This window comes from Rhinolophus hipposideros, assembly GCF_964194185.1.
Source record: "Rhinolophus hipposideros genome assembly, chromosome: 20".
Classification (NCBI taxonomy): Eukaryota; Metazoa; Chordata; class Mammalia; order Chiroptera; family Rhinolophidae; genus Rhinolophus; species Rhinolophus hipposideros.
Genome location: NC_138066.1, coordinates 32,954,697 through 33,022,364, shown reverse-complemented (window position 1 = coordinate 33,022,364; position 67,668 = coordinate 32,954,697). Strand labels below are relative to the sequence as shown.

General features: G+C 53.2%; 6 protein-coding genes across 7 annotated transcripts; all 6 read right to left on the bottom strand.

Annotated features, from left to right (window-relative positions):
- Window positions 1-10,612: 10,612 nt before the first annotated feature.
- Window positions 10,613-13,308, bottom strand: HOXB4 (homeobox B4). Its single transcript, XM_081028301.1, has 2 exons — window positions 12,776-13,308; window positions 10,613-11,935 (listed from the first exon to the last, which is right to left on the bottom strand). Exons 1-2 carry the CDS (start codon window positions 13,230-13,232, stop codon window positions 11,637-11,639), a joined length of 756 nt encoding a protein of 251 aa, XP_080884427.1. The 5' UTR covers window positions 13,233-13,308; the 3' UTR covers window positions 10,613-11,636.
- A 12,846-nt stretch (window positions 13,309-26,154) lies between these two features.
- HOXB5 (homeobox B5) lies at window positions 26,155-30,766 on the bottom strand. The gene is made up of 2 exons (XM_081028288.1): window positions 28,039-30,766; window positions 26,155-27,385 (listed from the first exon to the last, which is right to left on the bottom strand). Exons 1-2 carry the CDS (start codon window positions 28,598-28,600, stop codon window positions 27,138-27,140), a joined length of 810 nt encoding a protein of 269 aa, XP_080884414.1. The 5' UTR covers window positions 28,601-30,766; the 3' UTR covers window positions 26,155-27,137.
- HOXB6 (homeobox B6) lies at window positions 30,598-35,860 on the bottom strand. The gene is made up of 2 exons (XM_081028289.1): window positions 32,532-35,860; window positions 30,598-31,503 (listed from the first exon to the last, which is right to left on the bottom strand). Exons 1-2 carry the CDS (start codon window positions 32,944-32,946, stop codon window positions 31,244-31,246), a joined length of 675 nt encoding a protein of 224 aa, XP_080884415.1. The 5' UTR covers window positions 32,947-35,860; the 3' UTR covers window positions 30,598-31,243.
- A 6,120-nt stretch (window positions 35,861-41,980) lies between these two features.
- HOXB7 (homeobox B7) lies at window positions 41,981-45,433 on the bottom strand. The gene is made up of 2 exons (XM_081028235.1): window positions 44,901-45,433; window positions 41,981-42,800 (listed from the first exon to the last, which is right to left on the bottom strand). The coding sequence occupies exons 1-2, from the start codon at window positions 45,298-45,300 to the stop codon at window positions 42,547-42,549; spliced, it is 654 nt and encodes a 217-aa protein (XP_080884361.1). The 5' UTR covers window positions 45,301-45,433; the 3' UTR covers window positions 41,981-42,546.
- Window positions 45,434-46,682: 1,249 nt separating this feature from the next.
- HOXB8 (homeobox B8) lies at window positions 46,683-49,696 on the bottom strand. 2 transcript variants are annotated; one of them, XM_081028185.1, is made up of 2 exons: window positions 48,700-49,696; window positions 46,683-47,869 (listed from the first exon to the last, which is right to left on the bottom strand). In XM_081028185.1, exons 1-2 carry the CDS (start codon window positions 49,121-49,123, stop codon window positions 47,565-47,567), a joined length of 729 nt encoding a protein of 242 aa, XP_080884311.1. In that variant the 5' UTR covers window positions 49,124-49,696; the 3' UTR covers window positions 46,683-47,564. The 2 variants fall into 2 exon arrangements, with proteins under 2 accessions (XP_080884311.1, XP_080884310.1); XM_081028184.1 differs by having other exon boundaries at window positions 46,685-47,872; window positions 48,700-49,351.
- A 6,004-nt stretch (window positions 49,697-55,700) lies between these two features.
- Window positions 55,701-60,715, bottom strand: HOXB9 (homeobox B9; the record flags this gene model as incomplete). The annotated part of the gene is made up of 2 exons (XM_081029362.1): window positions 55,701-57,623; window positions 60,199-60,715. 2 exons carry the CDS (start codon window positions 60,713-60,715, stop codon window positions 57,388-57,390), a joined length of 753 nt encoding a protein of 250 aa, XP_080885488.1. The 3' UTR covers window positions 55,701-57,387.
- Between the last annotated feature and the right edge of the window lie 6,953 nt (window positions 60,716-67,668).

The following is a 67,668-nucleotide window of genomic DNA, read 5'->3' as shown; positions in this document are numbered from 1 at the left end:
GATGCTGGTGGTAGAAGAGGAAATTGGAGTGCCCAAGACATCTTGGTCATTCCCTGACACTTCAGTCCTGCCTCAGTTGCCTCACACTTGATTTAGCACCCAGGAGGGCCTACTCTAGAGGCAGTTGCTTCTTGGATGGCTTCAGCTTTGGGCAGTTGCCTATAAAGAAAGCACAAAGTCTGGAGGAGCTTCCAGACCCTGAAGTCATCTCCCCTCTGTGCCTGCCCCCCTAGGGGGTTGGGGTCTCCCTCTCTCTCTCTCTCTCTCTCTCTCTCTCTCTCTCTCTCTCTCTCTCTCTTCCCCCCCCCCAGTCTCTGTCATCTCTGTCCCTTTCTCACAGCCCCTTTGTCTTCTCAAATTCTGCCTCTGTGTCGGGTGATTTTGAATTGACTTTTTCGAAGGACTTAGGAATGTCTCCAGAAATCATTGCTGGGCTCGCTTATTAGTCTGCCCCTCTCCTTGGAGCAATGTGGAGCCCTTGGCCTCAGGGCCCTACCCTCTGCGGGGAAAATCCTCTCTTCTGTCATGGAGACATTCTCATCTACAGAGAAGGGGGCACAGTGAGTGGTTTCCTTTCCACTTCCCTTCTTCTCACTTAACTCTGAGGGCAAGTGTGTATCCACCCAGTTGTGGGACTCATTCTTCTAGGACAGTCTCCCTGCCTCTCTGACTGGTCTTTGTCTCCACTTTGTCTTCCTCTCCTTGGGCCCTGCCTTGACTTCCCACCTCAGAAGGCGATCCTGCTGCTTGTTCTCTCTCTAGGGTCCTTTCTTTTTCCTTCATCCTCTCTCTCCTCATCTTTCTATCCAACTCCTCTGATCATTAAAGCAGTGGCAGCCCAGCTTCTCGAAGACACAGGGAAAACATTGTAATTATATAGAGAAAGTGGACACCAGCAGAGTCTGGGGAGAAGACAGAGTCACCAGCTTTCCTAAAGCCCCTTCCATCAAATGCATCCTACCCCATCCTCTGAACAGCACAAAAGCAAATGTATGTGTGTGTCTGTGTGTGTGTAACTGGTAAGAGGCAGAGTGCTTCATGGTTAAATGAACCAAATGTGTCTATTTTTTAAAAAATAGTCTTTTCAAACTTTCTGATTTGGGGGGTGGGCCTATAGGCCTGGATGGAGGGCATCAGGCCTCACATAGGAAGATTTAGTGAGGGACTAGCAACTGAAAGATAATGGTGGGAAGGGATGGTCTCCCAGCTTTTGTCTCCTGGGGAAGAGTCTGTGTGTGAGTGGGGGAAAGGGGAGGGGAAGGGGTATCCCCAGGGCCAGAAGAGACAAAGACCTGAAGGAGGCTGAGAGAATGGAGAGGAAAAGGGGGGATCAGACCTCCAGGTCAAAGGCACACGAGAAGGCAGCAGGGGGAGGAGAGATGGGAGGAGGAGTTGGGAATACAGGGGCAGGGGCCTATGGGACTGGCTCCTAGCTCTCCTCACTAGCTGTGGCCTGTCCCAAACAGCAGATCTTTCACCCTCCACCTTTTGTTCCCCATTCTCCAAAACAGGCTGAATTCAGAAGCTAATAAATATGATTTGATTCTACCCTCTTCCTTCTCCCTTATATCCCTCTTCCTCTCTAAGGAAGGAGTCATCTTTTCCCACTCTCTCAGGGATTCCAAGACTTTGACCTAAATTCTGGAGTACTGGTTTGGGGGTGAACTGAACCCTTCCACATTTACACACACCCCTTTCCAGGTGATGGAAAAGGAAATGCTCACCTACCACCTTCTGTGTGTGTGTCGGGGAGATTCTCCAACACTGAAGGACAGAGTGGAATCCCAGCCTGAACTTGAAGCCCCCATCCCTTGGTTCTCTTTGCTCCCTTCCCAGCTCTTCACCCCTTCCTATGATCTCCAGCCCTGTCAAAGCTGCCTGTGAATCCAGCCTCCACCCAATTTCTTTTATCCAGGCCAGGTAATGCCCCCACCCATCCCAGCCTAGGGTCTTGTCCCTCTACTTCTCTTTCTCCCTAAACCCTTTTCAATCCAGACTCCCACATTGGGAGGCTTTACCCACCACCCAACCACAAATCTGCCTGTTAATTAGGACGGGGCTCAGCACCTACTTGAAGCAAAGCATGGGAGCGAGCTCCTGGGTGCTCCATCACTACAGCCTAAGCCGCCACTCGCCGGCAGCTGATGCTATAAATAATTAACACCTGGGAGCAGCGTCACTCTAATTTTCCCACTCAAAGGTTTACACTAGCAGGCAGAGTTAAATATCACAGATAATAGTGGCTATAAAGTGAGCTGGCTCAGCTCCAGCCAGGAAAAAAAAAAAGCCAGCAGCCCAGACCGGACTTGGCAAAGGCTCTGGCCCTCTGCCTCTAATCCATCACAACTTTGGGGTGCAGCATAGCATATCCTCAGAAGCCACCTCTTGCCTTGCTCTTGACCAGCAGACTCTTCCCTGATGGGGAGGGACTGAGACTTCCACAAGAAACCCTAGAGAAAAGTTGCCAGACCACCCTCTCCCAATCTTCACCCCATTTTGTTTCCTCTTTGGAGAGGGCTTAGGGAGAGGAGCACACTCCATGTCCTGGAACACTCTCCAACTTTCTGGGACCACCTGATTCCTGGAACATTTCTTTTCTAGAAAAACTTGAGAACTTCTCTGGCTTTAGCCCCCCACACATATAGTTCCTCACTGCTGAGGAAACTTTCTTTGTTTCAGGAGGTCGAAGGAAGGCTATGGGGGTGTGAATTCATTTCCTTGTTTTGTTAACCAGAAGGGTGGGGAGCCAAGGCTTTTAGCTTCTCTCCCTGCCCTTCACCTTCTGCCTCCATTGTCTCCCCGAATTTGGGCAGCTCCTTCTCCACCCTAAATACCCTGCCATTCACATCAGTCCTATGGATTAAGCTTTAATACTATAGCTGAATCTCTCCAGCTCCCTTCCAATTGAACAGGACTTCGATCTGATCCCCATCGATTACAAAAATCTTTGCCTTCAACTCTAGTAATTTCTTCCTCCCCCTCCCGTCCACCTCTTTTGCCCGCAGGCTCCCTTCTGCCTTCAGAGTTGGGTTCTTTCCCTCCAGACTGGAGTCGGAGCAGCCAAACTCCTAGAGAGGAACTGCTGAGAAATGAAGCTCTGTCTGCTGCTGCAGGAATGTTGGCTCTATCAGGCTCACAAATACAATTTTTATATTAGGTCGTGGTCTTTGACTGGGTTTATATGCCAATGAGGCATTTCTGGTTTACCAAATTTATACAAATCTCGTCTTAATTGATAATCACGGATGCTGTAATTTAAGACCTCCAGCTACAGAGCTTTCATATTAACTGCTGATATATTACTGTAAATCGTCTGAAATAACCAACTCCTGGGAGCAGAGCAGAAAGGGAGGAAGTGCCTCCGAGAGTCACTCTCTCCCGGCTGCAGAAATAGCCCAGCTAACACATCATTTTCCGTGAGAAATGATTTATCGAAGACATGGCCATAAACAACACAACTCGCTCACAAACACACGCAAACGCACGCGCGCGCGCGCGCGCGCACACACACACATACACACATACAATGGCTGGCATGCGGGCCGAGAAGCTGACACCCATATTGCTATAAATCAAGAAAAAGGTTGGAGAGGGAGAGGGAGAGGGAGAGGGGGAGAGAGAGAGAGAGAGAGAGAGAGAGAGAGAGAGAGAGAGAGAGAGAGAGAGAGAGAGAGGAGGAATATTCCTAAAATCTTTATGCAATGCCTCAATGGGTATAAACACACAGAGCACCGTGTGAAGAGAAATGGCAGGAAATGAAGATGGCTATTTGTCACAGTTTACGACAATAACATTAATAACAAACAATAAATTTACATGGACATATAAGACGCGGTAGGTAGTGAGAAATCCCTTCTACTTACAATACCCCAGCCCGCGGTGTGGCTCCGGCTGCGGGGCTGTTTTATTGCTGCCTCCCTCTCTTTTTCTCTCTCTCTCCCTCTCTCTCCCCCTCTCTCTTTTTTTCTCGGGGTATAGGCTTGTTTTTCAAAGGACAGTTGAATTGCACGTCAGAAACAGGGAGACCGAGCCTGCGATTTTCCTGACGAATACATATCTATTCTGCAACCTCGGCATTAATTATTTAATGAATCACGTGACCAGGAGGGGGAAGGGGGTCTTTCGATTTCAGACTCAAAGGACCACTATGACCTTCCCCTTCAGGAGGAGAAATTTTCCTGCAAAATAGGTGGGTTCCCCCCAACCCACCAATGGAATAGTAGTGAGTTCTCCTTCTTTCTCCCAGACTCACATCTATACCTACTCTATCTACAGCCCCCTAACCACCCCCCAGACACACACTTACCCACACAGCCCACCTCTCCTCTCTCCCTTCTCCTCTTGCTTCTGCTTAGTTCGTGGAGGTGCAGAAATAGTCTGCAGGGGCGTCTGGGGGTGGGGGTGGGGTGGGCGCAAACCCTTCTCCAAGCCCCTGGATTTCTCAGCTTCCAGTTCTTCTCTCTGCATCCTTTAAGAATAAGATTCCCCCAACTCCATTCTCTTCCACACTCCTAGGGTACTGATTTTAGTGGAACCCACTCTCCCTCTTCCTAAATAATCAACAAAATTTCTAAAGGGTCCAGCTTCAAAAGAAACACTTCATAAGTCCACGGTGTGTGTGTGTGTGTGTGTGTGTGTGTGTGTGTATACATACATATATATATATTGCATATATGTATATATTGGGGTTTCTGGCTTTCATTCCATTTTTTTATTTTTTGTGGTACATTTTGAAGGTGCGAAAAAAGGGACAGGGTGGAGAGGTGACTCTGGGACTTCCAGAGTTGAGAATAACCAACCACAAGGGGGACATTTTCATTTGTGGTGTTACTATTACAGGAAACCAAATTCTACTGACCGCTTGAGAATACGCTGTAGAGACAAAGACCGGGCTTAAGGTTTCCACACAAAAGAAGTGGACACTCAGTTTCTCTCTACCTATGTCAAACCCTGTCTCAGTGCCCCTCACGCCCAACTACAGTGAAGACAGCTGGAGATCTGAACTGGAGGGGAGGGGAAGGAAAAGGAAGAAAGAGGCTTTGAAGTCAGCCTGGCAGCCTCGGGTCCCTACTTCCCAGGTGTTAGTACCCTGACACTTAGTTTCAAATCGACAGACAATGGAGACTGATCAATAGGAAAAGGATGGGGGGGTTGCATATTAAAAGTTTGAACACCAGGGACGATAGGAGAAATCTGTTTCGCAGGCCCAGAGAGAAAAATGTACATAGACACCTTCATCTCAGATATAAACAAAACAAAGCAAATCCCCAAACCTACAGCTCGGCCCCAGAATAAGCAGCCCAGTTACAACCAGAATCGGAGTTCTTGGCCACAGTGTGGGGTAGAGGTGCAAGGGGGAGCAAAAAAGACATTCCTGAAGAAACCCCTCGCCACACATTTCCAGCCTTATCTTCACCAGCTCTGGGGGCAGCCCAGCCACAGCCATGGGGAAAAGCAAGACAAGGGAAGGACAAATGGGGTTTAGGGTGGGGGAACTTGGGGCTTCAGGGATGTTATTGGTTTGTTTGGAGGGGTCTGAACCAAAAGCAACTCAATAGGGAAAAGGCCGAGGCCCCAGATGTTTTAACAACCCCCAAAGAAACAGCCATCCCTGTGTCAGCCTCCGTAGGGTCCAGCTGTGGTGGCCTCACAGCCCGTGCAGAAGGCACTGGGCCGGCTTGGCCTCAGAATCTGGCTCCTGATGCCGAGGTGGGGCGCTGCAGGGGCCTGGACTCTGTAGGGGAGTGGTGGGCTTTGATTATCCAGATACAAAACACAGCCTAGTGTTGAACTCAGCCTGCTCCCAATGTGTGTCCCAAGCCGGGGCTCCAGCAACTAACTCCCTGCAAGGTTCTGACCACAAATCCATTAAAATGGTCTCCCAAAGAAAACTCTCCACTAAAGTCTAAAAGAAAAATATGAGCGAATGAGAGAGACAATATAATATGCGGGAGCATGGAAAGGCAGCAATCTCTGAAACTGAGAAATTATTTTTAAGGACAAGAAAAATAACAGCAAAATGACACGAAGGCATGCCGGGCAGGTTGTGTTAAAATGCCCACACTTTTTTCGGATCCTGGGAATGTCCATGTTCAAATAAACAAGCGCTAAGCGCGAGCTGAGCGCTTTCTTGCTGCCGATAAAGCGAACGTTTATACTGTGAGAAAGGCGAGATTGATTTACGAATCTGAACGCGCCGGTTTTATGGCCGATCACAAATCCGTCAGCGCTCAACTCACACTGGGAAACTTCCCCACTCCGTTTTCCAACCAGATCCCCTCCCTGGCCTCTTCCCAGGGAGACCCACCGCGGGCGCTGAGGCTGCCCCAAGCTGGTGGAAGTAGGAGGAAGATGGGGAGGGCCAGGGACCTGGAGGGAAGAAAGGTCAAAGATTAGGAGGACTAGGGGTGGCCGCTAGAATTGTAGAAAATGAGCCCAACAGGCTGGGAGTGAGGAAAAGGAGAGATCCCAAATTCCCACCTGTGAGGCTGAAATCCTTGAATGAACCCCAACCTTCCCTTTCCATTGTTTTCCTCTTTCCCATTGGTGAACCCCTAATCCTTACATTGCAGCAGAAGCTTGTAAAACTCCAGGTGATTAGATCTTTGTTACCTGAGTCTATAGAGGGCCCACAATTAGTTTTCTGCCCTTATGAATAATAAGTGCAGATCTCCCCTGAGCCCCAAATATTTTTAGTCCAGAAGAAGCCCAGCTCACCTTTCTGCTCACTCCCTTTCCTTCCTGAGGTCTCCGCCCCCTGCATTTATTATGCCACCCAGGGACAAAGGAGAGGATACCAACCAATACCAGTTATTTCTTGCTTGAGACAGAGTCCCTAAATTACAGGGGACATTTTACAAAATGCAAACAAACACCCAAACACATCACAGCAAGGTTCTGTCTCTCCCACTCCTAACTCAAAGGGAGCATTTCCTCTTCCCAGTTGGAATCTCTCTCTGTCTCTAGCTCTCTATGTCCTCCTAAGAGGATGGCTGTTAGTGTGGATTTTTAAGATTCAGCAAGCAGAATATACATTTAAAAGGGCTCTATGTTCAGGGTTCACTTCTCGGCAAAACCTCTACCCATCTCTGAAAATTAAAAGTTGCTGTAAACTTTAGTTAATGTGGCAGAGCTGTCCCTGGAAATGGTCAGAACACCCTGCACTGATCCTTCTTCCATTTCTCTTGCTCCTGTGGTGAGGAGGTACCCCATGGGCTCTGTGAGTAGCTAGGATGGGGCTGGGGATTAGGGGAAAGGGGTGAAAGTGATTATAGGAATAGCTTCTCAAACAAAGGAACTTCAGAAAAATGGGTTGAGAGACTGTGGATTTGGTTATTAGACTTTGAGACACAGTAACCCCAAGGGGCTGTCCGTGAGGGGAGCGAGCCCTCTCTCTCCTTAGGACCCAGGGGCTTATTCTCCTAGCGCTCTGAAGTACTGTAGACCTCTCCTGTCCCCTCCCTTTGTCTTTCTTCTCCCAGCTCCCTCCAAGTGAAAGAGGAAAGAAGGAGGGATAAACTGGACATAGGGCCTAACCAAGGGAAGGAGCTCTGCACAAAAAGACCAACCAGCACCCTCTCCCCTCCCCCAGCTATACTCAAGCTAAAAATGTTATTCCTTCTCTCCCCAATGGACCATAATAGAAAAACAACCCAGAAATTCAAAAATAGAAAAGAAGGAGTTGGGGACTACAGAGAGATGAACAAGATGGGCACCCAACAGCCCAAGGACCCCTCCCAGCCGAGGGGTGACTTTTCCTCCTGGGCAGGACGAAAGAGCCAGCACAATGTCCAGTCTCAGAGAGGTCAAGGGGCTTCCGAGGTCATTTTGTGGTTCTAATACTGAGCTAATCGCCTAGAAAACGTGGCCTCTCCATGAACTCTCTCCTGCCAGCCTCCTGCTTCCAAACTCTCAGTGAGCCCCAGGGAAAAAGGGCCACAGCACATTCATGTCTGAGGCAGAGTCCACTGGCCCACGCACCCTCAGAAGCAGGGCCCCAGTGGTAGGGGAGAGAGCCCTCAAACCAAAAGAGCAAAAGGAAACCAAACTGAACACGGAGCCTCCAGGAAGACGGTAGAGGAGGCAGAGTCGAAGAGGAAGATTCCTGCGTTAAGGAACCTTGCCTGTGAACGGAACGGTTTCCTGCTCCAGAGAGTTGTATTTGTCTAGAATTCCAAACTAGAAACAAAAAGCAAAAACGAAACACATCTACCTATCTATACCCTGGCTCCAAGGTTGGGGCATCACATCCAAGAACTGCATTCCATTTTTCCAGGAGAAGGCAGTGACAACATCTCACCGGTAAACAGACATATGGGACACAAGCCCCTAATGTAGACAAGCGGAGTCACGAACACACTGACCACATGTGCATGTCGCCATACACACACGCACACATGCTGCGGCTCCCCAGGCCCACCTGCATGTTCCAAAACCAGGAAAGCACTTTGGAGCTGCCTCACAAACAGCCTTCTCTGGGGTTCTTCAGGGGCCCTGACACCTCAGTCCCCAGCAGTTCAAACACTCTCCAGGTGTCCAGGCCTCTCTCTCCCTCTGACCCTAGCATCAGTCATCATAAAAGGCAGCAAATCTCACCAAGCGTCCACCATAAAAACCCCGCGAAGACAGTTGAAAAAGAAAAAGGAGGCGAGAGAGTGTTTCTTCTTTTCCTTGTAAAAAGAACTCATAAAACGATTTAAAAAAAAAAAAACACCAAAACGCCAGCCCAGGTGGGGGCTTTGTTACCTTTGCGTCTCTCGCCTCCTCTTGCCCGAACTCCTTGCATCCCATTCATGATGAAGGGCTTCTTCCAAACTGAGAGAAAAAAGTTTTCAACTTTATGGTTCCAAATTTTTCCCCCTCGCAGATCCGGGAGAGACGGCTAACACTTTTTTCCCCCAACAGCCGGTCTGCGGAGATTTGCTGTTGAATAATAACAAAGGAGAGAGGATACGTATTTAAAGAAAAGAAGTGATTAATGGTTTTCTGTATAATTCTCACATTTTTCTTAGCTCTTGTCTACACAGAATGGCTGTGAACTTTAAGCTCCATAGAAATCTTTTTTTATTCTATTCATACCTTCCAAGGAGCAGCTTTGATTTGATTCTATAGAGGCATTCCTGGGGGGGGGGCATATGCTTTTTAAGAAGTACTTCCCCCCTCTGCTGAGAGTGCCACCGCCCCTGGCAGCTAAACATCACACCGCGATTGACCAAAACAAAGCTGGCCGCTCTCACCCTCCAGGGCCTGGCTACTTTTTATGAGTCTCCCCGCAGCATTTCAACTGCCAGTTCAACCGCCCTTTCCCGAGCTGTGGACACCGATCCGTCTGTCCCCCGGCCCTACCCTGCCTCAAACTCCCGGGCGCTGCAAACCGGAAGAATACAAAAGAAATAACAATAAAACGTGCGGATGGAATTGGCTATTTTTATTTTCGGAAGGGAGATTGGACTGAAAAACAACTTTTAACTGCATATGCTCTCCTGAGCCCCGAGTTTTTGGAGGTGGGTGGCTCTACCCTGGACCACCACAGAACGAGACCCCCAGGCTGGAGCCCCGAAACCTTAGAACTTCTCTTGGGTGCTCTACAAAAGCGTCCCAAGCCTGACAGAGCTTCTGAGGGCCACCCGCATCCCATTCCCCTTCCCCCACTCCGTTCTAGGGGTGACTGGGACCTCCGAGACAGAAAGCTATTTGGTCCCTAGTCGTACTTTCGATACTTTCTATGAGAAAGAAAATGAAAATTAATACAGGAGCAGGGCTTCACAAAAGAGGCCATTTGTCTTCTTGATTATCTATTTGCTTGTCAGAGTTTGAGCTATGGCACCGGCTAGCTCCTTTGTAATATAAAAATACTCTGAAAACCTGCAAACACCCAGAAACATCTGTGCAAAAAATTAGACTCATTAAAGCCTTAAACACCTCAGAGGAAAACGATACCTTCTTACGCGGGAGGAAAGAGGCTGGCCTCTCGGAATCCTCTCTCGGAACTTTAATAAGCAAAGAGCCGTCTGTCTAGAAGGAGACAGCTTAACCGCATTTTATTTGCTTATGACAAATAAATCACGATATGAAAGGCTTTGCCGTACTTAAGCCTCTTGTGTCCTACAATGAAACAGTTTCCCCCCATTAGGGATTGGAGTCAGCCCTCCCAGTCCTTTCAATCCATTTTTGGACTGGAGGGAAAAAATTTAAAGCCCCAGACAGAACACACCCACCCCAAAAGGAAAACAAACCAACTACCACAATTTGGAGTCCTCAGAGATAGAAGTTCCCATTGGACCCTCACCCACAGACAATGTGAGGCCGAATGGGACTGGGGTGCTTAAAATACAGGCTAGGTGGCATTTGTATTTTTGGATCAAGTCTTCAACAAAAACACGCTGTGCTGGTCACAAGAAACCAAACATTTATTTCTATTGTCACTCTGTACAGGACACAAATTTTCAGGCCAACGAAGGGTTCTAGACTCAGGCAGCCCCAAAACTAGGAAGGGGCCTGGTTTGGAATGTCAGGAAGAAAATAGGACGCACATGACATAAAATAATAATAATAATAATTAATAATAATAATAATCAATGCAACAATGATAAACTATGGGAGAGGTCTCTGTAACATTATCTCCCAGACCGGGAGGGGCGCAACATTTTATTTCCTAGTTTCACATTCAATTTCAGTCTAGGAGAGCAGGTCTCCGCTGTACAACTCTAGATGGGCGAGAGGATTGTGCCCAGCTCTCAGAACTCAACTGGCCCCTCACCCTGCCAGGAATGGCTTGACCTTCCAGAGGAAGGTCATCCCAGGTCTCCCGGTCTCTCTTTTTCTCTTGGACTCAATTTCCCTGCCCGCTCTTGCGTTGCCAAAGCGGCCAGCGCCTCCACTTGTCCCCTTCCTGCTGACCCCAGCCCCAGCCCCAGCAGTGGAAGGGGGTGAGCAGTCAGTGTCCCCGCGAAGGGGCACGGAGGGGGAGGAGGTTGTGTGTGTGTGTTTGTTACCGTGGCCAAAACACTGCGCTATCTGGCAGTCAGAGGGTGCTTTCGCTGGGTGTCAGGAATGGGGGACAAAGAAAGAAAATCCAGGCCGTCTTCCAGCAGCGGCAGCAGCAGAGGCGGCGGCGGCCGAGCCGGGCCTCATTTGTTAGCCGGGTGTCGAGGTAATGGTCGCCACCGAGGCCCATCCTCTCCTCAGCAGAGTAAACAAGACAGATGGGCCTGGGCCTGGCGTGATTAAAGGTGAAACGTGGATCCATCTTCACCAAAGCTGAAAACGAGGAGTGCAGCCTCCTCCTCTTTCTCTTTCTGTCTTTTTCTTCCTTCCTTCTTCTTCTTTTCTTTCTTTCTTTTTTTTAAGGAAGAAAGCAAGAGACTTGAGCCTTGCTTCTGGGGGGCCTCGCCGGGCTCCCTATTGTCATTTCTATAAATAAAGCTTCCCCTCCCCCTCCTCTGCGTTTATTCGTGTAAATAAAGTGTGTGTGTGTGTGTGTGTGTGTGTGTGTGTGTGTGTGTGTGTGGTGTGTGTGTGTGGGCAGGTAGGCTTTTCCGGGCGAAGCCCTAGGGTCCCTCCCGCATCTCTCCCGCCTATTCCCGGCGCTAGCCACCCACCCCCGCCCCAGGTTCGCAACTCCCGCGCGGGGGGCACTAGAGCGCGGGGGGACCTCCGTTGGGCCGGCCTGGGGGCCCTCCGGCTGCGCCTGCGGTGCCACCCGAGCGGATCTTGGTGTTGGGCAACTTGTGGTCTTTTTTCCATTTCATGCGCCGGTTCTGGAACCAGATCTTGATCTGGCGCTCGGAGAGGCAGAGCGCGTGGGCGATCTCCACCCTCCGGCGCCGCGTCAGGTAGCGGTTGTAGTGAAATTCCTTCTCCAGCTCCAAGACCTGCTGGCGAGTGTAGGCGGTCCGAGAGCGCTTGGGCTCCCCGCCGGCGTAATTGGGGTTTACTGAACACACACAGAGAGAAGGAGAAAGAGAAAGTTTTATTGCCGAAAGGGAGGAGGGAGGCCTTTTCTTTCAGCTAACACAGTATCTCCCTCCCTCCTCCCTCTCCCGCCACCTCTTCTTCCTCCGGAGGGGGGTGGGGACGAAAAGGGAAGAAAGAGGGACCCCAGGAAGAGAAAGGGGCTTCAAAGTTTTGGACAGTTGTGTTGTCTCGATGTTGTTGTTTGGGTGTCTGGAGGTGGGGTGGAAGAGTGAGGGATCTTCACAAGGTTTTAATCGCTCCTCTCTCCCCCCTTGGCCTGGGGCCCGGGATGGGAGAATGAGGGGTGAAAGGGGAGGAGGGCTTCCCCAAACCTTTCTTCTGTTAGTTCCCACCCTCTCTGCTCAGATTCCAAGCAGTGCCTGCCCCCAGTAAAAACTTTTGCCCACTTCTTGAGCCAAGGAGCCAGACTAGAGGAAATAAAGGGAAAAATAAATAGTGGGAGTTGACTCAACTCTCCGCTTAAATACAGATTACCTCCTCCTTCTCTCCCACCTCCAACCCTCCTCCCCAACTTCCAACTTCACAGAGACTGCATCTCTCTGGCGAAAAAGTCGCTGGTGAGAATGGGAAAGAGGATGGGGAACCGACTTCAAAGGCGCAGGGCCCACCAGGCCATAAAAATTTATGGGGGATGTAATTATGTGGCTCTGAAAACAGGCGACCGTAAATCTCGTCAATGGCGAGTTTATAGTGGGGACAATTGGCTTCCCCTAGCTCCCCACCCCACCCCCATGCCTCCGAGGTCCCCTCGGTGTAAAGCGCCGGGGGTGGGAGGGGGAAGGGGTGCCCACGCACTCACCCGTGCTCACGTGAACTTTGCGCATCCAGGGGTAGACGATGGGCTCTTTGCACGCGGAGTGGGACGGGCTGGGGTGCAGGGGGTTCTGGGCGCAGGGAGGCGGCGGGGGGCTGCTGCTGACCGCCTCGCAGCGCTGGCCCGGCTCCGGGAGGAGGGCCCCCGAAGGCGGCGGCGCAGGAGCCCGAGGGGACAGCCCGGGCGGTGGCGGGGGTGGCGGGGGTGGCGGCGGAGGCGGCGGGGGCCCGGGGTCCCGGCAGGCCGCGTAGCGCTGCACGGTGCACGCCGCGCGCCTCCCGAAGCCCGCCTCCGGCTGGAAGCTGCTCTCTCGCCTCTGGCCGCCGGCGTAGTACCCCGGCGAGTGGTCGCTGGGTAGGTAATCGCTCTGTGAATATTCCTCGCACGGAGGGAACTTGGGGTCGACATAGTTTGAGTTGATCAAAAAAGAACTCATAGCCATTAATTTCTGGGAATTGCCCACAAAATATACTAAAATTTATTCCGACCCCTGACTCGTTTTCCTGTTTCCGAAAGCCCTCCTACTTACTGTCAAGTGAACAAAGTTAGGGCCCCACGTGATCCTGGGAGCCAATGGCCGCCCCGCCTGTGATTCCCGGATAAGGAAATCTGCTCACCGGACCCTACTCCAGCCAAAGAGGTTTATTTCCCCTTCTTCTCATCCCCCTCCCCACCCACCCACCCAACACCAGGATTTACATAGGGTTCCTGAGGGGCGACCGCCTCCTCGCCTCGCTCTCTCCAAGATCGGAGGGAGAGACAGAGAGAGAGAGAGAGAGCGCAGGTTGCCACCGGAGGCCTGTTGGGGCGCTGGGCAGAGCGCAGTCCCTTGATCCCCTATGAAGTTGGGGCTCCCGGTGTAGCCCCTCCCGTCCCGCCTCCCCTCTGCCTAGCATTCTCTGCCTCCCTTACGCCCCTATCCCCTCCTCCCGACGGGACGGAGCCCACGCACCCTGCGTCTGTGCGGGGCGTGAAATGAGGGGCGGACTGGGGGCTCTGCCTAGAGAGGGGAACCCACTTGGGGACGAGAGGCACTGAGCGTGGGGCTTTTTTCTCTGCAGCCGCATGGGGAGGGGTGGCGAGTGACAGAGGAGGCGTCGGGAGCAAGCAGGCGGGTGCACAGAGAGACTTGTCAGAGATGAATGGAACCGCGGGTGGATCGATAGGAAATTCATGCACTAATTCGGGGAGACCTCGCCTTCCAAATCGCATTTAGCTGAGCTATTAGTTTGGCTGTGTCAGTCAGTCCGTCTATTCCCCTCGCCTATCCACTCCTCCCCTTACCCTACATGGCCGAAGCCCGGAGAAACGACTTGGTTTCCCACACTGAACATGAGCGCTGGAGTAAAAAATCTGCAACTTTTGAGAGCACATTGAATAGCAATTTGCTAATTCCAGAACCATCGGAGCTATACTCCACGGGGTGGAGACGTTCTAATTGCCGCTAATGCCACCGTCTCCACAGCCAACAGAAATCTCACATCCTTGTGATGCTGGGGCTAGGAGCCCTGGAGGTGACCCCCCACGAACAAGAATACCCCTTGGTACTCGAGTATTTGCAGGGCATCTTGTTCTGAACCCAAACGGAAAGGCGACCTCAGTATCCGTTTGAAAGTGAATTTCCTTTGCCTTCGCACACTGAAGACAACAGTCATTTTTTCCGGATTTTCAGGAAAACCTCCCTGAGCCCAGAAGAGAGAATAGGTGGGCTTGCAGGAAAGAATAAAATAAAAACACCACCACCAACATTAACCTATCAAGAGAAGTGAAAGGGGAGCAAGGCTTCCAGGGGCAGAAATGGGGAGATTTCAGGTAGATGATTCCTCCATCTCTAACCAGTTGCGGGAGGAAAAGGAAGAGAAAGAAAGAAGGAAGGAGTCTTCGCGGGGTCAGTCACCGGATGGTCCTCACTTAGAAAAAAAAATTTTTTTCTTCGAGGGAAAAAAAAATGAGCGGAGTGTTTATGTCAACTACATATTCCCCTAGATACGAATTTGTGACCACAAAATTCCTTACACAAATTCGGATCTACAGGGTATATACAGAAGACAGACAGATCTTCTTGGCCCAGAAATTTTCCAGTTCTCTTACTTTCCGAGTATTCTTCGTTTGGGGTGTTGTCTGAGTGCTTTGATTTTATTTCGTTTTGTTCTGATTTTGAGCTCTGGGAGCAGGAAAAAAGCACTGCGGGTTCATCCTTGGGATAACAAGGTTTTCAATTCTCTTTCTCTTCTGTTAGAACTAGAAGCAGCGGGTCCCGCAAAGAGACGCGAACCTCGCGGCCTCCGCGAAACTCTCGGCGGTGGCGCATGAATTATGAGATGTAAACATTAGCTAAACACAAAAGGAGGAAGGGTCATCCTGAGGCTGCGGGCAAGTCAGAATCTGGCCCTTCTGGGTGCCCTCGCGCCCCTCCCCTCCCCCCAGGACTTTTTTTTTTTTTTTAAGAAAAACAAAACCCAAAGCGGCTCCTTCAGTGCCCCTTACAGCCTTTAGTTTGCGATCAAACGAATATCTAGATATTTTCCAAAGGTGCCTCTCAGCAAAGGGAGGGCTGGGTGTGAAGGGGGTATCATAAAAGTCCTTTTGGAAAAATTCAATGGTAAAAAGAGAGAGAAACAGCTGTAAAGAAAAATGCTGGGAGACCAAGCAGATGGAGCCCCCGGATATTTAATGACGGGCAATTCCGTTTACAACCTGAGAAAAAGATCAAAGGCATTTCATTTCCCAATGAAGGTCAATGAGGAACCATAAAGGATGCAGCCAGATGATATTCCAGCCCCTCCTAACCTCCCATACCTCCTGGGACCAGAAAAGGGGGATAATCCCTGAAGTGTGAGGAGGAACCCCATTTCTCCATCCCCCCTAGCTCCAGGCAGGCTCTCTCTAAACTTGCATACTCAAGCCACCTGCTAGGATTGCTGGCAGTAGGACCAAAATGGAAATCTGGGAAACCTGGGAGATCTGGGGTTTCTGAATGAATTTCCTGAGGCTTCCAGTAACCGCTAAATTTACTAAACTGGGAGACTGGGGATTGGACTGGAGCGAACTGAGTCCTATACTGTGAAACCTGGAGGGTCTTCCCAGAGTGAGGGGAAAACTGCACAGAAGCAGCCTCCACCGCTCCCTGACTCCCTACCCTTCTCCCTAGGTCTGAGAAAAACTTGCATCCCTAGTGAGCAAGTCGGAATAGTATCAATTTCATTAACAAATACAGCAACAACACAAACAACAACCCCCTAACCACCACACCCCAGAAGTCTCTGCCCATCTCCGGTCCTGGGACCCTTACAGGTAGGTAGGAGGAGAACTCCCATCTGCAACTAGGTCCAGAGACCCTCTTTTCTATCCCAAATCTATATTGCCAATGTTGGCCTTGGGGCCTGATTTCTAACACCAACACTCTCCCAGCCAGTCTGGACTCACATATATTTGAAAAACCACACACACACAATTACATTGTAGTTATCTTTGCCAACAGAAGGTCCAATAGGAAATCGCAGACTCCCATCTGGGCAACCGGGACGACTGGAGTCTAGCCCTGGACCCACAGACAACCCTGCATGCGTGAGTAGGAACCCCCCCCCCCAACCCCCCAGCGTCAGGCAAGGAAGGACCTTTCCAAGTCTTGTCAAACGCCACTTTGTCAGGAGCTCCACGACCCATTCCAACTGGTCAAGCCCCTCCCCCACCCGATACCGCCTTCTCAATTCTCCCGCTCTCTGAAACCTGTCCAACTCCTCGGCTTTTAGGAATTTTGGGAGAGCAGCTGAGCTGGTCACCAGGCCTCTCGGCTGCTCGATACTTCACAAGGGATGAGGCCCAGGTGCCCGGAGCACCCCAAGAGAGAGGGATAGGAGGCAGAGCCACTGCGGGGCTGGGTATGTCTGATCCTAGAGACAGAGAGCGGAGATTTTCTCTGCGCGCCGGGCGCCGCCACCTGCCCTCGCCACCCATCCCATCCAGGCGCCGCACCTCCCAATCCAGCAAAATCCAGCCGTGATGGGTAGAGAACAAGGTTTATCAGCGATTCCCAAGACGGGTTTCAGCAGAGCAGGAGGCTGTCTCTCTCATCCACCCCCAGAAGAATACTAACACCAATACGCATAATAAAAATAAGAAAGGGCAAGCGCTCCGCGCGCGCTTCCCAAGCCACCTCCTTGCGCTCCCGGGTGGCTAGCCAGCTTGCCGGCCGCCTTCTCCCGGCAGCCACAGGTTGCTAGAGTGACCTCTCACTGCTCAGCGCCCCTCCGCCGCCCTGGGCGTGCCAGCCCGCGCGGAATCATCTACCTTCTGTAGGCGGGGAGGGAGGGACAGAGCCAGAGAGGGAAATCGAAGGGCCCAGGAAGCGAGCCCCCAGCCGACCCTTGCATTGCACCCGCAGCGGCGCGGAGGAGTGGAAGGCCCAGAGAGGGAGCGGGCAGAGTACTCACCCGCCGGCTCCCCGCGCCGCCCGGCCGCCGACCCGCCCGGGACCCGCTCGGCAACAGCTGAGCTCGCTCTTGTCCACTATTGTGTGTCCGGAAAACCGAACCGCGGCTGCGGGAAGAGGAGCTCAGGGCCCCTTGGAGGCCGGAACAAGACTTTTTTTTTTTTTTTGGTGTGTTTTTGTTTTTGAAGCGTAAGTTTTCGTATTAATCTCATACTTTGGCAGTCTTTGTTAAACAGCTAGGCGCGTCACGAGGCTCTCGAACATTTTAATAATTTTTAGACGCCGTGACCTGCGGTTCACCCCTCTCCAGGCCTCCCCCACGAGCAGGCAGTTACTATAATACGCTCGCGCACTTAGCTCGGTCATATTGAATTTTGCGCAAGTCATTACTTGGGAGAAAAATGACAGAGCAGGATTTTGGTTCAGCTCATCCTCTCTAGCTCACTTTTTGCCAGAACCTTCCCTTCAACCCAACCTCCATCCCCAAAAAATCCCATTCGGATAGAATTCAGCCCACACGGACTCAAATTTGATATTCCATCAAATTTGTCAGCTCTGGTTCCGAGAGGCAAAGAGAGAGAAGGTAGGATTCCATGGGGCTTCCCTTTGTGGCCTGTGAAGGAGGCTGGCACCTGGAGAAATGGAAATGTGGCCTTGGGGATCTGGATCCCAGAAAGCAGGCCTGAGAGAGAGTCCCCTTCTCTCCTGCCTCCCCTATAAATGGCTGCATTTGACAGGGCCTGTATCCCAACCTCGCAGCATACTCCATGTGCTTTATTCTCTCCCCCAATGTCATAAATACGTCCCATTTCTGCCAAAACTTTGGAGGCTCCAGGGCCCTAGGAATGACTACTCTACCAGGAGGTTGGGCGGTAAGATTTGGTCTGCAGGCCAGTAAGTTTGGGGAAGACAGAGAGAAATGCACTGGTCCAAGCTGACTTGGCTTTCAGAGGCTTTTATTCTCCTTTAAAACCAAAATACCCTCTCCGGTTTTTGTTTAAAAGCGTTTCTCATCTATACAGTAACTCCTTCGCCCACCCCCATCACCACCACCCCAAGGAGTTTCAGGGACAAATCAAGAAAGCATTAAAAATATTCAAAGGTTTCCTTTGGTTTGTCCCTCCAGGATTAGAATCCAGTGGACTGCCAACAACACATTTCCCCTTTCTCAATCCTCCCAGGGACCAGCAGAGGCAGATCAGGTAACTCCCCTTCCATCCAGTTCAAGTCTAGCGGGAGTGTCTGCAGGGTGGTAACCCCCTAGTACAGGGAGGTCAAGAGAGAGCTTCCCAAGGCACCTAGCTTGGCCTGGGATGGCAGTGGACTCTCCTTCCCCATCCTGAGGCCCTTCCAACGCAGGACATTGGGCTTCTCCAGTGTATCCCGCAGAATCATAAATTTGTTAACATTCTGTCCTGGGATGGAGGGGAAAGAGACGAAGGGGGAACAGAAGGAGATAGATTCTCCAGTTCAGGCTTTGACCTCTACCTCCTCTGGACCCCAGGAATTCCTTCCTGGCCTGACTCCCCAGAGAAACTTTCCTGAAGGCTGAGTAGAAATGGGGACCCACACCCAGTTGGTTTAGTCAGAAGCTGGGGTCAAATCAATTTGAAATTTGACATTGAACCATTGTCTCTTCTGGCCATATTTCAAAGGACATCTTTATTAAAAACTCTCAGGTTATCTCTATCCTGGCAGGACAAACACCCACAGAGCACCTCCGATATTAACTGCTTAATAGAGAATATGATGACGTTTCATAACACAACACACAGTCATTTAAAGACCCCAAAATAGGCATACACCCTGGTGTTATAATTACAAAGTCTCTCTCAGCATGTTACTCATGAGCTAAGCTTAATGCATGGATTTAAGGTTCATTTCAGGTCATCTGTTTCAACTCCAGTTAAAATGCTCTCTGTGAGGCCTTTCAGTACTTTTCCTTCTCATTGCCTCTCCCTCCTCCAAATAGGAAGAGAGAGATTCTGGATGAACATACAAGGGGAGGTTTGGGAGAGTAAGAGAATTAACAAGCTAAACTTCTTTCAATATTCAAGTTCTTAAACCCAAGCAATTTGGAAAGAAAGATGGGAGTTTGGAAATCCTCCAGTTCTGGCCCATAGTCATGGACTCCAGCTGCCTGGACCCAGCCTGGAGGTTAGGAATTCCTGAAAAAATGCCTGCCTGGGGAGAGAGGGTTGGGGAGCCAGCTAATTGGCCCCTTTACGGGAAGCGGGTGGGGCTGACCTTGCTAAGACTCAGGCCTTCACCTTGGAAGCCTTCCTTGGCCCCACAAAAAAATCCTGCAAGGACGTGTGGGTAATTGGATTTTTTAAAATGTGTGCGGCTGGGTAGGTTTTAATTAAATTTTATATGGTGACTCAAAGGTTATCTTAGGGAGAGAAAATTGCAAAGAGGATTCGCCATACCCGGATCGCTCTCTTTTGTGCTGCTCCCCACCCAACCAGCGCCGTTTTTGAAGAAGGGATTCTTATTCTCCCAGTTCCTCCTTCCCCGGACATCTGCCTCTCCCCTCCCCAGCTCTGCTTCTCCACTTCCCCCCAGCCCACAAGCCTTCCTTACCTCGAGCATCCTTGCTCGCTCTCTTCTCTCTTCACACACACAGCCTCCTCCCCTCTCCCACCCCGCCCCCGCCGCTAGACGCCGCCATCGCCCGCTCACGCATGCGGTAAACTTTTGACCCTCCAACTTTGCGACCCCTCCGGCAATAACACTGGCCTCACCGCCCAGGGTCTCTTTCTGCTGCGCCGGCTGCAGAAATCCAAACGCAAAACATTTTTCCTGCCCACCCCCTCCCCCGCCACTAGGGGCCTTAGACTTGGGGAAGAGAAGTCTTTTGATTATTAAATAACTCCTTGAGAAAAGACACCAAACCCCACTTCCCGCATTGACCCCACTTCCCACATTTTCGCGGGTCTCTCATTTTAGGATGCTTAGGAGAGCTTCTGATGCCCCACCCCTCTCCATTCCTGTCCCCCACCGTGGGGATCGCTGCTGGCATGGAGACCCTTGGGGAGCAGTACAATGGTCTGACCTGGAGAAAGGTGTTTCTGAAGTAAAAAGTGGAGAGAGGTTGGAGCAAGGGTTCCTTGGGAGCGGAGGAGGGCGATACTCCCCACAGGGTTAAAGAGCGTTCAGTGTCCAGCCCTGCGAGGCCCGGCGGGCTCGGGGCCACCTTACGCGGCCGTGCGCTGGCGCCTCGCAGGCCCCAGCCTGGCTGTGAACTTGGTCTAAGGCGGACTCTACTGGCAACTCCGGGACGTTACAGCCTCTGCTTCTCCGCCAGTGCAGCGGCCGCTGGGGCGACCTGAGCTCTCTCAGTTTCCCCGGCTCCCAAATATCACTTCCCAGGCCCCCCACCTCTCACAAGGAAGAATTTTGTTCCTCCTTCCCTAGGGGCCCTTGCGAGTCGGAAAACAGCAAAGGTAGAACGAGTCAGAGAGAGACACCAGAGAGAAAGAGAATGAAACAAGCCTGCGGAAACTCCGGGAAATAGGGATTTTCCTTTCTGCTGCCTGCAACCCCTAAGAGGAGAGACATTCCCACACTGGGACTCTCCCTCCACTTCTCCCCTAAATGCTGCTTTCCAGGCTGAATCCCCTCCTTTCCACTTGGCCTGGGTCGTCTCTTGGCTAGGCAAGCCGGACGGGGGCCAATGAGGTACCTTTCCTCCCTGGATACATTCATCTCTAACCCACAGGGCTCCGAGGTCAATCAGGGATCGCTCCAGCCAAAGGCGGTCCTGAGCTCCGAGGCCGCAGCCAGGTCACAGCCTTGGGGCTCCACCCGAATCCACATGGAGAACAAGGCCAGAGCGCAGCCCAACATAAAAAAGAAGGGAGTGTTTCCTGGGAGAAGCTAGAAGATGCTGCAGAGTGTATTTTCCTCTCTGAAAGGGAATTTATGGAGAGAAGAGACAGGACAGAGGACGCCTAAAACAGAGAAACGGAGAAATAAGGGAGAAAGAGTAAAACTTTGAAGGTGGTGATATTCGGGGTCCGACAGGTCCCGAATTGCCCGAAGTCCAATCCTCTTCAGTCTCCTAAATCCCCCACTTTCTCTTGGAGCCCGAAATCTGGATCTCAGTAAGTTCTCCAAAATAAAGAATGCAAAATCCGCCTAAACCTGTCGGCATGACCCTGCCGGGGCCAGAGCTGGCGGAGGTAGCAGTGGCGGTGCGACCCGCAGCACGTAATGTATGCGGCCGCGGCTGGCAGCCCCAAGTAGGCCGGCGCTCCGGCCCCGTCTGCTGACCTCTGGGTGATCCCGGACTCTATGAATTATTGATGAGATATGAGCGTTGATTTCCCCTTTCAGGATGCAAACTCCATTATATTGTTAAAATGGCGATTTAATCGTTGAGAATAGCTTTGGTGTGGGTTTTTTCCCCCAACTCATTTGCGCCTCCTTCCTTTTCATTTAACTCTCTTAATTAAATCCTTTAACAGATTTTAATCACTTTTTGGAGGGAGGGGTAGAAGGAAGGGGAAAGCCATCACTACCCCACCACCAAACACTAAAACAAAACAAGTCCAAAACCAGTAAAAGATTCTACCTTGGGGAAGTTAAAAGAAACGTAGGGAGTCTGGTTACCCTCTCTAGAAAGGTCGCGCTGGAAACATCCACCAGAAGATCCATCCATCCAAGGGCTGGGGCAACCTAACTCTGACATGGAAGAGTCAGATCTCGGTGGTGTTTAATTGCACCATCACCACCCCCCTGGAGATTTGGTGTGGGGTCGGACTGTGGAGAGTTAAGTCAGGCTTATCCCGCTGAGAAGGGCAAGGACTTCAAGCTTGGGGATGGCCACATGATTCTTGTGAGGAACGACTCTCCAATCTGGGCCCCAGAGGTGCTTAGGAAAATATGTCTCTACTCCTTAAGAGGCCCCCATTTCTCCTCTCCCTTTCCCCAAAGAGCTGGTTTTCCCGGCGTTGTCTGGGTTAATTAATATGGATGGGTAACTGCGCCAAAGAAATCAATAAATCCCGCTGTGGGCAGATCCCAGCCTGAAATCCCATTACTCCTAGAATCTCCCAAAATGGAGAGAATGACCAGTGGTCTCTCCCCTAACAGAGGGGAGGGATTCTTGCCAGCACTGTCCTCCTTGTTTGGTCATCGTGGTTCCCAGCCTGGGGAGCCCATGCGCCTTCTCCTTTCTGTCCCAAAGGGACTGAATTTGGGGGAGTGTGCTCAGCGGGCTCTCTTCTCCCTTGCTCTGAATCCTTGGCCATGCGCCCCAGCATCCAGACCCCAGGAATAAAAGAACCAAGCCGGGAGAGGAGCTTCCACTTGGATCTTCTCCCCACACCTTGCCCCACCAACCCCTACTGAATACGTTCTCACAGCCAGGGAAGGGTTAAGTGTCCCCGCTGCAGTTATGGAGAGGAAGCCGATGAAATATGGGCGCTGGGAACTCCTAGCCCGGCTGGCTTTCCTGTTTACACTTCTTCATACTTCCTCCCACCCTGTGGCCGCGGAGAAACAAAACAAAACAACCAAATAAAACAAAACAAAAAATTCAGATTGTCTACTGAGTGGTGGTCAAGCTGGCATCGGAGGGGAAAGGGAAACTGCAGCCTCAAGGCCCTCTGCCACCTCCTCCGCCCTGCCGCAGGTCAGGGGTGCGCGGAGGCTGGGCGGCTGGGCGCAAGGATCTGGCCATATGGTACAAGCCTCCAGCTCAGAAGGTTGAGGCCTGGACCCATTTCAAGAGGGAAAGCGGGTGGGAGAGGACAGAGAGGAGCCGCTTTCCTGGAGAAGGTCTTGGGGAAGGCGGGAGGAGAGAGCGCGGGTCTGGGACAGACGAGAGTTCCTTTGCACCAGAAACCTCTTCTCACCTCTCATCCCCTCCCCCAACTCGTCCTTGTTGGGGTTCAAAAGAGACTGTTGCCCAGAGAGCCTGAAGTGGGGAAGAGCAAAGCCCAGCTAGGGCCTCTTCTCCAAGATCGTCTTAGAACCGGAGACCCTCCAAGGATTTTGGCCTCCGCTGTGAAATGGGCACCCCCGCCTGCCCACCCCAGGGCTGCTCTTAACCATTCTGGAAAATCTGTCAAGATATGCCCAGCAGATGTCCCTGGGCCGCCCATCCTACACACTCTTTATCAGAGTTCACAGAACTGACATGAGAGGGGGCAAAAAAATCTTCAGAGGTGGGCCTGGTGGTCTGGGGTTTCTGAGCAAGGGAGGCCAGGGGCACAATAGGATAGGGCTTCCCAGGAGGCCCGGGGCGGGATTCTGTTCCTACTGCAGGCTTCCTCTGCACCTCACTTAACTCATTTGCCTTGTCCAGAGTGGAAGCCTGTGGAAGCTTTGCCTGGAAATTTATTAGTATTTTATATGGTGTTGGGAACCCTTCAGGAGCTGAGCAGAGCCTCCTTCCCAGGAGATACAAATGTTTCATCATTCTTGGGGAGATATGCCTTCAAATCAGGGTGAGGACCCCAAGCTATCTGTCCTCTTTGCTCTCAAAGCCTGTGAAGGGTCTCCTGTAAGTCAGGCCTGGGCAGGGATTGAAGAACTCAGGGAACAGAGAGCAGCTTCAGGAGAGAGGCGAGAGAAAGAGAGTGGGAATGTCCTTTAATGAGAAATGGAGGGAATCTAGTGATCCTCTCCCTATCCCAAAGATCAGAAACCCCTTAAGGTGCCGCAAGTCCAATTCCAGGCACTATCCACAGGAATTGGTAAGCTGAATCAAGAGCTGGCGGGCTGGCAAAACCAGGAGTGACAGAGTGGTTGATCCTATAGGTCTTAAAACTGGGGAGTCAATTTGGTGAAGGGGTCTCTGATTTTTAGAAGATGGCTGACTGATCCTTAGAAAATAACAGGACCCTGAAGGTTAAATAATGAAATCCCTCTGGTGTGTGGTACCACAAAACACAGAGGCTTTTAAGGGTATGGTGGGGAGAGAAGAGGAAAGGAGAGGAGAGGAATGAAAGATAGCACCTTTCCAATTTTCTCTCCCAGCTCGAGTCCCCTTTTCCCTCCGGACAGCTGCAGGTCTATTTTCTTGAGTGAGTTTTATTTGTGGAAGGATTGCCATGGATCTACTTAAACACCTAACTCCACTAGGCAAGGGGAGAAGGTCTCCCCTTCCACCCATTTCTGGCCAGGAATTCGGTTTTGGATTTGAGGGGATTGCCCCCCTCTATCCGTTCCCCACTCTGACCTCAGGACCCTACTTAGAGCCAAGCTTGTGACCAACAGGCTAAAGTGGAATGCAAAAGCACCACGCTCCCTATCCTGGATAGCCCTGATGAGGCCGTGGAGAATGGAAGTTACCCCCTTTCATGGGGTTCAAAGATCTGAAAACCAGAAAGTGCCCCAGTACAAGGCAGCCCACAGCAGCTGGATTAGCCTTCCCGGCGCTTTTTCTCAGCTCAGATGTATCCAGATAAAAGTGCCCAGCGGCGCGCCCACACACACCCCTGACAAATGAATGTCATAAAGTTTCTTTCCTGGGGTTGGGGAGATGTCTGTCTGAAGATATCCAGCGGTGAAGTGGCCCCACAAGGGGCCCTTCTTTGAGCAGTACACACCCCTCCTTCTTACCTTCTAAATTTCCAAGGGCACTGAAGGAACCCATACAGCCTTTCCCCTACAACGAGTCAGACACTATTGCAAATAAAAAACAGGCACCCCAACCACTGAGGCCTTATTGAACTGGGTGCCCCCACTTCAGACACCCAACTTGTCAGAACTTGGTGCAAAAAGCGGACTAAATTTCCCCCACTTATCCTACATCCCTGCCAGAGGCAAGATTTCCTTCCCCAGTTCCCCGCCCCGAAATTGCAAAGGGAAAAAGTGAAAGCTGGAAGCAACTTACTGCGGGAGTGCTGGGCCTGGGAGTGCTGCCGACACTGCCTTCTGGGCTGGGAGAGCCCTCACCTACCTCTGCCCCCTTCCCCACCACAGCGAGCAGTTAAAGTGTCACTTAACATTCTGGAGAATGTGAAATATACCGCGCGGTGTCAACTCCCCAAAACCATAAAACTAACTTTATGGACCTCACGTGACTTTCTCGAGCCAGTGAGGGGTATCTGTCTGACTTCTCGGCGATTTTTACGATCTAACTTCAAGATAAAACCCCTATCCATTTGACATCTAAATGTCATAGCGACTTTTGGGATAGTTTGCTATGGACAAAGGGGGACAAAGTCAAGGGGTGAGGGGGGAAGGAGGGCCCAGTAGAGCCTCCACGACCCTCGGCTTTCTCCTCACCAGCTTCCCCTCCCCCCAAGTCCTGTAAGAAGTTGGGCCAAGCTGGAAGGGATTGAACGGGTAAGTGTCCAGACTTGACTCTTGTGCTCAGGGTGGAGGCTGAATTGGATGGAGAAGGACTGGGCCCTGGCCCTAGGCCAGTTTGGCTGTAAGGGGAACAAGGGGTCTTTCAGGAGGGACCCCAACTCCTAATCAAGAGGGAAGGTCAGGCTGCTGGAGAGAGGGAGCCCTGGATAGGTGCAGAGAAGACTGAGAGTGAGAGGAAATCTTTGAAATCTAGTTGATTTTTTCCCCCTTATTGGGTGGCAGAGCTGAATTCGAAGCAGGGGACAGAGGGGTTGGGTAGGCCTGTACCACTCTCATCTGTCCAGGAGCTTCCTGCTCAGGACTTAGGCCCAAATTACTTTCCCTGAAGAGGTTTCCTGACACTTTTCTGGCTGGCTGTTGGAAGGCCAGGGTGGAGTCCAGCTCAGCTTTTCCCTTGCCCCAGCCCCACATAGGGTTTCTGGGCCTCTCAGTCTTCTAGGCATGAAAGCCTGTCCTCTGGTCCAAGCACCACTGACCAAGCCAGGGACTTAGGTGGCTGAGAGGGGCTGCTGGTGAGCTTTCCCTTCTCTAGATCTATCAAGAATGGTCTAGGGTGTGCCCTCTGACGGGAGACGCAGGCTCCCAGAGAAAAGACAAGTGGAAGGGCGGTGGAGTAGGGGAAACATTTATTTGACTTCAAGGAAAGCTACAAACAAATACCAAAAGCGAATCACTGAGACAGGCTGGGCAAAGACAGATTTCACATGTAACACAGCATCCACTCGCTCACTACAAATGGACTTGGAAGCGAAATGGGTTAGGGGGAAAGGGATGGGTCTGACCCAGACTACCCCCATATTTACAAGCTTTGGGCCCTCTACGCCAGACCCATGGATTCACAGAGAAATACACAAGACATTTTACACTGAGGATTATTTTTGTTTCCGTACACTCCCAGATCAGGCCTTGTGGGGCCTACCCAGGTGGCAGGAAATCAACTCTTACTATTTACCTTCCCTCTTCTCAACATCACCCCTTTGGTCCTCCCTGGCTGCTTCCCACCCCAGAACCAAGCCACTGGAAGACTTGGGCCCAGGGAATAGAGAGGGAGGAGGAAGAGGAGGGTGGAAAGAGACAGTCATGGACTCCATCTCCGAGGCCAGCTCAGCTGGGCCCCAGTGCTGCGGCACCACCCCACCTCAACTGCTGCCCCTTAGAGAAGTTTCAAGCTGAAACTCAAAATACAGCGATCATCCTTTTATAAATAAGTTAGAAGAACAAGATGGGGAGGGGAAAGTTCACATTAAACATGCGAGTTTCTTTTCTTCCTGGGGGAAGGAGTGCAACCACAGACACGAACATTCAGAAACACTGGTGGATTTGGGATGAGTGGAGGGGAGTGAGGAGCATGGAGGGAAAATAATAATTATCATTATTATTAACAATAATAACAAGATTAACCAGTCCAGGAGAGAGGGAGCCACAGGAAGACCTAAGACCAAACGAAAAATCGTAACACAAGGCCAGAGCAAGGCAGGCTCGTGGGAACCGGTCCTCAGCGGGCAACGGCAGCGCGGGGAGGCTCAGAGGGGCCGGGGCTGGGGGCGGCACGGGCTCTTGGGCCGCCCAGGACTCCTCCCGGAGGGCTCAGGGCTGGAAGGCGCTGCCGGCTGTAGCCAGGCTCATACTTTTCAGTTTGTTGTCTTTCTTCCACTTCATGCGCCGATTCTGGAACCAGATCTTGATCTGGCGCTCGGAGAGGCAGAGCGCGTGGGCGATCTCGATGCGCCGCCGCCGCGTCAGGTAGCGGTTGAAGTGGAACTCCTTCTCCAGCTCCAGGGTCTGGTAGCGGGTGTAGGCGGTCCGGGCCCTTTTCCCGTCTGGCCCGGTCATATCTGGAGCAGACAGAGTAGAGCCCGTGAGGCAACGTTATTCCGGTTAAAGGAGGGGGCACTGGGTGGGAGGGGGCGTGGAGCAGGACCCAGGCGTCCCCGGCCCCCAGCTCACTGCAGCTCCAATCTTCCCCACTCCAGACGCCCCGCATCCAAGCTCCCTTTCTGCACCCCCTTCTCCTGCAGACCCCACTTCTGCCAGCAGCGAAAGCACTCGGCTTTGTCTCTGTCTCCCTCCCTGTGCCTCACCCTTGGCTGGGCTCAGGCGGCCGCTGGCCCCGGGAGGGAGGAGAGCGCCTGCACTCTTGCCCTGGAAAGCTCGTTTGACTGCTTGCCCCTTCTTTGCTGGCGGCAGTCTCAAATTTTCGGGGGTAAGCAGGACCCTTCCCCATCTTATATAAACCCGATCCTTCATTTGAAAGCTAATACAAGCTGGGCGAATAAAATCTAAGCCGAGTCTGGGAACAAATTATTAAAAATATTCCTCCCCCAGCTAAAGACCTTCTTTGGCTCTGTCCCTCGAGCCATGAGGACCCTCTTAGAGACTTCTCCTCTCTAGAAAAAAATAATAAATCTATATTCGAGGAAAAGCCAAGCTCTCCTTGCCCTCCCCCCTCCCCCAAACGCAGAGAAGACAAAAAAAGAGCGAGAATTACCATGGCTGATGTGAAGCTTCCTCATCCAGGGGAATATCTGCGGAGTCTGCCCCTCGGGTGCGGCTGTGGAGGTGGCCATGGGTTCTGGCTGTGCCCGAGCTAGGCTCGGGCTGCTTAGCTGGCTCGCCGCTTCCTCAGGCTCCGAGGACGCGCTGGCCTCATCTATTTCGGTGAAATTGGCGCTGGAGCTGGCCGGGGTCGCCTGGTCGGAGGGGGACGAGGCAGAGGGCTTGGCGCCGTGGCTGTCGCCGTTGGTGCAAGGCAGGGACTCGGGCGAGGACAGGGAGCAGCTCGACGCCGCTGGCCTGAAGCGGGGCTCCTGGGCGGGCGCGGGGAAGGCGCGCGAGCTCTCGCCCACCGCCCCAAAGTGGCTGGAAGAGGCCGAGGAGCGGTTGACGCTGAGGTCCATCCCATTGTAATTGTAGCCGTAAGAGCCGGTGTGCATGGCAGCGGGATCCCTGTAAGAGCCGCTCAGAGAGCTGCCACTGCCATAATTTAGCAACTGATAGTCCGGGCCATTTGGATAACGCCCCGAGAAGGAGTTTACAAAGTACGAGCTCATTTGGGTGATTTTGGAGGGCTTGATTTGTGGATCGTGGTCGTTATAACCCTGTGCTTCACGATTTATGATGTATTAATGAATTATAGCGATGCACTGTACTTCGTTTTGCTATGTATGCGGCCAAATATGGGGGGGGGGCTGGAAGGGGGATGGGGGGGCGTTAGGGAATCACGTGCTTTTGTTGACCAGTCGTAAATTCTCGCTGATGACCTCAAGAGGTAATTCATGCTCTATGGTTACAAATAATGACGATCCGAGAATCGTTAGGGCCGATTCAATGCGAGCCTCCGAGAGAGGGGGAAAAAAGAAGGGGGAGAAACAGGGAGAAGGTTGGCGGTGGCCTCTGAGCAGAGCGCGCCACCTCCCGGTGATCGGCGGGAGCGCGGGCCCCAGACTGCCATGGCGGCGACGACTGCCTCCCTGCTGGCTCCCCGCAACCGCCAGGCGAGAAAGAAACCCGGCCTAGGCTCACACGCAGGGTTGAGTCTTTTAGAAGAGGGACCGGTTGAGCCTTTTTCCGCTTTCCTGAGAGTGGGATAACTTCTATTTATGTTCTTCTCCCTGTCATTATTATTTTAACTCTGGATGAGATGATCAAACATTGAGTTGCTTTTCCCTTACCCGCGTTTTGCAAGTCTCTGAGTTGGGGGTGGACATGAGGGAGAGGGTTGAAAGAGGTATGTGAAAAACAATTATTGCTACGGGGTCCTCCCCCTTCTCCCGCGAGCTGCGGCTGGTCTTCCTAACGGGGCTGCCGTGGCCCACTCACAGCGCCCAGGCAGAGCCGGCAGGGCTGGGCCAAGGGTTCAAAGGAGAAACTTTCGCTTCCCCTATGTCCCTTAGAAGTTTGGAATCCTCTTCCGGACCTCCTCCTCATCCTTAACCCGGCCTGCGGAATGGCAGAGCAGGATAGGGATCCCAGAGAACGAGCACGCCCGGGGTTAAGAGGCCTAGCTGTGGGGAAAACGGTAACGGCGACCGCGTCGGTGTCCGGGGTTTGCGTGGCAATGTGGTTTTCAGAGTTCGGGATCAAGGCAGGATCCTTTCTCCTCCTCACCAGATACCGGCTCTTCCGTCGGGAGGCCCCGCTCGACGACCCTCGCGGGCTTGCGGGTAGTGTCAGAATGTGCCCAGCGGCCAATGCCTTCCCCAGGAAGGGGTTCCGAGGACCGGCGGCGCCTTGCTGAGTGCATTGCGCAGCCAAAGATCGCTGCAGCTGGGCCCCTTCTGCCGGGCGGCTATTTTCTTTAAAAATAAAAAAAGGAGAGAGGGAGGAGGAAGAAAGGAAAACAGTGTCCGCAGCTTGCCGCCTGGGTGTGGGTGGGAGAGAATGGTCGTTTTTGTTTGAGGAGATGAGACCAAACTGCCCGATCACCTGGCTTCCTACCCTCAGGTCTCCAACGAACAGGGGAAAGTCGTGCCCTTCAGCCACGCCTGCCTATGGCTTCGCATTCTCCTACTCCTCGCTGAGCTCCTACTCGAGGCAGGAAGCTTTCAGCTGTGGGTGGAGAGATACCCCGCGACCCTGATTTGGTCTCCGGAGCCACAGGCCAGGAGCCGAGGGCCAAGGCCGGCGGTGGACCAGGCCATGTGGGCAGGCCAAAGGCCACGACCCGGGTGAGCGGGAGGACAGAAAAGCGCTTCTCAGTCTACAGATCCGCCTGGCTAAGTCTCTGCAGGGACTCCTGGCGAGGAGGCCTCTGTGTTGTCCCTCGTGCCAGGGACAAACGAGGAAAAGCTAGAGAACAGGAGGGAAACGACCTTTCTCAGTCCCCCAAGACTGCCCTTGGAGAGGCCATTCTGAGCCTCAGTACCCGCGAGGCGCAGCGCAGGAGCATGGGCAGGACGGCTCCAGCCTTTATCTCAACTGTAACTTCCGAGTCCTGTCGGGCCCGCTGGGGCCTACCAGACTCCTGCCTTTGCTGCGGAGTTTCCGGCGAGGGACCACAGGGTGGCTGTAGGGGTGGGGAAGTGACAGGGGAGGAGCAGAGGTGACTGAGCGGCGAGTTTTTACTTCTTTATTATCATCATTAATAATAATATTAATATTATTACCGAAGTATTTCACGTCCCGAGCTAAGACAAGACTACAAACACAACACATAGAAAATTAATAAAATAGAACTTTGTTTTCTTCTGAGGCTCCTCTTCTTACTTCTAGGTAGTATGTGCTCCTTCCAGTGGCTTTGGGGGGTAGGGGGTAGGAGAGAGGTCTGGGGTTAGGGAGTCTTCGAGGCCCCCGCTGAGGGGACTGCGAAGCTACCATTGAAACCGTGCACGGGGGACATGGACGAAATGAGACGCGACACGGACAAGAGTGTTTTTTGCTCTGCTTCCAGGAAACATCAAGTGAGTCCGGTCCTCAGTTCTCACGGGTTGGAGGGGGGCTGATCGGGCTGAGGCGGGTTCCACGCGGATAGAGGGGGCGCACGGGGTGCTGGGTGGGCTCAGGAGGCACAGCCTCCCGGCTCACAGCGAGAGCTCTGCAGGTGGGGGCGTCCAGGAGAGCGCTGGGCCCCACCTGTCTGTGCTGGAGAGCAGGTCCCTGGGCTCCCCCGCCTGCAGAGCCTTCTCGGGGCTCTCCGATGCCCACGGCTGCCCACAGGCCTCTCCTTTCGCGTCCCCCCTCCCTTTCCAGCGCCTTCACTCCGCTGGTTTTTCTTCCTCCTCCTCCGCACTGAGCTGAGAGGCGCTGAGCAATTTGCTCTCCTTTTTCCACTTCATGCGCCGGTTCTGGAACCAGATCTTGATCTGGCGCTCGGTCAGGCACAGGGCGTGCGCGATCTCGATGCGCCTCCGCCGGGTCAGGTAGCGATTGTAGTGAAACTCCTTCTCCAGCTCCAAGGTCTGATAGCGCGTGTAGGTCTGGCGGCCGCGCCGACCGCTGGGCCCAAAGGAGGAACCTGTTACGCAGAGAAGAGATGCTGAGGCCTGAGGTCACTAGGGCTAGAGTCCCCCTCCCCCACTCGACTCTCAAACAAGGACTCCAGCCTGTCCCGGGATGCCCTTCAATCTCACGTTCCCTGCCCACCCCCCTCACCCTCCAGCGCCCCCTCCAGATTCCCTCCGGGTCTCCTAGGCCTGCGATTCCGGTCTAGACTCATGGTGGGGGATGGGAGGAGCAGTTTAAAATCCCACCTGAGTCTAGGGGGAGGGGCTGGGAAAGTATACTGGCCAGGTGTGTCTCTTCCTGGCCGGATCTTTTTCCCCCCATCTTTCTAGCTCCCCCACTACCGTGTGATAGATTCCAGCCCTTAATCCGTAATGACGTGGATCGATCCATAGTCGGCATTAACGGCTCCTCACTTTCGTGTCCCGCTAATGGACATCAATTTGGGACTTAAGGCCGACAAATAATCCAACCTGAGACCCAGGCGCCTGCTTCTGCCACTTTCCCCCTCCGCCCTCTAGCCCGCTCTTTCTTCCCCTTATTCTCCCTCCGTCTTCTGACTACCGCCCCTTTCCTGGTTCCTCATCTTTCCCCAACCCCCCACCCCCAGGGAGACACTGTCCGGGACAAGTCCACTCTCCCTCGCCAGCGTCACGCTGCCCCCCTTCCCGTGACGCACTCGGTTTTTAATGGAACAGTCTTTGGATGGGGGACCCTACGAGGTCTGGGGGCGCAAGGGAAAAAGCCAAGCGCATGACTGCGGCCCTTGCCCCCTGCCCTGACTCGCAATCCCTGCTCTGGCCTGCCACCCCCGAGAGCCCACTCGCTACCCTGTCTCCGAGTGCGGCTGGGACTTTGCAAACTTTGTAGCAACTGAGGGTGAGAGGACAGTGCAGAAGCCCCAGTGCAAGCGCCCCATCTCCCCTTCATTCCTAACTTAGACGCCCACCCCGCATCCAGTTGGAGAATGGAGGGGTTGCTACTTCTGTCTCCCGAGGTGGGGGCCCGCAGGGGTCGCAGCGACGGCGGAGTCTCACTCACTGTTGCACGAATTCATCCGCTGCATCCAGGGGTAGACGGGCGTGGAGCACTTCTGCTCCTCAGGCTCGCCGAACACGCTCTTGTCCTGCGCACAGTCGGATTTCCGCGGCTCCGGGTGGAAGGGGGGCGGCTCGTCGGCGCCCGAGAGAGCGCAGGCCGACTCCTTCTCGCGGTAGAAGGCCGGCGCCGGGCCATAGTCGCAGGGCGCCGCTCGGCCATAGCCGCCGCCCGCCGGCGGGTAATAGGAGGAGGCGGCAAAGCCCTTGTCCTGGCCGGGCCCGGGCCCATAGGGCGCAGGGTAGTGCCTCAGCGGGTCCGCATAGCCCGACGAGTAGAGCGGTAGCTGGCCCAGGAAGGACTCCTGTCCGCTGGCCAGAGTGACGGGGAAGGTGGAGTTCACGAAATAGGAACTCATTGGGAGGGAGGCGCGCACGGCCGCTGCTGCTCCGCCGGGTTTATGATTTGTTGTGTTTTATAGTCCGAGCGCCGCGCCTATTAGTAGTATATCTGAGATTGGGTTTTAGCTGAGGGGGGATGGCGAGGTGCCAGTGAGGGCCAGAAGGAAATACAACCATCTGATCCAAGACTGACCAATGGCAGAGGCAGGAATTGTCAAATAGCACCCAGGAGGAGCGCAGCCGGCACGAGGGACCCGCGCACAAACCTATCAACCTTTTTTTCCTCCTTCTCCTTTCTCTCTCTCTCCCCACAACCCGACGCGTCCTGTTCCACCTACGTAGGATCTGCGAAAGAAGCGTCTGTGCCTTTGAGGGAGGAGGGAGCTTTGGGTTGAGACCACCCCACTCCCCAGTGATTAAATAAATATAACCTCCCCTCCCCACGCAGAATAGGGAAAAGTTAATTGTGTTTTCAGAAAAGTTAACCCCTGCGTTGCTTGAGTCCCATTCCCTCAAAGGAAGGGTGGGTAACCATCCCTGAATCTCAAATTTCAATCTGGCTAGAAGGGAACTAAAGGAGAAGGTTTGTTTCTAGGGTTTTGTGTTGGTCGAAGGGGAGAAGAGTTCTCTGCTACTTAGCATTGTCTTCAGAAAGAGAGTCGAAGAAGAAACCCAGGTTTTGAAAACCGTTTTTTTTTTTCTGTTTCTCAGATTTTCTCTGTCTCCTCCAAGCCCAGGGTTATTATTCCTGCTTCTCCACAACTCTTATGGTCTGAGGGGCAGGCCAGAGCCTGCTGCCCAGAAGACCGGAGGGCAGGGAAACAGGAGGAGGGTCTTCTCCCTCTGGCTCTGCGGCTAGGCTAGGAGCTTTTTTGGAAGGCTATGGTTGCTGCTGCCCAAGACATCTCGCCTGGTTCGTATGCACCACTTGCTCTTGGCACAGGGAGGAGCACTGGAGAAAGGGATTAGCCCTCTCCTCACTTAGGGATATGGAAAGGAGGTGTGAGGGGTGACCCCCAGCCTAGATTTTCTGATCCCTATCCTGCCAGCAACCCTCACTCCACCCCCACGTCTTACCCAAAAGATATAAGAATATCCTGAGCTACAGAGTCTTAGGAATCAAGGTTGTCTCAGAAAGTGGGTATAGGGAAGAAAGTGGTCCTCCAATTTAGGGTCCTCAAACCCTGCTGATATTTGAGGCGATCAGAGACCACTAGGAAGAGAGGAGCCCTTGCAACTTTTCCAAGTCTCTTCAGAAGCTGGAAGTTCTTTTTTAAATCAATTATTTCCCAAGACTTGATTATGGTTTGGTTTTATAAAGAGGGAAGGGTGTTTGGGTCCTCCTTGCGCCTTAGCAGGCAGCTTACCACTATGAGCCTGCATCCCCTCTCCAGATGCTCACCACCCTTCTGTCTCAGTATTTGTATAATCCTTCCCACATCTCATGTTTGTATCACCAGCTTTGCTGTGTGTGGTTCAAGTTTGGGTGTGTGAGAGAGTATATGTCTCTGGCTCTCTCATCTAAGGAAAATCAACATTGAAGCCAGGCTGGAGGCCTGAGCCACAATGTGTTTTTCAACATTCTAACATGCATGTGGTGGCCAGGCAGTACAAGGTGAACTACCTTTGGACCTGGAGCCAGGAATGGGCCAGGTTGTGGGATAAAATCTGATAAAGGGCTAAGCTGAGCTTCCTCTCTACCTTGCCTTTTGGGTTCCGTTTGGTGGGCCAGCTCTGGCCACTAAAGATGATACAAGACACTAGGGAAAATAGTAGAGGGCTGAGGTTGGTGACTAAGGGCAAGAACGCAAATGGTTGTAAAGTGGCCTACAAGGCTTCCTGAATTCAGGACAACTTCTAGGCTCCACTTTCAGAACCAAGTGGTGATCCCTTCCCAGCCTAATTCTATGGCCATTTTATCAAGATTTAAGAAAATAAACTAAAGCCTCCTAATGAGGGAGAATCATAAATGCTCCAATCTAGCTGTGATTGGGCCCACTCCTGAAGAGGAATGGGGAACATTTCGGCAGGGGGAGCAAGATGGGAGAGTGCCTAGGTACACCTCCCCCTTCTCTGCCACTGAGGCTGGACCTTGGGCCTCAGCCCTCTCTGCCTCCTTCCTGACCACAATGTCCTCATCTTAGGACTGGAAGGTTTGGGCTTGCGTGTGGAGCCTAGACAAAGTAAGGTTCCCCTGTGATATAGAAGCAGGAAAATAATTGCCTTATCCTTAGAGTCATAGCCCCAAATTAACCTCACCTCTGCAGGTTGCCTGTCCTGAGATGGAGCCGCAAAGGCAGGGCCTGGGCGCCTGGAGTCCGGCATGAAAGGAAATAGCGCCTCATCGCTCTTATCTAAGCTCAGAGGTATTTATGAGCGTTTATTCCTCTGATCCGTTTGTTTGGGAGAAAGAGCAGGCGGGCAGAGCTGGGCCAGAGACCGCCTGGTTTCTGGAGCCAAATCTCTAGAATCTGTCTGTGGTTCGGTCCACTGCCGCCCACGTCTGTCTGTCTCCAAGGGGGGATATGTAAATACACAGCAACACAGCCCATCTGCCAGTGTGGGGTGTCTCTCTCTGCCTCCATGAGATAGCGTGTGTATGGGGAGGTGGATATAAATGTGTACCAAGTCTTGAGTATACAACAGAAGGATGGTACAGAAACCCCACAGGCAGGATTTATAATTGTAGTTTTCTGTGCTGCAAATCTACGCTCCTGTGGATGCACACATTCCAGCTCCCAGGGAAATGTCTTGGTTGTGTTCAGCTCAGGAGTAAAATTCTCCTGTACCAGCAACCTCAAGGAGGGGTATTTGCCTGTATGTATGTGGAGGGGAGGGGAGATTGAGACATTGTCCAGGCTTCCCTTCTCCTCTCAGCTACAAAGCTTCCACCACCTCCAGCTCTTTGGATTGTGGGCACCTTCCCCCACCACATTCCCAACTCTGACAACGATGCCGCGAATTAAAACATCACAACCCAAATCTGTGATCCTCTGGATTTCAGGAACATAAGTGTTCAATGTGGTCTCTCCCAACCTTTGGGAGCTGTTTCGATGGGACAGGCCCTTAAAATGGGCCGGTCCAGAGCGGTACAAAGACATAATTTCCATTATGCAAATGAGCGGCAACGTCCCAGCTTTACCGGTGGGGAGGGCGGCGCTCAGCTCGCTCTCCCTGTTCCCACCCCCTCAGGTCTGCCGGCACCCTAAGAGCCCTGAAGTGTTTCAACACTGTACCAGATGCCTTCCCTTCCATATCTGTCCTTTGGATTGCCCACAAGAAAAAAATCCCCGAGGGGCCCACGACTTTCGGGGCGTGCTCCCTCGGGGCCTCCCGCACTGGGCCGGGCCTTCTATTCGCCAGGAAGTCATTCTCCCTGCGGAAAAGCTGAAAGGGCTTCTTCCCCTGCGGCCCAGACTCACCCCGCGCTAACGGCGCGGGGACGACAGCCGCCGTGTTTGCCCCCAGCACCGCTGGGCCCCTGGACCTCGGCAGCTCCTGCAGCTCCTGGGCCAGACCCTGGTAACACCTCGGCCTGCCTGGCACGACAGGCAATTTCCTGGAGCCCCCGCCCAGGAACCAGGGCCACAGCACCTTGAAAGGAATGACCAGAGCTTCCTCCTGCGGCTTGAAAGCCCGGGCTAATCAGTAACCCGTGAGACAGGGGCCAATATTCAAACGCGGCAGCAGAGGCGAGGACCCCCGCCCTCGCCACCCCTTCTGGGAAAGCGGGTGTGAAGGGTCCGGCAGGAACGGAAATTACGATGGTTTGGTTCCTTAATGATTGGTGTCTACTCCTACTCCCAATTTTCCCCAAAAGCATATTTGTGTCGATTTCGCTTGAAACGATCGAGAATGAGGGAGGGGCCCACACTCACTCGCAGACACCATCAGTTTCCAGAAAACTCGGCTCAATTCCTTCATCACGGACTCACCGGCCAAGGGACTGGCCAAGACCCACAAGCCAACCGGGAGAACACAGACCCGGTTGTCTTTTGACAACCGAGTGGAACTGCCGGGCCGGCGCCTCCTCAGCTGGACCCTCCCTTGGCCGAAAAGAAAACCAAATAAACCATGAACAGCCTTGGCCTCGGATCTCGGAGCGGCCCGGATAATCCCCTCTCCCACCTGCGGTGGGGGGGTGGGGGCTCACGACAGTGATTCCCCAACCCTTCGTTTCAGGGCCCCCTGCCCGCGGGATGCAGTATTAGTCCTCTTTAAATATCTCCTAGGAAAAACTGCTTCCCCAGCCAGCCGCCAGGTTTGGAACCGGGATGGGGCGGGCGGGCGAGCAGTCAGGGGACTCTTGTTCTCTCATCCACACGCCGGCGGGCGGGAACCGAGATCTAGCGGAAAGCGACAATCTGGGCCCGAATTCCCCCAAATCCCACGGAACCTGAACCGCCAGGCTCCAGGCGTCCAGCGTGGTTCAGGCAGCGTCGCCCGGCTTGCCGAAGCCGCATGTCTCCAAACCGACGGTAGATGGCAGCAAACTGCATAATTTGGGTCAGAGCAAACTGTCTAAGGCATGATTTATACCCCGTCGAGACTACAGGAGAAAAAGACCTTTAGTCTGGGTGGGTTTGGGGAATTTTTTCCTTTGAGAATAGGCTCCGAGTGCCATGGGTGCTGACTGAGAACTTCTCTGGCTACGCAGCGAGGGGTCCCTCCAGGCATCCAGTCCAGGACGGCTGGGAGGGCATCTACCTGGGCCTCCAGGGGCCCCCTCCCGCGCTACAAGTGGCTGTGTCCCTCTCTTCCCAGCTTAGGACTGAGAGGACCAATATTCCCCTCCACATCCCAGACTCCGCAACCCCTGGGCAACCAGAGGACCGAGGCTGAACGCTCTGCGTCTGGTCTTTTTAAAAAAAGAAAAGCAATCACCTATTCATGCAAACAAAACTAAATCAGTCTCCCCTGCCCTCAGCGCCCAAAGTCTCTTATCTCTTGGCTTACAGCTTCCGCAGAAGCCCTCTCACTCGATTTTCAAGTCCTCACCTAGCGGCTTGTGCCTTCTTGCACTCAATCAGCTACTTTAGGAATCTCAGGCTCTGGCCCGAAGGTTCTTCCCCCCACCCCCACGCCCCCTCCAGGAGGCCTGGCTGGGTAATGAAATCAGGCGCCGGAGGAACAGGACAAGCTGCCTGAGCTCAGCGGCAGGAAGCTTTCCAGTCCCGACACCATTAGGTCCCCTAATTTAATTTTCTTATTTTCTTTTCTTTTTTGTTTGTGTTTACAAGCCTAAAACAACAACACACTAAACAGCTTCTTCACAATTACCAGGTTTGGATCCAGGAAAGTTTGAAACGTTTCCACATCAAACACACACATGGCAATTTTCTCTTCCACCGAAATCCACACACCCCATATCAATAAAACACAAGTAATAGAATCAATATTGCACAAAACCAACACGCTGTAACCTACCGCGTTAAAAAAAAAAAAAAGAAACCCACAAAATTGTCTCACTGCAGAACAAGGCTCCAAAACCAACACGCTGTAGCCTACCGCGTTAAACACACACATACACACACACACACACAAAATTGTCTCACTGCAGAGCAAGGCTCCCTCCTCAGGAGTGGCGAGAGACCTGGGCATTCTCAGGCGGGCTTCCTGGGGAGGGGGAGGTGTCTCTCGATTTGGGTGTCTCCACTTACAGCCCTTTAATTTCAGAAATGTCTCCTCCGAAGGGAGATAATGAGCATTTCTCTGTATATTGTCCTTTCTGTGTCTCTCTAGCCGCCTCCTCGCCCTCGCCGGCCTCTGCGGAGATTCCGGGCCCTCCAGAGACCAGGACGTCCCTCAGCGCCACCGCCCCTCGTGCCAATGCTGCCGGGAAACTGCCGATACCCAAACCGGGCAAGAGAACCGCGCGAGGGCAACGGGGAGAGGCCGGAACGAGGGCGGGGTAGTGGGAGGGGGAAGGGGCGCAAACCCACAGAGGCCGTAGCAACCGGCTTCTGCCAGCGCCCAGAAGCCTAGACACCCCCATCCTCTTTCGCAAACCCCTCGCTTGAGCCTCTCCTCCCAGCTTAAAAAGGCGACTTAGAGCTCGCCTCTGTGGCCCCTTTCGGTTCCTCCTCCCATTTTTCTTGCCTGGGCTCCCCCTCCAGGAAGCAGCCACCCTTCTCTCAGCCACCGAATTTCCTGGGAAGCCTCTCCCTGCAGCACCCAGAGGTGGGGTTCAGCCCCGTCTTGGACGGGGGGGGGGGAGGAGGGAGACAAACCCAAGCCCCACCCCCTACAAAATCAAGGCGAAAGAATGAGAATTGTAGAATCTCCCTTACCTTTGCAGACCTTGGGGTTTCTTTCCTCCGATTGAAAAGGGTGGGGAGGAAGGAGGAAAAAAAAAGAGCGTTCGGTTTCTTCTTCATCCTCCAGATAATATTGTCCCAACCTGAGAGCCGTCGCTTCCCCTTCTCTGACTTGGAAGAGAGGGTGTTTCGCTTTTCTGATATTTGCATAGAAAATGGAGTAAGTTCTGGCTTTGAAAAATGGTATCAGGCTGCGATCCTGGGCAGATTGTCCATTTACCCTCCATGATGACTAAAATCCCAGATCAGCAAGCAAATTAACTTAGGAATTAAAATTATTTTTGGTTCTCCCTTTTGTGTAATTCCCACCCCTTCTTCCCCCTCTCTCTTCTTTCCTCTCTCCCTCTCTTCCTCTCTCTCTTTTGCTTTATCGAGCTGATACTGAAGTATAAAAATATCAAGAGGCTGGAGCCCTAAAGGACGACAGTGCTCCGACCTAGGTGTGGTGTCCAAAAGAATGCTGCATTATAACCACCAGGGAAATGATAAAAAGTTCATGTTCACGATCGCCCAGCCACATGACCAGCGCCGGCCAATCGCTGGATTCAACCACTCATAAACTTCTATCACAAAGTTGTAAATTTTCATAAAACAACAAGGAATTTATTGCATTTCTTCATGGCTGCTCCACCAGCAACCCTTTTCTCAGTCGCCATCTTCTTTTCTTCTCCTTCTCGCTTTTTGGGGAAACCCCAATCTGAGAAGCGGTGAGATTTGGGGTGCAAGCAATCAGGCGGAGGAGCCACAAGGGTCCAGCGAGGAAAGTGGGTTCTTTTCCGAACCTCCCTATTCTCCCTGGCGCTCTGTCCCATCTTCTAGTAAAAATTCACCCTAAATCCTCCGCACGAGTACCATTCTAAGCCAATTTGGGGGTGAGTCGGCGGCGGCAGCAGCAGCTGGTGTCCAGAGTTGCCACTTGTGTCAAGGCAAAATGAAAGCTTCAGTGCCCCCTCTTTTCCTCTGAACTCCCCCCCTTATTCTCAACCGTACTGATGGTGGGACCCCACCTGTGAGGCTTGCAGCATTGCAGATGTGGGGGCCCTAGATCCCCTAAGGCCTACTTTACGCCTCGGGCGGAAAGGTGGCCCTGATGGAGGCCAAGGTGAACAATATAGTAACTGGATTCTCACCTCTGCACCCCAGAAATTGGAGGAGACTACCGGATGGATCCCTGCCTCGTCCGCCCAAATGCGGGCAGACCGGGGTTCCCAATGACAACTCCATGAGCTCTCCAGGGGCTTTTTCGGTCATTAAAGGAGAAACTGCTGGTTTAAGGGCCTTTTACTTACAAATTCAAATTAAACAGATTCTACAACGTGCTTCGCTTCCAACCCTCTTCCCCCATTCTGTCCGGTGCTGTTCTTTAAATTTAAACAATCCAGGGTTTATAATCGAATAAATACTAAAAATCAGCTCCGCAGGTCTAGCAGTGTAGACAACAACTTCCGGGTTTTTAATCTCTCAATCGGGAGTGTTTTGGGAGCAAAAGCAACACAAGAGCAACAAAATTTATGCCAGGTTTCCCAGGCCCCCTGAAATAGTCCCGTATTTTGAATTAAGCTATTAGCGCCCAAATTCACGAAACGAAATAACATCCCCCAAAATGCTTTTTCTTTTTCTCTCTTTCTCTGGACTCCGGAAAAAGATTTCAGGTTGCCGGCAGCTCGGAGAGCCGCCTGAAAGGCTCGGAGGAAGCCGGCGGAGCCGGGGCGGGCTGCGCGGTCGTCTCAGAGCGCCGGGATGCCGCGGCCACACGAACCGGTAAACTCGCACTGCTCAGGCTCTCGCTCTCGGGGCTCAGTTTCCCCCCATTTTAAACTTTTATTTAGGTCACTGTGTTAATTTAGAATAGATGAATTAAAATAAATGAAAGTAAAATAAGTGGAAATAAAATCACCGAATAGCTCTTACGCAAAATGCCTGCCGAATGAGCCGGGCAGCCGGGAGCGCCCTGGCGTTGGAGGCCTATCTGGGCCTCCCTGAGGTTTCTGCTGCCGGCCTGGCCTCTGACCAAAGCCGCCCAAGAAGCGGGAGTGGATTTGGGTGGTCACCTTCCCTTTCCTTTCGCTCTTCCTCCGTATGGGGCCCAGTCCTTTGCATTTCAGCTGTTTGTGCGCCAGCCGCATGGCTAAGCCCCAGCATAGCTTGAAAGCCAGGTTGAGGAAGTTTGTGAAGCTGTGGGGGTTTAGTCTGGTTTGGTTTGGTGAGTGTGTGTGAGCATGTGAACTCATGGATGTGTTTACTTGGGGGCAAATGCGAATCTGCGTTTATAAGCCAATGTGTGAATGTCCATTGCTATGTATAAATGAGTCTGTGAGTGTGAACGTGTGTTTACTTGTGTGTGTAAGTGTGAATGCATGTGTCTGGGCGTGGTGTTGGGATGTATAAATGCCTGTATGTGTATTTGTGAACATAGGAATATGGGTGTTTCTTTGTGACTGTATGTGACAATGTACACATTTATGTGTGATATCAACCTGTAAATAAGTATGATTGTGTACATTTGCATTTGTCAGTATAAAAGAATGCTAAGGGAATGTATATGTGTATAATAGGTTCTCTAGTTGGCAGCCACCAGAGCAGGGGCACCAGTAAAAAGAGCAGACCCCAGCCCAGTAAGAACTGGACCAGCGGCAGAAGTTGGAGCTGAGTGCTGACTGCTGGAATGCATAGCTAACCAGGACCCCTTTCCAGCCTTAGGAGACACAGAAAATAGAGCATCCATTTATATTTTAAATTGTGTTTTATTTCTCCATTCTTCAGATACACATAGAATATAAAGAGGATCAAAGGAGTTGGCAGGAGCAAGGAGCATGGGGCCAGCCAGGTGCACAGAGAGGACCTGAGCTCGCTGGTGGGTCCTTGGGGCTCCCTAAGGCCCCTTCAGCGCAGCTACTGGGAAGGTGGGGGCTCAGGAAGGCGAGGGAACAACACACGTTAGTCCAGACCCACAGACCACAAAGATAGCATAAACAAGGGAAGCTTACAAAACAGCAAGATTTTACAAATACCTTACAATAGCAACATAGAAAAGGGGAGGCAAATTCCAGAAAGCTACAGAACAGGTAGATGATGTCCTTCCCATATTGTATAAAACAAACCCTGCGGACTTTTCTATAGGTAGTTTTTTTTTCAGTGTTAAGAAACCAAAATTTCACCTTCTTAAAAAAAAATTAACTGCTTTCCATTTAAATAGGTTTCCCCCCTATTTGATTTGAGTTTCCTTGTTCTCAGTTCTCAGAGCTGGGCGTCTCCCTCTCTCCCTTTTTCATCTCTCTTCCTCTACCCTTTCTCTGTCTCTCACTCTTCCTCATCCTCCTCTGCCTCGGCCTTGTCCTGGCCAGCAGCCCCGGGACCCGCGGTCTTGTTCTCCTTTTTCCACTTCATGCGCCGGTTCTGGAACCAGATCTTGATCTGTCTTTCGGTGAGGCAGAGCGCGTGCGCAATTTCGATGCGCCTCCGCCGGGTCAGGTAGCGATTGTAGTGAAACTCCTTCTCCAGCTCCAAGGTCTGATAGCGCGTGTAGGTCTGGCGGCCTCGTTTACGATCTGTCCCTGCTCACAGTATTTAGAGAAGAAAAATCAATGCGTGGGGGTGAAAACCACAAGAATGCCATCTCCCTCTGTGTGCGATTTTGGAGTCAGTGGTTGGAAGAGCCCACTGTCCCACTAAACCAAAGTCCCACTTTCCATGTCCCAGCCTATGCCAGCCCTCTTCCTTAAGTATGCAGACCTTTCTACAGGTCTCCTGAGAGGCAAACATTCCCATTTTTCAGCCAAGAAGTCTTCTAGCCTAGGGCTTCTGAACCCACATCTAACCTGCTGGCTGTTAAAGGCCCAGCGTCTAAGGGGTGTATGTAGGATTAAGGGAACTTAATCTTCCCATCACCCTCAGGACCAGGGACCCTAGGCCTCCCCTCTTGGATGCTGCCTCTGATGGTCTTTGGGGTAGAGGGCAATGGAAAGCATGTATGTGACCCTGGAGGAAAGCTCTAGTGTCTGAGTGCTTTTCCCCCAAAGAAAAGGAGACAAAGGACCCTCACAGGCCCAGTTGTTCACACCCACCCACCATCCTTCCACAAGTCTTCCCGGCCAGCCCTGTCAGCCCCTTGTGGCATGAGGAGGAGGTGAGAATTTGCAGATTTCCTTGGATGAGAACTATTTTCCAGTGAGTGGCTGAGGTTGTGACAAAACCAGGTTGTCCTGTCTGCCTACCTGCCAAGATAACCCAGCTCTCCAAAGCAATATTTGGGCCTCTCAGACGACACAGGGGGAGAGGAGAGACAGCAACATGGGTTAGAGTGGAACATGAAGTATCTGACTGGTGGGGGCTGAAGGGCAGGGTTCAGCTTCCCAGGTTAGGCCCCAAATCCTGAGGATCCTTCAGGAGGTTGTGTTGGGGGAGGTGCTGGTACCAGTCCTCCAGGGAAGCAGGTGGGAGGAGGGAGGAGGGGCCCTAATTTCAAGTCAGATAAAAGCCAAGCTGAAATGTTTACGAGCAGAAAAATTTGGTCTTTGATAAATCAACTGGAAAGGCAGTTGAATTATGGAGCAGGTAATGGGGACCGTGACCACCAATACCGACGGCATAAGAGCTGGGCTTCTGCTGGTCCTCAACCCAGGCTGGACTGGGAGCCTCTGACCACAAGTCTTGGGTCTTTTGGACCTTGGGGTTGGCCCCTGAGCCCAGGGCAGCATTAAGAAGGATGTCTGGGACAGGCTTGTCAGGAGACCCCCACGGAACCCCTGGTCTCTTGGGGTTCCAACAGCATCTGGCTCAGTGGCCTGCACTTTCTAACTCCCGATTTAACTCTATAAAGTCCTAGTGACTCCCGCAAGAGGACATTCACGCTTTTGGAATGATACCTGTAAACTTGTTGGCCAGTTCTCCTGGGGCGCTTAGGAGCCCTAGGAAGGGCACCTGAGGAAGCCAGTTGTACTACCATGAGGTGTCTGCCTCTTTCTCTAGTTCTGCCGCCCCCTTCCCAAGTTCACTGGGGGGTCAGGAGACTCATCTCTCCACCTGCCTCTCTGGCGCTCTGTCCTGGCTGGATCCTAATCTCTCATACCCCCTCCTCCCACCGGGCCTCTAGAGCCCACCTCTAATTGTCCAGAAGGGAATAATGGGGGAGCCGGGTTGGCTGGGAAGGAAGGGGGAGGGGAGAATTGCTTAGAGCTGCGGCCCCCTCCCTCAGACCTTATCCAAGCTGTGGCTGGGGGACACACCCAGAGCTGAGATCCCGGGGGGAGGAAGGAGAAAGGAGGGGGGAGACCCTAATGGCTATTCTCTGCAAACCCCAGCCTTCCTCCGCAAGACAAACGGCCTCGTCTCCAGCCCGTGCCGGCGCAGCTGATAAATATTTAAAGCTAAAAGGCCGGGAGGAAGGGTGGGGGGCGAGCTGGGGGCTCCGAGCGCCGCGGCGTCGGCGGTGAGAGATCCGCCGGGAAGCAGAGCGAGCCTGAGAGCACCAAGCAAAAATGGGGGTGGGGGCGCCACGCCGGGTTGCAGGCCAAAGGGGGTGCCTCGTCCCTAGGGCTGACCTCCTACCGGGAGCACTGTGGACGCCGAAAAGAGCACTTGGCCTGGAAGGGGGCGCCTTCCGGGGAATGTGCCCGGGCCACGGCGGCTTGGGACGGCTCGATGCGCGGCGTTACCTGAGCTTCGCATCCAGGGGTAGATCCGGAAGTTACTCTCGGCCGCCAAGTCCGAGTCCCTCTGCTCCTTGGCGCCCGCCGCCTTGGCGGGTTCGCCGGGACACACCCCGGAGAGGTTCTGCTCAAAAGGTGCGCAGTGCATGTTGAAGGAACTCGGCTCGAGCCCATAGCCGGCCGCGTAGACGCCGGCTGCACTCTGGCCTGTCATGCCCCCCCCGCCGGGGTACAAGCCCTGCATCGAGGCGGCGAAGGAAGCGCCCGACCCCGCTCCATAGCCCGGGCGCTGGGGGTTGGAAGCAAACGCACAAGAAGTTTGTTCGGGGAAGGCTCCGGTGGCGAAAACCGAACTTGCGGCTGGATATTTAGAAAATAAAGCATTCGCATAATACAATGAACTCATAATTTGGCCGGATGATTTGTAGGCAGGGACGTTTTAGTGTCGGTTTTACGAGATTCCTTGATATATTACAGAATTAGAGTCCAGATTTACACCAAAAAGGACCCCCTTTTTCCTCTCTGGACCACGTGACCCCGCCCTCGTGACGTTCCCTCCGCCAATGGCCGGGCAGCCTCCCCACGGCTCCCGGTAATGTGGAAAAAATTGTGTGGCGTTAGATTTATAAAATATGATCAATAATGAATGGGGGAAGCCAAGCCCTGTGTATTGGGACTGGGGGCTCAAGGGCCGCTGTCGAACCCCGTGGGCTGGAGGCAGCTTGCAGGCGAGATTCGGGGAGGAAGGGATTGAGTGGAAGGGAAAATAACCTCCAAGCGACCCGTGTTGTCGCCCCCATCCCTCCTCCCCAGCCCGTTACCCAGCGAGAAACAAACGCAGGGATTGCACGCAACGGGCAAGTGGGTGCGAACAGGTCAGGTCTTTATTAATCCGGACAAGTTCAGTCTGGCTGGGCCTCTGAGGTAACTCGGCCCAGTTCTCTCTAGGTGAGCCTGGCGTCAGGCTCTTTCTCGGTGCCCCAGACATACGGGCAGGGAAGGAGCCAGGCTTCGTGGGTGCTCCTAGAGACGCGGGGTCCAGCCCACAGGCGTGGAATGCTGCGGTTTCTGGTGACTAAAATTAAAAAAAAAACAAAGAAAAAAACAAGGTTTGAAAATAAAAAAGGAAGGGGGTGGAGGTAGGTGGGAAGAGAAAGGAAGGGAAGGGGGCGGCCGGGTAAGCTGCTCTCCTGGTTCCGGAAGGCGGGTGCTTCCGTGGAGCGGCTGCCGGAGAAGCAGGGAAGCGAATGAAAGAAGGCGGCGAGCCGGAGCCCGGCAAAGGTGGCCAAGTCTCAGAGGGAGAGGCGGGGAAGAGCATCTCACCTCTCTTCCTGCCGCCCCCCCCCCAGAGTCCCGGGCAAAATAAAAACATATAAGCTTAAGCTTGTTCAGCAGCCCCGCACTCCACGTTTATCACCCCCTACCCCGCCCCGAAACACACGAGAGGGCACACAGAAACAAAGGGGAAGATTGCGAGGATGTAGCCAGCAGCCCAGGCGCATCTCTCCAGCGTGGCCTGGGCGCCGGGTCTCCAGGGCCAGGCAGCCTCGGAACGCGAAGGGAGGGGGTTTCTCTTGGCTCCCCTCCCTCGTTCCTCTCTCCTCCAATCACGCGCAGCCGCCTCCCTCAACCCCCTGCGTCCCTGGGCCAAGGGACTAGCACCACCTGCCTCCAGCCCCCGCCCCCTCCTCTCTGCGGCCTGGTCTGGCGGGCGCAGGATCTCGGTGACCGGCTCCCCCCGGATCTGCAAGGCACCGGGAGCAAATGAGGAGCGCGGGCCTGGCCAGTCTCAGGTTCTCGCTTGTAAACTTTATTGTAACTCTTCCGCCCTTTTCAGGCGCAGACAACAGAACAAAGTATAGAGGAACAACAAAATAGATAATTAGCCCTCCCTCCCCCCAGTAAAGCAATTCACGGTTACAGGATACATTCTCTTCACAGTAAACCTAAGAACACTTTTAACAATTGCCCACAGCGCGCATGCTAACTAAAGTAACCTCTTTTGAGAAACACTTAAGACGAAATTGTCAAACCAAAGGGGGGTGGGCGAAGGAAAAGATAGAAGCTAGAGAGAAAGCCAGCGAGCTGGGGAGAGCAGCGGGGAGAGAGGGGTGGGAGGAGAGAAATGGGGAAGGAGGAGAGAGAGAGACAGAGAGACAGAGAGAGAGAGAGAGAGAGAGACAGAGACAGAGAGAGAGAGAGAGAAAAGAGGGAGACAGAATTACGGCGTGAATAGGCAGTTTCATGTTGTTGGGAGAACTTAGCAGAAATCGGTACCTCGGTCATTACAAAGAAGCACGTTCAAAGGAAAAGAGACCATTGCACAAGGAGGCTTTTTACACGGGGCGGGGACCTGTGGGGGCGGGGGGGGGGCTCAGCCAAGCTGCAGCCGCTCACCCTCGCTAGGCGAGGGAGTCCTTGCTTACAATCCTTGTCTTTCCCCCGGCCCCCAAGAGAAGGGAAGGAGATCCACGGTAGCTCACACACAGAAGCTATTACGAGATACTACCACTAGCGGGGACTGGCGCGGCGGGGACGCAGCGGTGGGAGGCCAGGCTCCGGGCCGACCCCCGGGACCAGAGCTCTCTCGGGCGGGGGCGGGCGACGGCGGCGCAGTCGGGGCACCCGCGGACCGAGGGCGGCCGCGGCCCTGGCAGTCCCAGCTGGAGCCTACTTCTTGTCGCCCTTCTGCGCGTCGCCCTCGTCTGCCGCCTCCGGGGCTCGCTCCAGCTTCTGTTTCTCCAGCTCTTCCTGCTCGCATTTGCTGCTGGGGAACTTGTCTTTGTTGTTCTCTTTTTTCCACTTCATCCTCCGGTTCTGGAACCAGATTTTGACCTGTCTCTCTGTCAGTCCCAGCGCATGCGATACCTCGATCCGTCGCTTGCGAGTCAGATAGGGATTAAATAGGAACTCCTTCTCCAGCTCCAGGGTCTGGTAGCGGCTGTAGGTCTGTCGGCCTCGCCTGCGTCCGGCGGCTGCTGGGAATGGGGGAAAGGGCGAGACAGAGGGGAGGGGAGTGTGGGGGAGGGGGCAGAGACGGAGAAGGTTGGAAGATTCGTGAACCAGCCTAGGAGACCAGTATAATAAGAGCTGGGGACCTTCTATGCCCGCGCGGGGGTGGGGGCGCTAGGAGGCCGCGGTCAGCGGGGGAGGGGGAGGGGAGGAGGATCAGACACCACTGGATCTGAGAGTCAGAAAGGGGGAGCCCCCTCCCCTGGTAACCAGCACCAGAGTTGGGTGGGGGTGGTTCAAATCTATTAAAAGTGCCATAAACTTTAGAAGGACGAATGTGAAGGAGGGGAAAAATAAGAATAAAAAAGCCGTGATGGGGACGAATGGACCCACCTCGAAAAGCCCCCAGAGCCTCTACCCCAGAAGAAAAGTTTCTTCAGGGTAATTAAACTATAAAGCAATTGAGAAGTGCAAAAGTTGAGCGCCCCTACTCCCACCACCCTCTCTCCACTACCCCCCATAAAACAGTAAAAGGGAAAAAAAGGAGGGGGAGAGGAAGAAAAGTAAGGCGGGGTGAGGGGTTTATGGATTCAGGAAATGTCGCTTAGCGACCCTCCTTCAAGGGATACAAAAAAGAAAGGAAGGAAGGAAGGAAGGAAGGAAGGAAGGAAGGAAGGAAGGAAGGAAGGAAGGAAGGAAGGAAGGAAGGAAGGAAAGAAGTGGGAGGCCATCTGAACAGAGCAGGCACGTCTTCCAGGAGCTGGAGGAAAGGCGCCCCGGCCTGCGCGGCCCCCTGCCCAGCTTCAGGCCCTCGGGTCTCCCTCCCGTCCCGCCGGCCCCTCCGCGAGCTCACCTTGCGGGCGCATCCAGGGGAAGAGTTGGGTGGGCGACGGGCTCTGCTCTGCACCTTCGGCCTCCTCTCCCAGGCCGCTGGCGGCAGCGAGCTTGCAGTCGGCGTATTGCACCAGGTCTGGATCCTGCGCACCAAACAGGCTCTGCCGCTGCAGCGGGTCGTAGCCGTAGAAGTTGCCGGGGTCCCCGTGGCACGCCACGGCGCACGGGTTCTGCTGATAGGGAGCCGTGGACAGCGACGACGGCCCGTGGTAGAACTCCTGGATTTGCGACGGGTGCTGGAAACTGCTGCCGCTGCTGGGACCGTACACCACGGTGGGTCGGCCGCCCAGGTCCTGGGCGAAGCCGCAGTCATAATAATTGGGGCGCAGGGACTCCCCGGTTTTGTATTTGGAGAACAGTGAGTTGACGAAATAAGAGCTCATTTTATTGAATTTTGAGGCGGCGGCGGCGGCGGCGACTGTAGTTGGGGGCTGTTGGGGAGGGGGTGGGGAGGGGGAAAGGGAGGGAGAGAGAGAAAAAAACGCGGATTCGCCGGCTCCTAGTCACCCTCGCCAGGAAAGGAGAGGGAAAGGGAGGAGGGGGGAAAAAGAAAAGAAAGAAAAGGCGAAGAAGATCTCGGAGCAACCACACTTTTTGTGATTTCCAGGAATAGAAAAGGACAGCGAAGCCTCCAAAAGTCTAAGCTTGCACGGCAGCCGCGGCTCGCTCGCCCTCCCCCCACCCCCCACCCCCCAAACAAAAATATACCGCCACTTAAAGAGGTCCTCGCTTTACATTTCGAAGAAGGGATGCCAGTTCATAAACAGTTTTCGGTGATTTACTTCCCTGCAAATGAGTTGTTTCATATTTTGCACTGTCTTTTCATGATCATTTGCATCCATTAGAGACCCCGCATCCTATTGGCTTCTCCGTACTCCTCCCGGACAGAGCGCAGAGCGAGGGCGAGAGCGAGCGAGAGCGAGCGAGAGAGAGAGCGAGAGCGAGCGAGAGAGCGCCTGGGAGTGAGGAGAGAGTGAGGAAAAAAAAAAAAGAGGGGAAGAAAAAAAAAAACACCCAGGGAGAGAGAGGGGGCGAGGGGGAGAGACAGGGGGAGAGGGAGAGGGGGTGAGAGAGAGAATGAATACGGATTAAATCTGTTTAACTACCTACATTAATGAGATATCTCTCTCCTCACAACAAATCAAATACCTTCGCAGACCACCCCCAAAGACTGATGTGGGGGAGTCACAGAAAAAAAACACGCACACAGAGATACAACGCGCCAGGCGTAGGCACGCTGTTAATTTCACGATTTTAACGAGGCAGTTGGAGTCTTTTTAAATGTCAGGGTCGCTTTGGAAAAATGTAAAAGAACACGGTTTAATTGCGCCGAGTTTTAAAAGGTCCTATAAATGTAATTGGTATTTTAATACAAGTTATCAAATCATACAGCTTCCTCTCCTAAACATATTTTCAAACAAACGAGGTAGTCATATTTAAGGCTTTAATGATCAATTTCCTTATTATTGATAAAGGTTTAACTATCGTGTGGAGGGAATTGGCTGGGTAACCGGCCCCCCAAAAAAACGGCTGTAAACTCTTTAACAAACTATAAAACGCAATAAAGCCGGAGTCTGTTGTTGTTTATGCCGCAGCGCATAAAAGCTGTTAGCATTTTACGAGTTCTTTCCTCTACAGCTATAAAACTGCAGCTTCGATCGCCCCCGCCGCCCGACTGCAGCACGGTGGGGGTGACAAAGCCAAAATGAGAAAGATTATCGGTTTTTCGTCTGACTTTTCGGAGAGATTTTTGCCTCCTTCAGCTCTGGCACCTGCCCCCACCCCATCTCTGGAGCCCCCAAGCCACCCCCTCTGTGCCCAACCCAGACCACTCACCAACTTTCCCTCATTAAAACAAACAAGCAAGGATTTTCCTTGGAGAAGGGGTGGGGAAGAGCTTGAGAAGGGACCAGGACTGGATAAGAAACTTTCAGGGTAATGGGCAGTGGTGAACCACCCAGCAAAGTTCGCCCTTTCACTGAGGATACTGCAGTTTTTCACAGCCTGGGTTGGCCTGAGGTGGGGGGAGGAGTGCTGGGATAGGGAGGGCAGTCTCTGCAAGGCACTTGGGCCCAGTCAGCACTTTGGGGGACCAACTTTGTATTATGGGAGACGGCCCTGATGCCACCAGCAGGGTGACAACCAGTTGGGCTACCCCACTCCAGCAACCAGGACTTGGGACCCAGTAAACCAAGCCCAAATGACTCCTAACCTTCCCAGGCCAGCCCTCCACACCTTCCACAGCACCCTAGGGTGAGAGGGCACCGCCAAGTCTGTCAGCACATCAAAGGGAGGGAAGGCTAACGGGGGGCTGCTGCTGGGCTCTGGGGCTCTGGCGCCTGGCCTTGGGCCTGAGGTCCTGTACCCTCCTCTGCCCTAGGCTGTCCGGTGTATGCCTGCAGTGTATGTATGAAGGGGGCACCTTTTCGATTTCAGCGTCCTTTGAGCCACTGTCACTGCCTAGACTGACCTTGGGGAAGAGGGGATTTAGATGCAGCAAAGCCAGAGTCCCCCATTTTCTCTCCTCACCCTTGGGGACCCCTTAGTTAAGCTCAGCTCTCCCTCCAGAACTGAGGACCTGGGTCCTGAAACAGAACTGCAGGACAGAACTGACTGGGTGCCATGCTTTCCTGCCGGTGGCATTTCCTCACCTACAAGGCCTCGTGACCGATGGTGGCCAGGCTTTAGAAGGCCCCAGTCTGAGGGTCCAAACCAATGGCTTCCTGAAGGGGCTCTCTGGCCAAGGGAAGGAAAGGAAAGAAAGAAGGGACAGAGAGAAAGAAAATTTCTAGCAAAAAGGTGGAGGCTTTACAAATATATTCAATCCATTGTTTATTCAGGAGAGTGGTTTGCTGTGTGTTTGGAGAGGTGCTTTTCAGGGATCCCATTCACCGTAACCTGTGTAAAAATGAAACTATCATTTTCCTAAGGAGAAGTTACCAGTGGGGCCACTTGGTCCTTCAAAAGTGAATCTGGAGAATGGGAGAGAAAGGCTGACAGGAAGAGAGAGCAAAAGGAAAAAAGGAAAGGAAAAGTCTTGAATTATCAGAGGGCGGCTAGACAGCCGAAGAGAGAATTCAGTTGTTGCCGAAGCGAACATTTTTATCAAGTGCGGGGAATTTTATGGTCATGATTTGAGGACTCACCGGTGAGGTAGAAATTCAATGGCTTGTTCTAAATCATCCCTACATCGTGCCAGAAATTCCTGATGGAAGGAAAATGTTTCTATTATAAGAAAAAACAAGAAAGAGCGAGGAGATAATTTATAAACACCCAACGGAGCGCAGATTTATTCGAGAAACTCAAGTTGAGAAACTCCGCTCGCCTCTTTGCACCCGCTCCTGGAGGAAGAGAGTAGAGGCTGCGGCCGGTTAATTTAAAGGAGGGGGCGGAATCTATTTCTCGCGCAGGTTTGTCCGGATGGGGGGCACGGATCGGGCCGGGCCAGGAGCAAATGGGAGATTTGTAAGGGACTGTAGAGTAGAGCGCGGGTCTCAGAACGAAAAACGCCCCGAGTCCAGGCCTCCAGCTGCTAAATTGCGAGAAGACCCGTGTCCCTCAGGTTGCCGCAGGGAGCCAGAGCTCTCACCCAGAAAAAACGGACCGCAGGGAGAACCGAACTCCTGCTTCCTGGTGCCGCTGTGCCTGCTCCCCACATCCATCCACAAAACGCGCATATTTTTAGAGGTCCAACTTGGGGAGCGCAAAACAACGGAGGAAATATTCGAGCCTTTTCGCACCTCGCGGTTCCAGGGAGTCCCTGCTCCGCTCTGGGTCGCCCTGCGCGCGCCCAGCCCAGACTCCGACACTTACAACGGCTCTTGGAGCGTTGGTCCGAGTGGAGCCGCCCCATCGACTCTGGGCACCTCCAATCCCCACCAAAGCCACGGATCCACTTCCCCCTAAATTGTCCCCACTGCCACACCACCCCCGGGCTGGCTCACCGGGTCCCCTCTCCAGCCGATCCCCGCAGTAGGTTTCCCTGCAGCTTCCTCTATATCCGACCTTCTTCTGCCGGCTCGCGGCTCTCACCTGACCTGCTCACCCGCATCTGCAGACATTCCTGTGGCTCCCCTCCCGGGAAAATCTTATTTTCCCAAACCAATTTTCCTCTTTTATTTAGACCCCTTATTCTTATTCTTATTCTTCTTATTATTATTATTACTACTACTACTGCTACTATTCCCGATTTCCATGCATTTGTTGCCCCACCGAACACAGAAACTGGGTGAGAAGCACTGAGTCACCCTCCTCCTGGGGGAAATTTTTTAAATTGTCCATTTCAGGACGGGGGGCAGCACCACTACATCTGAAAACTATAAAACGGGGGAAACGCCATAATCAACCCTATATTTTTATTACACGCAAATTATTCATGACTTTGGTAGCGCTCAGTTCGTAGATTCAGGGTCGACCAAGGTGCGCTGTGCAGCCGTCAGCGCTCGCACCGCCGCACCGGGGATTTTCACGTGGAGCAAGGGTGCCATCTAGCGGCCATCCTGAGAAAAGGCGCCGTCGCCACCGGCTCCGCCAGTGTTTCGGAAAGACAGCCACCCAGGCGACAAGCGGGAGAAACTCTTTATAGGCAGAAAAGGGGGGAGGGAAATGAGAGCGGGCGAGAGAAAAGGCATCGGAAATCAGGAAATGGTTCATGAAATTGTGCAGATAAGCTAAAAAAAAAAAAAAGGGAAGGGGTGGAGATGAGAAAAAGAAGCCATAAGCTTTTCTCTCTCTTATGACCCCCCCACACACCCATTTCAAGCCCCTAAGTTCTGGTGGAGACCGCCAAGCAGTGCACCGTTTATGACCCGTAAAAGGGGGAGCTGAGCACTTTTCAAACCCAACACGATTGTTTCAAATTCTGAGGAGAAACAATTGGGCTTTTTGTGGGGGGAGAGGAGGCCTGAGAGGGTGGAATGGGACTGTAAAAGGATCAAGAGGCTGCCCGCGCCCAGACGTCTGGCCCCGCCGGACCTGTGTGTGTGTGTGTGTGTGTGTGTGTGTGTGTGTGTGTGTGTGTGCACGCGCGCAGGGGGCTTCTTTATGACGTCCGATTCTGAAGGGGGTGTAAAGAACAAAGGCGAGAGTCCCGATTGCGTTCTCTAAAGCATTTGTGACAACAAAGTGTTCTTCCCTCGCCCTTCCCTCTTCTCCCCTCTTTGCCCCCTGGGGCCCCGGAAACCCTAAGCTCCGCACTGGGCGTGAGAGTGGGGGCTGCAGAATCAGGCCCACGCATTTCCCCCCACGAGGACTGTAGCCCAGGCCCAGCTGCGGGCGACTCTCTCAGCTCCGGAAAGTTTCCCTTCACTGTTTGCTTTGCTGCTGTTTAGTTTCTTAACCTTCAGAAATTTATACGCTATAAACTTTTATAGCGGTCATATTCTTTTATTGCTGCGCACACGGCATTGAATTCCTCTCCTGGCTTCTCTGTCTCGCACTCTCGCGGTCTCCCTCTCTGAATCTCTCGCTCTCTTTTACGACAACAGATTTTCCCATCTCCGGCTTCCTGGCCTCTGCATCTTCGCCTTTGTTTCTCTTTAAAGAAGCCACCCCGGCTAAGGACCCAGACATCGCCGGAGGCTTCTCCCGGGGCCCTCGCCCTCTACCCCGCAGCACTCCGGCCAGACCCAGCCTCGCTTTGTGCGTTTCCCCTGGGCGGAACCAGGCCTTCTCGGCTCACTCACTCTCAGCTCGGGCTTGCTCCAAGGAACCCAGGATGGGGAGGGAGCCTCGTCTACACAAGCTCTAAAGCCAGATTCATTTTATATCCTGAATGGAACCCTCCTCGGAGGAAGAGGGTGCTGGGCCCTGCCATACCAAGGAGCTTCGCTTTCTCCTGCCTCCTGCCATCTCTCCGATTAGTACATCCTTTCCTTCGCTGGAGAGGGGTAGGCTGGGCCTTTTCACTTCCACGATTATTTCACTCGGTTTATTCTTTGTCTCCACCTCTACCCCAACTCTCAGGGTCCTTGCAGGCTGCAAAGTGCTGCGGTGGCTGGGTGGGGACCTCTGATCGGGGGCCGGTTCCTAAGCGCCAGCCAGGCAGAAGCCGAATCCCAAAGCCTGAATGAGAAAGACAGGGCTGCCAGAGAATGGCCATCTTCATAAGGGGCTCTGGCAGGGACACCACAGAGTCTGAGGACAGAAAGGTGTTTCTTTGAATGGAATTTAGTTCTAGGGTCTGACTGAGAAAGGGATTTCTTTCCTCTTGAGACACTTCTATTCCACATTCAATCCCTTTCCCTTGTCTTTGGGAGCTGCCTCCCCAGGCCTCCACCCCTACCAACCTCCACCCACCTTCTACCAAGGCTGATCCCCTGTGGCTCACATTGGAGCCTCAAATTCCAGGTGAGGACCAAGACCCCCAGAGGTTGGCTCCTTTTCAGTGGAAGGAAGGAGAGCCTGGCCTTCCAGTGGCCTCTGCCTAGACCCAGTCCCTCTGCTTCTGGAAATAGTACAAGGAAGTTACTGCCTTCTTCACATGCATAATATTTTCAAGTGGCCAAACCCAGGTGACATGCTCAGCCAGCTGAGAGAGGAACTGCTTCCAGGAGAGGCAGGGAAGGCCTTGCCTTCCCTCTGGCTCTGGAGTTGGTGGGGAGGTCCCTGGTGCGACTTTGGAGGAAGCAAGACCTGACCCCTCTAAAAACTGCTCGCCTTTCTCTTCCTCCCTGGCCAGTCTCCCAGCTCTCTTGTTTATAGGCTCGTACTCAATTTAGGCACTGGACTGGGGACCTTGAGTCCGGACTAGCTCTCAGCTCCACCAGGAAGACTGCTCTGCAAGGTCTAAGGAGAAACTTCTTGGGCACAGGAGTCTCTCTCTTTTTTCCAAGGCACCCTCTTGGAAATCAGATCTCTACCTCCAGCCAGATGAGGAGAGCCAACACAGAATAAGACACAAGGAGAGATTGATTTTCTAGAGTGATATATATATTTTTGTTCTTTTTCTTTTTTTTTCTTCCAAAACAAACAATCAGAGCTCTAGGCCCCTCACCCTCCCCATTCCCACCCACCACCCTCCCATATAAGCGACAACTGAAAACAGGCGAGACAATCACCCCCAAAGAAATCACAAAACACAGCACAATTTCACCACAGCCACCGACAAAGCAAAAAGTTCTACTGGAATGTCCCCTTGCAGGGGAGGGAGAAGCTGGAGCAAGAAGAGTCCATGGAATTGAAAGGGATTGAAGAGGTGGGGGAACACGGGGCGGCAGGGCAGGGAAGCACAGAGGAAGCTTCGGTCTGATGGTTAGGCGCAATTCTGCCTCTCTCCTTTGCACGCGGGACTGTTCCCCAGAAGCGTGCGCACAGTAGCCGCGCAGATTGCCATCCAGGCCCGAGTCGCAGCAGGCAAAACCCGGCGCTGGGGCCGGTCTCATTCTGCGCTGGGGCGCGCAGCCGCCCAGCCCGGGGCTCCTTGGCATGGGTCAGGGAGTGGACAGGATGGGGGACGAACGCGTCTAACGCCGCGCTGGAGCCTTTGCTGCTCCCTGTCCTCCACAACTTAGCCCGGAAGGGAGCTCAGGAATCGATTCCTAATAAATTTTCCATGGGACTCTCCTGCCCTGGCTTTCCTGCCTAGGGCGAGGTTGACCTAGCAGGGGATGGAGGGTGGAAGGGTTTTCTACAAGGGGCGGCTTGACTCGCTGGTGCAAGGTGGATTTGGCCGAACTGAGTTGATTTCAGAGCTGGGAGGATGCAGAAGGATGCAGGGGCCGGTGGAGAGCAAGAGAAGCTTACAGTCTCTGTCAAGCAGGGCACAGATGAACAGACGGACGACATTGTCAAGGCTTACGACCCACAATTTGACCTCCTTTTGTTGGAAGGAGAGGAAAACAACATGCAGAATTAAACATTGCCTGCAACAAAACGCGTATGTGGAATACCTTCATAAAACCTAAGATACCTTCCTAAGACCACCACTGCCTTTCCTTGCCCTTTCTAGCCCACCAGCTTGAGGGCTTTTACTCCCTTTGCCCTTGGGTCGGGCAGGGTAAAGTTGGGGGGTCCTGTGGGGGTGGTACTGTGATGCTCAGTCAGCCCATTGGGCTGCAGTGCCTCATTCTGGGGTGTCTCTCTAGACATCTTGCTGTGTACTTGAGTCAGGGATAGAATCTTGCCTGACGGTCTGCTGGCTGTTCTGCCAGATATGGGGTGCGATGGTCTGCATTTGGGAGGTCACTTCATTTGAGTGTTGGCTGTGAGCTTTCCCCATTATTACTGTGGGCTCCGGGCTTTATGTATGCGGGCTTCTGTTGGGCTGTGTGCAGTTGGAGTGTCCCAGGGTGATTTGGGGATAGGTGTAGGGGAAACAGGCAGGCTGGAACTGAGGGGCTGGGGCTTCCCAGAAAAATTTGATTGGGGGGGTTGCTAGGGGTTCGACTAGGTCTCTCTTTCCTGGTGGCCCACCCTCTTCTTAGGAACCAACTACATCTACCTTCTAAATTAACAAAACATCCTCCTGAGGCCCAGGGAGAAGAGGGCAGGTAAGGGCAAAGGAAAGGAGAGAGGCAGGAAAGGACTTTGAAGAGAAAGACTCCCTTCCCCACTCACTTGAATACATCCCAGACAGCACTGGCTTTGCAGCCATCACTTATAAATAAGCATGAGATGGGAAAAGGGTGGGGAGCGCAAGGGGGGAGCTTTACTCTTTGCCCTGTTCCTTATTCATTTTCTTCATTTTCATCCGCCGGTTCTGAAACCAGATTTTGACTTGTCTCTCACTCAGATTGAGGAGTCTGGCCACTTCGTGCCTACGGTCCCTGGTGAGGTACATATTGAACAGAAACTCCTTCTCTAGCTCCAGCGTCTGGTATTTGGTGTAGGGACAGCGCTTTTTCCGGGAAGAGCGAGCGTGCAGCCAGTTGGCGGAGGGGTTGGCTGAAAGAGAAGCAGCGATAGAATCAAAGAAAGGAAGGGGAGATGAAGGGCCCTCCGTTCTCTTTTCAAGAGGGCACACCCCTGGTCTCCACTCCCCATTGGAGAAAGAGGCACCTGGGCCGTCAAGTTCTCAGAAAGGGTCCCAGAGATGGGCCAGGAGTTGCTATGGACACATACAGATGAGAGGTTATTTGGACAGGAGGGAGCCAACCATATGCCAGGCTGCTCAGCACTTCCAAAGCTTTAACTGCCTCAGTTTCTCTTTCTCCACTTGGGTCCAAACTGGTTAGGACTCAGGTCAGAGCCCAGCATGGCAAAAGCCCCCCACCCAGCACCACCAATCTAACTAGGGGTGGTTGACCTGAAGGGTCCTGGCTATAGGTCTGGGAGGTGAGAGAAGTGTTGGACTGGGGGAGTGCAGCTTCTATTCAGCCACAACCAAGAGACTTCCTGGCCCTCAAGTGCAGTCCCAGTATACCCTGCCTTGATCTGCAAGCTCGAGTCTGTCTCTTAGCCACATGGCAGCAGGCATGTGTGTCTGTGGAGATATCTGCCCCCACCACCACACTACACACCACCAATATGGGTCCACACTTAGAGACGCAAACATCCAGCACACTGCAATTCACAAGCAACCCAATTGCAACCATTTATCAACTCCAGCCTGTGGACAAGGGAGCGCTGGGGGCTCACAGATAACTTATGGTTGCAATAGTCTCTCTTTTTCCGCTCCTGCACAGCTCGCAGTTTGGTTAAAGCAAGTTCAGGGAAATTTGGAAGCAATATTGCTCCAGTCCCAAGGTGGGGAACCATGGATGATGTGGGGGTCACAGAAAGACCTTCACAGCACACCTAACTCCGTGTGGTGAAGGGAAACAGAGAAAGGGGTAATTGAGTGGAGGCCGAGGAAAAGAGGAAACAAAAATACATGCAGGCTTCTCTTCTCCCTACTCTGGAACTCAGAAAAGTTGCCAAATAAAGCAGAGCCAATTAAAAATAACAGTTACCCTCCGCTAGATTCTTTCTTCTCAAATAAAAAGCACTGAATATGTTTAAAAAATAATCTGGTTCATCCTACACTAAGTACCATTTCTTACCAATTTGCAGCGCTATTTCCTTAATGTGATTGCCTGTGATGGGACCCGCAGTTACATTAAATATGAAAGAGGAAAAAAAACTGTTAATAATTGATTCTAACCAAACTGCTGCCTTGCAATAATGGGCTTTCCAGGCAGAGTTTGGGAGCTTAGGGGTGGAGGGGTCTGTTTGGCTGTGAGCAGGGAGGGTTTAAGAAGACTCGTTACTCAAATGCCAGCTCTTGTGATTCAACCTGGCAGGTGGGACCCCACAAGGCCCTCAGGGGAGTGGGGCAGTGAGGGTGCCCCAAAGGGCCCGTGCACCGCTCTGTTAGTGGGAAATCTGGCAAGGCAAGCAGAGACTACAAAATATGAACCCCAGACCCCAAAGTAGTAAAAGGTGAGGATTTGTCCCTGCCAGCCTGAGGGTTGTTGGTTGGGGCTACCAGTTTGCCTTTCTCCATCTTAATAACGAAAAATATGAGCCTTCCCACCTCCACCACGTTCAGCCAGCAGCACCTCCTGGAAATTAGCCAGACTTGGGTTCCTGGCGGGGGTGCTTTTGGAGGAGTGGGAGGTGAAGAGAAACTACCGTCGGAGGGTAAAGTTCTCCACGTCTCCGCACTCCACTCTTCCTCCCACCCTTCCTCTCCCCAGGGTCCCTTCGGGATCTCTCCTTCTCTGCTCTGGCTGTGGGCCCCGAAGTTCCGGAAACGATTCCCGACTCCCTGCGAGGCGGACAGCGCTGGCTGGGGCTGGGGAGCCCTGCGGAGAGCGGCGGGGGGCTGCAGAAAGGGAAGCCTCAACCCAAGAGATGATGCCAAGGAGGGGAGGGGGCAGCCGGAGGGAAGGCTCCCGGGGAGGGGCCGGCTCATCCAGGGAGGGGGCTCAGTCACCCGGTCCTGGGCTACCCCCGCCCCTCCTGGCGCCGGCTGCAGACCTCGAGCGGCTACTGCACGAGATCTGTTAGGCTCAATCCTCCACCAAGCTGTTGCATCGCAAATAAAATCCTAATGAGCCCCCTCCCACTTCCCCTTGGCCGGCTTTCACGGTCTGCGCGTGGCGCGGGGAGCTCTGCCAGCCGCGCCGGCCGGGGCAGCCCCGTGCGCTCCCGCCCTCGCCCGCGTGGACGCTCGGCCTCGCTGGCTGCCGCCCCGGCCCTGCCAGCTCCTCTCCTGGCCGGCCGCCGTCAGCCTCTTTCCCGGCTTTCAGTCGGGCCTCCGGGAGAGTCGGGGCAGGGAGGCGGAGAGCAGCGAGTGGGTCCCTGCGCCCCAGTGCCCTCCAGGACTCGGCGTGGTGGGGGCGGCGCGCCTCCCGCGGCCCCGAGCTCCCCTTGGGGCACCCGGCTTGCTTCCTTCCTTCCTCTCTCCTCCTCCCCTGCTCGCTCTCAGGCCCCCGCCGCGGTTTCCCTTCACATTGTCCGCAGTTTATTGCCTCTCCCCTCCCCTCCCCCTCGCCTGGCCTTCGGCCTGGGTATTTCCTCACTTTTTATAACTTACTTTGATCCGGCCTCTCTTTGTCCTCGCTTCCTTCGCAAATTTTATTGTCCCCGTAGCCGGGTCTTTGATTAGACAGGACGGCCTCCCTGCCCGCCGAAGTTTCCAAACTGTACTCGGGCGTGCCCTGTTTGAGCAGCTCCCCCGGCGCGCCCAACAGCGGCTCCGCCTTCACCGCCGCCGGGCCCTGCCCCGGAGCCGCTTCGCCGCGCGGCGCCGGCTCCAGCCAGGTGCGGAGGTACCTGCTCTCGGCCGGCGGGACGCCCTGGGGCTGGAGGTAGGGGTGGTAGACCGACGGCAGGCTCCCGGACGCGTGCGGGCTCAGCGGCGCCCAGGAGGCGCCGAACACCGGCGCTTTGGGCTGGAAGCTGCACGAGGGGAACTCCAGGTGCTCCGCGTGGCCCGGCTGCCGGGGGCTCGCGTACTGGCCGGAAGGAAACTTGGCTGGAGGCGCGTCCTCACTCTCGTGACTTATGATCGAGTCGACATAATAGCTGCTAAGCGTCCCAGAAATGGACATTCTCAGACATTATCCGGGCGCTCGCAGGGGGAAGGGAAGCGCTCGCGCGGCGGCGCCCAAGCAGGGAGAGGTGGCACCCAGACCGGTGTGAGGACTTTCGGACGCGACCCCCCCCAGCCCCCCACCCTCCCACCCCCACCCCCTGCTCAACTTCTCAGCCAACAAAGTACAGTGGAGCAGCCCGGTTCAGCGCTTCTTGCAAAATGATTGGTCAAAGTTTTTCCGACTGCCTGATAAAGCGTCAGCTCCGACATAAATCAATCCGGCGAGGGGGCTGCGCTCTCGCTGTCATCCGTCCTCACCGCATTCCATATCGAGGATGGATTGTTTTATGCTGATGCAATGTGCTATCACGTCAGGGCTCCGGCGGCCACGTAACCTCAGCCTGAGCCGCCGGCCGCCCGGTTCCCCCGCCTTTTGCAGAAGGGGGGGGGAGTTCTCGACGTGGGGCGGCGGGGGCGGAGGAGAGGCGGAGGGAAAAGCAGCGGGCTGCCTAGGGAGCGACGCGGGCTGTGGAGCCCTCTCCCTAGGCGGGTCCGGGAGGGAGAAAGGGAGAGCAGGGCAGCGGGAGGGAGAGTCCTTGCCAGGGAGCAGCCAGAGGGGCCCGCAGTATAATTAAAGAGGAAGTGCTCCTGTCCCCCCCACACACACACACACCTCCACTCCACCCCGCAGGCCCTGGTTTCCTCTTCTCTGTCCGTTTGACACAAGATGTTTATTAAACAACAGCGCAGCAGCAATCCACTGGAGATGATGGGGAGAGAAGTTGGGGATTTTTAAGAAGTTATCCTCTTTTGGAGGGGGCTTTCTGTGATTATTTTGGGAGAGTTTCCGGCCTGGGAGCTTCTCCTGACCCCTCAGCAGCTGAGAGAGGAGAGAGGAGAAATATGGGTGTGTGTGTAAAAATCCTGTCCTAAAATTGAGCTGTCCTAAAATGAGAACCTGCATGAGGTTAAGTGAATTCATCAGGCCCTGCAAAGTTGAGCCTCTGATAAGAGTTTAATACTCCTTTAAATTTCTTGGGCCTCTCTCTGGCCCTGGCCAGAGGAAAGTATGGGGGGTGGGGGGAGGGCACAGCCATTTCTCCTTTCCTTCACTAAATAACAGGCCAGGCCCTTAGAATTGCGGGGATGGGAGAGCTGAACGTGACAAAGGCTTCAGGGGACTTCCCTAAGGTGTCAGCAGAACAGAGGTGTGGGAAGGGGTCCGGAGTTATCTCCCCTCTCACCCAGTGAGAGTGGAGCCTTTCGCCTCTCCTGCTCTGCTCCTCTCACTCGGAACTGTCGCTCCAAAGGATTTCCAAATACCCGGTGTTGGGCATCAGCGTAGACAGAGAGCCTGCCGGGTCAGTCTCCTGCCCACCCGCCGCCTTTCCTCCTGCGACTCTCTCGCTGGAGCCTCCAAATAGCCTGCTTTATTGGTATCAACTCTACGGGCCCTGCTCTGGGACTCCCCTGGGACCACCGGCTGGCTTCCTGGCTCATCTCTCAGCCGTTGCTCTTTCAGTTTCTGCCCTGGGTGCAGTAGCTTCTTGTGGTGTGGGCGCTCACGGAGGGCAGCCCCTGGACAGGCCGATTCTTCTCGGGTTGGGGTTAGGAGCAGGCTGGGCCCGATTTGCTTGGCATTCACTGACCCTGGGCCCTAATAAGATAGGCTATTCCCAGCCCCATTATTTTAACAAAAGTGGAGCCATTCTAATTTGAGGTTTTGTCTTTTGGGCCATGTACCCCTCTGCCGTGCAGAAGGCTGCGGATCACCTCCGCACACGCACACCCTCCCGCCTGCTTTCCTTTCCAAATGAAGCCATCTCGTGTCATTATGTGTGAATTACGAGGGCAAAGCGCCATATTTCTTCACATTAAGGCGATTTCAAAATGATTTTTTAAAGATCAATGCCGGCGCCCAACCCGCCCCCCTTCATTTCCATCCTAGTTCTCCGAGGACAACAGCCCCGCAGATCCGAAACCAAACAGCGGGAAGATCTGCTTTTTCCATGGGACCCAAGTGGGGAAACAAAAAACCCAATGCAAATTCTAAGTAGCGGTTAGACGCTTGGGAAAGTCAAGGGAGCTACCCGGACTCAGCGAGAAAGCTGGGCGCAGAGTGAATGAATCACAGTTAAGGCAAAGCACCTGTTCTGGATTTGCCAGACGTATGGAGCCTGCTGTTGGCTTTACCTGTAATAAATATATTCTTCAGGAAAAAAAAAAAACTCCTCTCTTGCCATAAATAACGGTGTTATGAAGCATGGCTGGCTGAGTATATGGCTTTCTGTAGTATATAAATTAGGGTCCAAACGGACATGCGGACTGTGGGCAGGGACTTTTTTTATTTATGGAAAAGTCACAGCGCTGGGCTGTTCTTAAGACCCAGGCTGCGCAGGCACTGGACTCTGACTGCAGCCCTTCTGGTTGCCATTCCCCGTCCTGGATTTGTCGCTGCCTTTCTTCGCAACAAGAGAGAAGTCAAGAGGGCCATTTAGTTTAGGGAAGAAGTTAGAAGTAGAGTATTTGGGCTCATGGCGTGTGCTCCACAAGGGTGGAGTGTCTCAGTGGGTAGGGTTCAGGTTTGAAGGTTGCTGTCTGTCTGGGAGTTGCCCCTAACCCCTGGTGGCTCCTGGGTGCTGAATAGGAGGGAGCCAGACCTCTTTGAGACCAAAGCTTAAGCCTTTGCTCACAAAGAAGCTGGAGGATGGGAATGATTTCAAAATGACAGGTTTTGAGGGTGTCAGTCTTCTCAGGAGAGATGACTCTGAAATGAAAAGCATGAACTAGCACCCAAGAGTCTGCACCCCAGCTCTTCTCCCTTCAGGTGGGGATGCAGATGTAAGCAATGACTCCCACCCCAGAGAGCCTTTCTAGAAAGCATTGCGGCCCAAAATTGGAGCTCAACTCCACCTCAGGCAAATGATTAAAGGGTTGGATGAGAAGGAGCTCCTTGTTTGGGTTCTCTGAAAGCCGATGGACCCCCCCCAAAAAAAAAACCACCCTTGTTTTCTTTCCCAGACAATGGTACCTACCATGGCTGCCTGGAGGGAGGCAAACAGGATTGCGGGCCTCTGAAGCCCAGCTTCTAAGGATGAGTAATAGAGGGGTTGCTTGAGTGGGGGTCACTTTGTCCTGAGAGCACAAACTGCTCCCCACCCCACCCCAATCCTAAAGAGAAAGAAGGAACACCCTGCCTTCCCTCGAAGCTTCTTGCCATTCCCTGCACAGGAGCGGCTCCTGAACACTGCTGGGGCCAGCATCTGGTAGCTCCGGGAAGAGCAGGCCGGGTACAGCTGCAGCCCCTGGCCACACTGGGGCCCAGAGCATCGAAATCAAGGCTGAGGTTGGGGAGCGCAGAGGCCAACCCTGGCCAGGACCAGCCGGTGAGTCCCTGTGCTTTAGGGGCGGCTTTCAGAAGGGTCTTTGTCCGTAAGCAGAGAGAGAAGATTTAGACGGAGGGAAGGAAATGAAAGAGATAAGAAAAAAGTAAGAAGAAAAATAATGAATGGGAAAGGGGGGAAAGCTTGTTTTTAATTGATAAGCTAAGCTGAAATTTACACAGGCTGTATTTGAATAGATGTGTATATCCTGTACGTATATTTCAAATCAATATTTCTTTACGGGGAACCCAGTGTGCAAATGTGCTGTGCTCTATGCTGTGTATAGAATATTTGATAAATAAATATGCACAACTAGAATACTGGATGAGCTTGGGCGTTCGTATGTAAGACCTAGTGGTATCTATGTAGATGTGTGGATACCGCCTGTGAGTGATGTGGGTTTACAATTCTACTCATGTAAGAAGATCTATGACCCAAAACCTTGTGTGTACATTTTTATAACCATCACACACCTACGAAGAGGGCAAAAACTTGAGTGTTTGTGTGCTTGAATTGTGGCTTATAGAACATTAGCTGCTTCAGAAGCTTCACTTGAAAATCTGCCTGTTGACTTGATATTCCAGCAAAGTACATACCGTATCCTCAAATAAACACATACCACTTGAATCGGGATTCTTTTACAACTTCCTTCCAAAATATTTCTCTGGAAGGTGAAGGAAATGCCTCAGATTGGCCTGGGGAGGCCATGAAATTTTGTGACTTTTTTGTTTGACCATGAAATCCTTTACTGCGTATCTTACCCAACGCTGCAGGGACCGTATACATCGTGTGATCTTTACTTCATGGTAGTGATGGGCACCAGATGAAGGCACCACTACTTGCGCATGAGTGTGTCCCACACAGGTGTGAATTTGACCAGTGGACAGAGATGAGTTGAATGTGAAAGCCCTCAGGTAACTGTGGAGGTCACACAAACGCACTGCTGTGTATAACGAAATTAGAAAAGTTCCCAAGTCTATGTCCCTAAGCACCTGGAGATATTTCTTCTGACCTAGGATCAGAGTCCAGATCCTCTCTAGGAAAGAAGGTGTGGGGATACTTGCTCCAGGGTGGAAGAAATCAGGGTCCCCAGAACCTTCACCCTTTGTACAAAACGGCCTCCAAAACGAATCACATCAAATCTGCACACATAAGTTCAAACCTCAGTGCTTCCACACCCTGCAAGTGGGGATTTTAATTGTAAAGTAACGAAACCTTCTGCCCAACCTCTCTCCCAGGATGTCAGAGGTGAAAGGAAGGACTGAGAGGTCAGCGGCCCAGGCAGACCTCAGAATGTCTTACCAACTTTCCGCCATCAGAGCTCTGGAAGGTGGTGGGGGTGGCTGACTCTTTGGGAGGGAGCATCCCGGAGGCCAAACGGGGTAAACGGCAGGCGGGGCGGAAAGGAGCTGAGCAGGTAGAAGGTTATTACGGAATTGCTTCCATAAAACCTGTGGCTGTAAAACTCTCTGCTTTCCAAAGACTTTATTTCCTCCTTTCTCTCTAACATCTCCCCTTTTTTTCTTTTTACAGCACTGTTCTTGGGAGGGGGTGGCCAAGGGCCTCCCGGGATGGAAGATAGTTAGGCGCCCAGTGGCTGGGCAGGTTTGTGAGAGGCCCAGGGAGAAGCAAGACAAGGCAGCAGGACATTCCAGACCATCTTCACCCAGACTGGAGGACAAGAAAATGACAAGGGACAGCATTATAGGCCTTCACTCACCAAGACAGTGGGCTGAAGGCTGCATTTCCCCCGGGCTGGGGGTGGGTCTCCCAAGGGCCCCTGCACTCTAGCAGGGGTCCCTTGCTCAGAGACACCCCCCTTCCCCTCCAAGTCAGCCTGGCGCCCAAGCCCCATCCGGTCAGGGCCCTTTCCACATTTCCTCTGCCTCAAGCAGAGGGGAAAAGTTTGGGAACAAAAGTCAGCTTATGCTTTGGACCATCCCACGCCTTCCGCAAGCACTTCTACTTATTTCTTTCCTGGGCAGACAGCCAGCAGCCTGGAGAGGGCTGGGGTCAAAGAGGGTATCACAGCTTTGCCCCTGCCCCACCCCCTGCTCCATCTCCTGTCATTCCATCAGTCTGAAGAAAGTGCCCAACTGCCTAGGCTCCCCACTAGCCTGCAAGTCAAGCCCCTCTCCCGGGGACTGGCCCTCAGGACCTATGCAAACCTGAAGCGCAGACCTAGGGTCTTGGGGAAGCCTTGGCCACTGGGTGGGAAAAGGAGCTTACTACAGGTTTGGGATAGGAAGGACTTTCTAAAACCCACCTTTGTCCCACTAGGGGGCCCTAGGAAAGACCCTGGAGGTCTAGAGGCTGAGACTACAAGAGATCCTGACGTTTTCCTTTCAGAATGGGACGTACTGAGCCCTCTTCAAGGCACTGAAGCTTCCTGTCGAGCGAGGTAGAGCTTCCCCCCCCCAAAGGGTTACAAGACCTCAAGGACCCCCTGTGTCTCTTAATATCAAGCATTTGCCAAGCTGGGGAGACTTTCTTTGGAAAGTCCAATACAGACAGGAGCTGAAGACCCCACGGCAGGCAGCTTGAAGCCCCATCTACCATCCGTGGGCTCTGCAGAACAGCCCAGCAAGGCGCCTTTGGAGACTGGTGTTCTCCGAATTCTTCCTTTTCCTCCCAACATACACCAAAAAATAAAAATAAAAATGCAGAAGTGGGGAAACACCCTAGAACTTCCCAGATTTCCTCTCTGGGGAACATCTTAGCTGCCCCTGGGTGAGGGACCTCAAACCTCTCAAGGTTGATACACTAGGTGGTGACTCTGCTTCAGTCCCCACTCTCCCACCCCCCACTCCTCCAGCTAAGCGAGGAGCAGTAACTGCCGTGAGTCGGGTGGTTTAATGTCGTTGTGTTCAGAAATCCAGGCCCAACAACATGAAACTACCTAATTCACTCAGCAGTTCCAGTTCAGGCTCCGGGTCAAGGGCTCACTGGGGTCAGGCCGCTGCAGCTATTTTGTGGGCCAAACCTGCTGACCGGCTAACTTTATTCATTTTCCTCAACCTCTTCCCCAACAGAACCCAGTTGCTAATAAACGACATACCCAAAGAACTGGAGGCAGGACTCTAGGAAAAACCTTTCTGGAGCTGCTCCTAACAGTTTGGATACTAAGAACTTTCTCTCTCTTCCAGGAGCCCTGACCGGAAGGGACCCTAGGCCCAGCCCCAGACCTGGGCAGAACCTCCTGGATATACCTGCTTGGTCACCACCCCATAGCCTTTGTTTCCGCTGCTGGAGGTCTCCACAGATAAAAGGATTTCTCAACTTCAAACTGTTATCAAGGTGCGTCTGCATTAATGGTGAAGCTAGTGCCTATATTCCAGGGTCACCCAAGGTAGCTCAGAGAGGCCAAATCTTCAAGCCCTACACCAAAGCCCAGCTTTGAGGCTGAGATACACACAGGAGAGTGGAGAGGAGGAGTGCTGAGAAAGTGACAGAAAATCAGAGTGTGAGAAAGTATCAGGAAGACTAGGGAGCAAACAGAAGAACATGACTGGAAGGGAAAGCAGGTTGACCTGAACAGTCGCTGTGAAGTCACCCTGCCCTAAATGTCCGGTGGCCCTGGGTCCAC

What these genes read in the sequence shown, in the direction of transcription:
- HOXB6 (XM_081028289.1), bottom strand. Translation starts at nt 32,946, where the DNA reads ATGAGTTCCTATTTCGTGAACTCCACCTTCCCCGTCACTCTGGCCAGC. An exon ending in GCGGATGAATTCGTGCAACA is followed by an intron (nt 31,504 to 32,531) that starts GTGAGTGAGACT and finishes TCTGCGTAACAG; the next exon opens with GTTCCTCCTTTGGGCCCAGC.
- HOXB8 (XM_081028184.1), bottom strand. Translation starts at nt 49,123, where the DNA reads ATGAGCTCTTATTTCGTCAACTCACTGTTCTCCAAATACAAAACCGGG. An exon ending in CCCCTGGATGCGCCCGCAAG is followed by an intron (nt 47,873 to 48,699) that starts GTGAGCTCGCGG and finishes CCCCATTCCCAG; the next exon opens with CAGCCGCCGGACGCAGGCGA.
- HOXB7 (XM_081028235.1), bottom strand. Translation starts at nt 45,300, where the DNA reads ATGAGTTCATTGTATTATGCGAATGCTTTATTTTCTAAATATCCAGCC. An exon ending in CCCCTGGATGCGAAGCTCAG is followed by an intron (nt 42,801 to 44,900) that starts GTAACGCCGCGC and finishes TACTGTGAGCAG; the next exon opens with GGACAGATCGTAAACGAGGC.
- HOXB4 (XM_081028301.1), bottom strand. Translation starts at nt 13,232, where the DNA reads ATGGCTATGAGTTCTTTTTTGATCAACTCAAACTATGTCGACCCCAAG. An exon ending in CAAAGTTCACGTGAGCACGG is followed by an intron (nt 11,936 to 12,775) that starts GTGAGTGCGTGG and finishes GTGTGTGTTCAG; the next exon opens with TAAACCCCAATTACGCCGGC.
- HOXB5 (XM_081028288.1), bottom strand. Translation starts at nt 28,600, where the DNA reads ATGAGCTCGTACTTTGTAAACTCCTTCTCGGGGCGTTATCCAAATGGC. An exon ending in GAAGCTTCACATCAGCCATG is followed by an intron (nt 27,386 to 28,038) that starts GTAATTCTCGCT and finishes TGTCTGCTCCAG; the next exon opens with ATATGACCGGGCCAGACGGG.